This window comes from Numida meleagris, chromosome 4 (genome assembly GCF_002078875.1).
Source record: "Numida meleagris isolate 19003 breed g44 Domestic line chromosome 4, NumMel1.0, whole genome shotgun sequence".
Lineage (NCBI taxonomy): Eukaryota > Metazoa > Chordata > Aves > Galliformes > Numididae > Numida > Numida meleagris.
In genome coordinates this window covers 93,357,902-93,429,990 of record NC_034412.1, presented here as the reverse complement: position 1 = coordinate 93,429,990, position 72,089 = coordinate 93,357,902, and the positions used below count along the sequence as shown (strand labels likewise).

Here is a 72,089-nt window from a genome sequence, read left to right as displayed (position 1 = left end):
TCCAATTACAAATTATTTTCTTTCCACACCACTTAGATTAATTAATTTTTTCTTAATGTAAGGGTTCAAATCTTAGATGAAAGTCAGTAAGAATTAATCCTTACCTAGAAATGATTCTATGAGAATATATAACCACTGATGTGAGTTTTCTTAGATATCATGACTACTCATGTAAACTGAATGTAAAATAAATATGCAGTAGCTACAGAGAAATGACTAACATGGAGAATCTTCACATTTCATATCAAAACTATATCCATGTTACTGACAACTGATCCATCTTGAATGGAACAGAAGAAGAGAGTGCTGTATTTCTAGCAGGCAGGGAAAATACATATCTGGGAGAAAGATTAGGTTCTGGTAAGTTATTAATGGAATCACCTCTGTCATCTGAATTTTCTTTCTAGGAAATAAACATTGTCAACTCCAATTAGAGCCTCACGGTAAGAAGTATTCACTTCTCTTACTGCTGAGCATAGCAATGGCTGCCCAGCATTCTAGTCAATCCCTAGCCTTGATTTAGTCCCCTTCAGGAGAGTGGGGTTAGTACCCTGAGGCAAGGAACCCTCACTGAATAGTAATAATAGAATTACTGAAGCAGTGATTTATATCAACTAGCCAGGAGGAAAATGTGAACTGAGAGAAAAGATTGGCCACCTCAGTATACAATTTTGTTCTTTTTTTTTTTATTGTTCTCAGATTTTTTTCTCAAGGAACATACTTAGGCCTTTTTATTGTTACTGTCCATGAGAGAACTTGCAAAAAACAGCTCTTACTGCATTCCTCATTGCGTTACAATATTCCCTTGAGATGTCGGGAAAATCAACCAAGTTGCCCTGCTTTTGCAGAAAGAACTTGTGCCTGCATACCAAGAAAGGTATTCATCAAGCTGGATTTTATAGCTGGAGATAAATTGAAAACTTTTCCATTGGGAACAATGGATTAAATATTCATAAAGTCAAAGACTGATCCTAATCAGCTATTTTGGAGGTCAGATACCTCACCTGAGCATCAAATAAGGCAGCTCACTAGAGAAGAAGTTGTCTCCTATCCACCAGGACAAGACCTTAACCGTGATACTATAATCTCTGCAGGTCACTGCCCTTTAAACAAAGCTTCATTAGCAGAAGAAGTTATTCCCTTGACAACAGTATTTATTAGTGCAAAGTCAGTATATTTGTTATAGAAAATAGTGTGCTGGAGACAGAGTGAACTGGACTTTTTTTGGCAGGGCAGGATGGTTGTTTAGAAGGTCAGGGGAGACCTTATTACTCTGCAGCTACCTGAAAGGAGATTTTGGTGAGGGGAAGGTCAACTTCTCCCGGGTAACAGTAATAAGATGAGAGGTGATGGCCTCAAGTTGTGCCAGGGGAGGTTTGGGCTGGACATTAGGAAAAACTTCTTCTTGCAAAGAATGGTCAGGCATTGGAAGAGGCTACCCAGGGAGTTAGTGGAGCCACAGCCTCTGGAGGTGTTCAAAAAATGTGGAGACCTGGCACTTAGGAACATGGTTTAGTAGAGTAATATTGTTACTAGGTGGATGGTTGGACTAGATGATTCTAAGAGGTCTTTTCCACTGTTAAAAATTCTATGACCAAACTATCCATCACATAATGCCACTGTGCTACTTTTGTTTTTCCTGAATTCTTCACAGCTATAGAGTGTCAGTCTTTATCAGAGTCATTGCTCTGACAAGGTAAAAACTGTCAGAAAAATATAAAAAATGGAAGTAATAAAAATCCTAGCAAATAATTGTTCAGCAAGTAAGTTAGGAAATCAGACAAACCATTTACTAAAGGAGAAAATAAAAGATTACAGATGGTAAAGCTGACTGAAATCTTATTTTCACGTCATCGGTAACTCTGGTCTTCATTCTGTTTGTGAATCTGTGCAGCAATAGGAAACATTTGCACTAAAGCCAAGGTCTGGCAACAAGTAAGCACTTGGATGTTATGTGGAGTTAGCACTAGATGATCTTGGAGGTCTCTTCAAACCCAAGACACTCTATGATTCTATGATTTTTTTACAGTAAGTGAAGAGAGAGGAATTCTTAGTTCTGATTTGTATAGAAAGCAGAAACCTCTTTAGTATAAGTAAAGTATGCATACATACAAAAATTTCTAATGCCTGTAGAAGGGAAAGGGATGCAGAATTTGAATGAAGAGCTGGTGTATGTTAGACTAATTTAACATGTTCATACTTTCATCTTTCTCCATGCAGCTTAGATTTGTGTGTGGCAGATTTGCTTACCATTGCTCTACAATGCCCTAGACACACTGCTGCAGTCTCCCTTCATTGTGCAAAGCATGCTGATGTTGTAGTTTGATTACGAAATATTTAGGATACACGAAAGGTGATGTGCACAAATGCTGACCTTGTTGTGAACAGCAGTCTGTCTTCTTGTGTACTAGGAACAAAGGAAGATTCACCTCCTAATTGGTAAAAAGAGAAAACTACTCATCCTCCTTAAGATCATAGAATGGCTTAGGTTGGAGGGGACCTTAAAGATCATCTAGTTCCAACTTTCCTACCTTGGGCTGGCTGCCATTCAGCTGATTAGGCTGCCTAGAGCCCCATCCAGCATGGTCTTGAGGATGTCCAGAGATGGTGCACCCACAGCTTCTCTGGGCAGCTTGTGCCAATGCCTCACCACCCTTTGAGTAAAGAATGTCTTCCTAACATCTAATCTAAATCTCCCCTCTTTTAGTTTAAAGACATTCCCCCTTGTCCTATCAGTATCTGCCCATGTATAAAGCCAGTTTCATTCCTGCTTGTAAGCTCCCTTCAAGTACTGGAAGGCCACAATGAGGTCTCAACAGAGCCTTCTGTTCTCCAAGCTAAACAAGCCCAACTTCATCGCCTTTCTTCATGGAAGATACGTTAAGCAGAAATGACTGATATGAAAGAAATACCTGGATGATGGTTCTAGGTTCCAGAACAAAACAGTTGTTGGAGAGAAAATATTACCCCATCCTGTTATGATACACGCAATATAACAAGGCTGCCTGATAAGTTTCCCAGGCATGGGCTCCAGCAACAGTTTCCAAATCACTTCAGTAATTCCAGCTGCTGACGTGCTGATCCTAATGCTAAAGTGCTCTAACTAATTCACAAGATATACAAGACCCTGAGCCTAGTGTGGCTGCATCTGTGCCTTTCCAAAGGGAAGCAGCTGGGAACAACAGAAGTATAGCCGATACCAATTAATGTTTTTCTTCCTGAAAGCTCTTTTGGGCCGGGAGAAAGGCATGGAGATCTATGGAATCCGTTTCCTGCAGCAACAAGAATCTCTCAGTGTCCCAAATTAGGTTAGGTTTCAGCTGTGGCAGGCTATAGATTTCTAGTCAGAAAGATAGAATACAAGTTCTTTTTCTGACTTAAAAAGGTGACGTGAAAGTTGATATGATTGGGTTTACAAGATGCTACTTTGTTTTGTAGCTTTCCTTTTCAGCTTTTCTTTATTTGATGCAGAGCATAAAAGCAAACAGGTATATGCAAATGAAATCCCCTGGCTTCCAACAACCCTGGATCACAATGGACTTTCCATTTGAAGCAAACTGTTAGAGGGAAAACTTTTTGGCTTCAAAGATAATTTGCTGTGTTTTAGATTTACTGAATCACACCATGATTCAGATAAGCTCTGTTCCCAACAGTATTCAATTTGAATAAACAATTAGAAACCAAGAAAACCAGGAGTGTTCATCTTTCCTCTACAAAATAACTCCCAATTTATCTTGATAGTGGAAAAAAAAATGTCTAATCATCATGATCATTTTATTTAGGTACTCCCAATATATATGGAATTGGTTATCTTTTAAAATAGTTAATGTATGTTTTTAATGTTTCTCATGCTTTCCCTGCTGTTGGGGATTTTGTTTTCTTCTTCCCTATTATGCAACTAGTATGTAAGATGGGTACACTGGTTACTTCAAAGCATCATTAGCCAAGACAGTTTGCAAGAAGCCTTTCTTAAGAACTCTGTATTTTGATAGGACATAATTAAGCTGATTGGACATATTGTTGTGAAACTCAGGCCCTCTGAGGTGCAGCTTTGTGGCTTGTTAAATTTGCTCCTCACAAACATGCTTTTGGATGAACTGATTTATTCTTTAAAAAAAGAAGAAAAAATCTGTATCACCTCCTGAGAATGTTTTGGAGAATGTGAAAGGATCGGGTAAAAGAGTTTTTTTTATACATGAAGACAAAAAAATAAGTTTTGACTGAACTTTAAATAATGAGCAGCTGAATGAAGCAGAAGTCTAGAAGTAAACAAGTGTTTTGAGCTGCACAAAGCAGAGAACTATGTTTTTGTGTGAGCTAACTTAACAGCTTAGTTCTCGGTAGCACATAAAATAGGAAGATGTTTCTCACCTCCTCCTCTACTGAAAGGCTACTAGAGCTTGTGCAGATGTTTGATGCAAATTAAGTCACCGTTTTCCAAAGGTCCTCTCAGTCTCCGTCAGACAAGATGCAGCAAAGCATTTTGTGTCATTTAAACGTTACCACTTCTTTCTCATTAAAAATGGATATTCAGAGAAAGATGTAAAGGTAAATATTTCCTCTTTACTCTGTCCCATGAGCATATAGAACACCAGAGATAGGTGCTAAAGGCAGATTTTGAATATTCCCAAAGTTTACTTTTTCTCCCTGCCATCTCTGCTGTGATATCAACTGAAATTTTTGTTCCTACGTGACATGGTTGCTCACTATATCTGTGGAATTTGGCATGCTATTCAGTCCTAAAGCTGTGTTTCATTGGAGGAGCAGTGAAGTTCAACACTGATGTTTCTGTTGTTGCTGACTGTGATGACGTACTCCTTCCTTCAGCTTAGAAGTTACACCCAAGACCTTGCTCATGCAGATAACGAGCACAGGGCTGATAACTATCTTCCATCTGTGACACTAACACAGTAAGATGTTGTGCATATACATCATATAGATGTATATATCATATTGCCTATGAGTGGATTAGTTAGTATATCTTTTAATTTTGTATCAATAGTATTTCTGTTTAAATATTTTTTTTTCTGTGAAGGATAGCATACGTAAATAGCTAAAAAAACCTTTTAACTTGTCTGTCCTACTTAATACAAATGACCATGGAGATAAACTGTTAATCTGAAAGGCTAAATCCTTTATGCTACCTCATCTGTAACAATGCTTATGTTCATTGTATCTACAACCCTGTCTTAATTTCTGTTCCTTCAATGGGACTATCAATTTGAAGGTTTCATGGTTAGGATTCCTGAGATGTGCTCAGTGGGTTAAACCCCTTGGTGACATAGGACCATAATGATCTCCCACTGTAGTGTATATGTTAATGGAATATGACTACAGATGGGAGCAGGAAGCTCTAGAGAAATAAGATCTGCCTCTTCCACTGAGTTTCCCCAGATGATTAAATTACATTCCAACATATTTTCACTATCATTGGTAAAAATATGAAGTTGAGGACTACTGAACAATTTTAATTTCCCCTGTGTACCCTAACAGCTGAAGCATCTGTTCTAAAATTTTGTCAATACCTGGAATGGAGTATTTCATATTCACCATTAGTATTAGCAGTCCCTAGCAGTCCCACTACCTATGAGGAAGATGGAGTGATAAATGGATATAGTAGATTAAGGCCATTTTTCTTCTCTGGAATTAATCACGTGTGAACAATTTGCAATGATTTTTCAACATATGTTCATCAGCAACCCTTTCACATAAGCATGGTGTAGGCTATGAACTGATGATAAGCTCTTTGCAGAAAGGATTGAGTAAGGGTGGTTCAGTAGTTACTCATTAGACCAGTGCCCAGCTTTGGACCTGTCAGTCGTATGGTAACATTTATTCTTCTCTGACTAGATTATATTTTAACTACAAACATGCTTTGCTATCTCTAGATAACATACAGATATTTTAGGAGTAAAAGTCCTTAACAAACACATTTATGTTTGTGCTGATGTAAGTACGATTTTTATTTTTTTTTCCTTACAGAGGCTGTTTCCTAGTTTGCATGTTTTTTTATATATACATGAAAACATTAACCAATAGAGTTTTATTTGAAAGAGCATACATTGTGTTCACTTTGCCTTTTTCTCCTCTGTTCTGAAACTCAGACGTGGTTATCTTAGCCAGGAGACTCATCAAGAAGTTATTGATATACTGAGGACAACTTGGGATCAGGCATGAAAATAATATCAGATTTTTCTAATATTATTCCAAATGTTATGAGACTAAATTGTTAGGAGACGAGTTCAAATTGGGCTTTGTACAGTAGCCCATAAAAATCATTATAATTGCAGAAACATAATCTAAAACACACTTATCTGTTTTAGTTATAAAAATAAGTGTTAATGTAGAAAATTTGTTAGTGGAAGTTATGGCTGGAGTTCTGTCAACAATTTACTAAAGGTAAATTCCTCATCAAAGTACAAATAAATCCAGCATTACAGACTGTTTGCATTTGTCAGAACATGTATTCTTATGTTCAGCAAAAAATAGTTCTTATGCAACATCCTTGCAATAGTGGATATGCCATTTAGTTCAGCACTGTCAAGTTATGCACACTATTTTAAAACAGGGGAATATCAAGATGCAGAAGAGAACAATCACTGATTTACTGTGATCATTCTGGCTGAAAAGAACTAGAAGTGAAAAGTCAACACAACAACTTCACTTGGAATCTTTTGGCAACTGGGAAGAGCATGTTGATGTGTAGACATCAAAAAAGATAGTGTGGCAATCCTATCTGCAAAGAGCTTAACCAAGATGATCCCTAATAGAATTTTCTTTGGGGAGAAGTCAAGCAGTTTTGGTTTTGTTCTGTTTTTCTGTAATTCTACCAAATTTCATCTCTAAAAGTTCTTTCTGTAGGAAGATTCCACAGCATTCTAAGTATCAAGTAAGTGGGAAATATTATATATCTCTTTTACTATTATTTCCAAAAGACTGAAATGTAGTTCTAACAGATCCATTTGTGTTATAACAGTGTTTTTTGTCAAATTAAAATATTTTGATTAATTCACTGGAAAACGTTCAATCATCTTAGACACACTATAATACAGCCTATTAGTTTTTTATAATATTTCTGATTAAAATACTATCTTCATAAAACTTTCCATAGTTGTTAACCATTTAAGTAGAAAATTTCCTTATTCAAGACATTTGCTTGAACAAATTTATTTTAAAATATATACTTCTGATCAGTTCCAGAGATAACCTGTGGAAATTGTGGCATATATAGCTCTAGAAACAAAGAGGTTGCATTTACAGTCATCCACACAACAGTTTCAACTAGTCTGTGTTCTTCAGGATGTCAGTAATAAGTTCTGAAGTGTCACAAAATAAAGAGATTGAATGCAGTCCAGGTCATGAGTGATTAAAAAGTTGCTGCCATCAGATACCTGCTTGATTGCCTGTGTGAACTGAGTAGATGGGTTTAATCTAAAACATAGCATGGGTAGTGCTAAAATGCACTGCAATTACTAAAAAGCATTTATTGAGACAAGTGATGAAGATTCCCAGAGGGAGGGTGGGAGAAAAGAGAAAGTGGGGAAGTCCTTGAAACAGCTCAGAAGAAAATATGTGGAAAAGCAACAAGTACTCTGAATAACTGAAGTCATCATGGTGACAACTATCGGTCCTGGATATGTTGCTGTGGTTCCGGAGGCAGAGTTATGTTGTTGGGAAAGGCACTGTACTAGGAGAGTCCACTGTACTAGGAGAGTCCACTGTACTAGGAGAGGCCAGGCTGAACATGGCTCTTGGCAGCCTGGTCTAGTGGCTGGCTACCCTGCACTCAGCAGGGGAGTTGAGACTAGATGATCTTTGATGTCCTTTTCAACCCAGGCCATTCTAAGATTCTATGGAATTCATACCCAGTCTAGCAAATAGACATCACAATTACTTTCCTGGATTTCAATGCTAGTGCCTACTCTATTACTCCATTGTGAAACCAAACCCAATCAAATTTCAGTGACATAAAGATACAATGAATTAAGACACAGTGACATCTATCACAAAATCTCTGAAGCAAAATAAAGGTTCACTTCTAATGGAAAAAAAAAGGAACAAATATGCATGTCTGCATAAATAATTGAGAAATAGAATGTAAAAAATCATCGGACTGCAAATGTGACATGTCTTTATAATTATGGCAAGGTAGCCTTAAAGCGTAATATTGACAGTGTTCTGCAGATGCTTTCTAATGTGAAATGTTCTTTGCATATGTACAATTCAGTAAAAACATCCTTGAATCAATAATAATTTCAGAACTCTGAAATATATTCAGTGATCTCATTCCAAAGCTTTCCTTGGAATATAAACTTATTACATTATGCCATGGACAATTAAACACAGAATGATAGACTTGTCCCTTCATCTATTCATATTATCTGACTGGAAATGTTTTCTTAGCTAATTGCACAAGGAAGATAAGCATCTATTGTTAGTCTTATAAGCTTTATGAGTGTTCTGTTTTCTTGTCAGTAAATGTGCTCTGAGTTCCTTTGTTAAGGTGAATGACTTCTTTATGTCTCTAATCTGTAACCAACAGACTGTAAACATCAAAAAAGAGGCTTTTAATTTGTATTCACATCAGTGGAAGGTAATTACAAATAGCTTCCAGATCAGAATATAACACTTACTTCACTTAAGAGTAAATGAATACCCAAGATTCAGGATAATAGAGAATTAAACCTTTGAACTGCTATCTTTAAAACTTGCATAGTTGAGTTAAATGCTAGAAAATACATAAATGAGTAAACAGACAAATCCTGTCTAACTTAGTCTCTGTAGGCAGTAAAATTCAGGCTGACAGACACAAGTAAGAGACCATGAAGCACTTTTATCTCTGGCTGCCACTGGCTTCAACTTTCTATAAGGATGTAAGCAAGCTGGTTTGAATGTCAGCAAACCATCAATTATTTCCCAAAATCACCTGCAGTGGACATACACATTTTCTTGCAACTGTCACTATAACCATAGTAAAGAGTTTCTTCACCATAAGCCATATCCCTATATATGCACTAATTTAAGGCTGAGTGATAGGGGAAAGTGGAAGGAAGGCAGAGACTTTCATATGAGATTTACTTGGGATTTAAGAGCTAGATACAATGCAGTAAGACTGATGTCATCGCAGACACTCTGAAAAGCTTAAAGGAATGAAAATACCCAAATGAAAGAAATTTTTTGCAGAAAATAGAATCATAGAATCATAGAATTGCTCAGGTTGGAAAAGACCTTCAAGATCAAAATTCAACCACAACCTAACCGTATTACCCTAACTCTAATAACCCACCATGAAATCATGTCCCTGAGCACAGATGGTAAGATAACAGTCAAGTATGTCAATTAGGTTGTATTACAACGTTCTAGATGATTTTTTATATGTAATTCCAGTTCAATCTGACGTAGATTAGAGGTAGGTTGCCTCCCATGTGCAATTTAGGGTTTCTAGACAGGTTCAGATCTGAGAGCAGGCTGTCCTGGAAAAGCAACTCAGTTTGTGGCTCTTAAGTGAATTTGCCAGGTGGAATATCCCTGGAAAATCTGGGCATCGTAGTATATGTAGTGTCAAGGAAACAAATGCTAACAGGGCTTCCAGGCTTCCTCATTGTTTTGGAAGCCTTGGAGCCCCATGTTCAGAGTTCCTATTCGGACTCTTATGATCATTTGAGTTGGAAGGGATCATTAAAGACCATCTAGTCCAACTCCTCTAAAATGAACAGGGACACCTACAGCTCCATCAGGTGTTCAGAGCCCCATCCAGCCTGAATGACTTCTGGTGATTCCAGCTGTTCCCTCTTTCTGAATGTTGCAGACACCAAAGCAGGAATGTGATTGTCCCTGTCCGATTTATATGGGAAAGCTTTAATCATTCCTCACTCTCCAACAGTGCAGTCACATTCTGAGTTATCAGTTTGGAACTTCGTAGAGACACATTTTGTAACTGTTAGATCAGTCTGTTTTGTAGATGCAGCTGTGATCTGGATAATAAGTCTGTGCAGGCTCTCCTGTATCTCATGACTATTCCAGGAATGCAAATTATAAAGAAGGTATAGCTATCATCTGGCCAGTGCATTTGTACCTAGGATTGTCAGAACAGGATTTTCCACTCTGCCAGTGTGAGCCTAATCTTGTTTAAAACTAATATTTGATGCTACCACCCACAGATTCTCTACCTGCCTTTTGACAACTTTGTTTATCTGATGTCAGATCACTCTGTGATCTGTCAACAGTAATCTCTCAGAAGTATTTTTACTTCAATTACGGGCATAGTCCTAAATTTGCAATACTGTTTCTTTCACTCTCTAACCATATATATATATATATATGTATATACTTTACTAGAAAACAATTTTCAAAGGCATGAAATACTGGCCTTGTCAGATCTTGGGGAAGAAACAGAGAAAACAAAACTTGGAATTTCTGAAGTGGTACTTTAAACAAATATATCTACTCTGTTTTACATTGCATGCTGCGAGGGTGAGTGGAAGTTACCAGTAATTCTGTATCCTGTCTCTTTGAGCACTGAGAATTATTCTCTCTGTATATAAAGTAGTAATTTTCAGCACTCACAAACAAAAAAAAGATGATCCTGCACTCTTCTCTTGACAGCAGAAATTCAGAAAAAAAGAATACAGCACAGACATTTTACCTGAATGTGACAAACATAGCATTGACCTTTGTCGTTTAGAATGAAAATGTAGCATTGCACTGTCAGCAAATAGCAACCTATGATTTTTATGCATCAGTAGAAGAAATAGATAGGAAGAGTTTTTAAATAAAAAGAAAGATATGGCAAATTCCCAGGCTGTGTTGACTTTGAAAATTGAGCAATAAATGATTAAAACTTATTGTATCGCTGCTCAGAGATTAATCCTGAGTACATATTTGCTCTAAGAAAAAGTATTCTTTAAACAACGCTTCAGAACCACTGATAGATTAAAATCACCAGGGACATCCAATAACTTAGTAGAATCTTCCCTTATGATTGTAGCTGCCAATAACAGTTGTGCAACACTCGCAGAGATTAGAGAAGGGAGCTTTATTCAGCCCACTATTCAACACTTTATCTACTCCTTTTCCTGGCAGTTAAGATCCTATAAATCAGACATAAATTAATTTTAAAAGTGCTTTTACCAAATTTAAGAGTTCTGGAAAAAAGAGAGTACTTTGCAGTGTCAAGTCTGCATGTGACCACACAACAAGGGAACCAGCACTGTCCAAAGAACTATGAAATTGTATTTGTTATTAAAGCAAATGCATGCTCATTACCTTGCCAGAGAAGGAGATGGAAGAAGAGCAAAGATAGCTTCAGTACACATTTGTGTCTCTATAAGACCTTCAGCTTTGCTGTCCAGATCCTGAACAGTATAAAGATCGTTCTCTTCTCCACTTGTAAGATTTCCTGGGGTCATACTGACAAGTGAGGTGCGCCTGTGTTTAGGATAATAGATGAGTTTTTGGAGAAACAACTTACTGTTTAGTGTTTTGAATATGGGCCTTACTACTCTAAAAATAAATGTGAAGCTCTAGTGGTTCTACCATATTTTCTTATTGCAAATACAAGGCAACATAGCAGTAAGAAGTTTTCAAACAGCCGTTCAGGCCAGAGGTCAGATGAAATACAGGTGTCAATACTGGGAAAAGCTTTGCCACCTCCTGAGCTATTTTACACTAAATAAAAACTTTGTTGTGTCATTGGCTTTGTGCAGGCAAATCAATTGGTAAAAATCTCTTTATTAATGTACCATACTGCCCTCTGCCAATACTTTCCTACGGTATCATAATACATCTATTGCTGAAATGTAACCTAATGCAGATTCAGATGAACTGAATTCCTGGATTCTACTCATGTCTTGTGAAATGTTATTCTCTGCAAATGACTCTGAACCATCTTTAAGCAAAGAATAAATTGCTCAAAGAGAAAATGTCCTTGCAGGGTTCAAAGGCCATAAATGTTTTTTTGCTTCCCCAGCTTTAAATAGTTTTAAATGGCTTATTAACTCCTGAAAAGCTCAGCTGGAGGACAACTCATATACATATATATTTGCTGATGATTTATGAAAGAAACATGAGGGAGAATAACTTTGTTTCATTACCATATAACCTCCTTAAGAGAGAGCTCTCAGTGACTTTATAACAGTAACTGTGATTAATTATAGCTATTGAGAAGATCAATCTGTCAGATAAAATAATGTTTATTTTCCATCCCTTAATATTTCCTCATGAAGAAACCATTCTAAATATGAAAGCAATGACATATACGTGTGTTCTACTCTTTGAGTAGATGGCTGTCCACAACTCTTTGACTTTTATTCCTTTAATACTTTAAAACAAAACAAAAACCTTTCCACATTCAAAAGGTATCAGAGTCTTTCAGTTTTCCTTGAGATTTACATACTTATCCTAAATAGATTTAAAGTTGCCTGACAGATTGTGGGTGCTCTTTTCAAGTGTTACTCTTTCCTTTGAACACAAATGAGAACGAGTTAAAACTAAATAAAAGCCAACAACAACCTAAGAAGGGCAAGTAGATTAGTTTCACTGTGACTTGAAAAGACTGAACCCTGTGGGGAAACTTTGCAAAATGTGAGCACCCACAAGTCTGCAGATCTGTTATTGCTGGAAATCCTTGGCACTAAAGCAATTCCAGCTATGCCTATGAATGTCAGTACAGAAGTTCATCACGAAGAATTTCTGTCATTGCAATGTGACGAAGCCAAATAACTCTTCCACAAAGGGGAAATGAGAGAAGAGAAAATAATTCCGTGACAATTTATTCCAGCATCAAAAAATGTCAATGTATTCCATGGAGAGCCTGTTTAGGTCATTCAGTTAAGCTTCTAACGCCTTTGTTGTCCTCTGCATTTTACTCCTGGCTTCTTTGTGCAGCTTTTCATCCAGATTCACAACTTATTGTGAGTCCCCATCCCTGGGGGTATTTAAGATGTGTGTATGTGACAACGAGGGAAATCGTTTAAGGACAGGACTTGGTAGATCAGGCTGATGGCTGGGCTTAGTGATGCCAAAGGTCTTTTCCAATCTAGAGGATCGTATGATGTCTATGATTTATTCTACCCCCTACTTTGGGTAGGAAACCTGAACGTACAACTCAAGACTGATAGCCACAAGGGACAAAGATGGAGGAGATAGACGCCTGTCTTCCCTTGCAATGATGTAACTGGATGCTCTTATTATGTTGCAATAGAAGCATGGCACAGAGTAAGGAGAAATGGGAACAGCGAAGTCTATGTGGAGGTTAACCGGTATTCATTTTGGTCATCTGCATGTTTCTCCTTTGGTGTGAAGATCTTCCTTGAAGGAAGGAATTTTCTAGCCTTAAAAGCTTCATTATACAAATCTCAGACCTAATAGAAGCTTCCGGGTTAACCATACTGCAATTGCAGATCATTTGACATCAACCTAAGTACCAGGCAGACTGTGAGGGACAACAAGCAGGAAATGAATTTGGAAAGAATTTCCACAGCACCAGGGATAGGAAGGTTCATAACTTTGTCATCTGACCTTTGAAAGTTTGAAAGAGTCTGGCAGTCTTCATTTGGGGTTCAAGAGGGAAGTCTGAAATTCCTCAAATTAATAAAATCAGAAAAAAATCATTTATTTTTCCAAGTAGTAGTAGTAGTAGTAGTAGTAATTCTTCATACATTTTTGTCAAAAGGAGCTTTCTAAATGAAAGATGTTTTAAAAAGAACTTTTAGCCAAAGTGAAACTAGGTCATTTTTTCCAGTTGAAAAGCATAATACATCCTTGTTTCTACCAGGTTTTCAGACAGTGGGACTTGGGTCATTAAAGTGCTGAGAGTTGGACTAAGCTTTAATGAGAGCATAAATGTGTGTGAAGTTCTTTTGTGTTTGGAGGTCATAAGTCAGAGCTCGAATTTCAGTTTTAGTATTTGTGTTTTCCTGCTATTTCTTGTTACTTGGTCCTTATTTGTCCGAAGTATGCAACGTACTTCAACGCTTCTGTGTTAACTCTTTTAATTCAGAGTAAAAAGATTTAAAGGAAATTTTGGTGAAACAAAATCAAATGTGCAATTGTGGTTTAACCCTGGCAGGCAGCTATGAAGCGCACAGCTGCTTGCTCATTCTTCTCATTTGGAATGGTGTAGAGAATTGAGAAGATAAAAGAGTGAGAACTCTGGATTGAGATAAGGATAGTTTACCAGGTAAAGCAAAAGATGAATCTGCAAGCAAAGCCATACAAGGAATTCATTCACTACTTCCGATCAGCAGGACAGCATGAGAATCTGAAACATCCTCGACTGCATGCAGAACAGCTCTGCAACGACTAAAACATCAGTGTGATAATACCACTATTTTCATGAAAAATCCAAAACCTTGCATGGTATAAGCTTCTACAAAGAGAACTCTATCCCAGCTAAAGTCACAAGTTGTAAATTGTTGTACATATTTGGCAGTAGATGAGCATAAGCTAACTCCAGCACATGGGCTATTCAGTGCAGTAAGCTATATAGTACAGAACTGAATTCATATTAATGTTGCCAAGGAAGCACTGGAATTCAAGATAGAGAGTCTCCACACCTTCATCTTGCAGTAAGACCAAAGTCACTGCTGGGCATGTAGATTAACAACATCAGCATGAAGGTAGCTTTGTGCTTGGAGATCACTGGACATTCTGTCAATCATGGACCTGTACAAGAACGTACAGAATCTGAGTGATGGCAAAATGATAAAACATCTAAAAAATATGAAAGGATAACCAGTGTATCCAGACGTAGATATAGAATGCACTCATAAATAAGCAAGTGGCCAGATGAACAACTATCATCTTCACGAAAATTTACTTGAAATTTTTAACACTGATGCTTACATGTAAAGCCATTCTCCTTTTTGTGGCTTCTCTGCAGCTGAGTGATGGAATAATGATACATGTGGACTTCATTGAGTGCACCCTCAGGAAGTTTGCAGGTGGTACCACGTTGGGAGGGCATGTTGATCTGCCAGAGGGTAGAAAGGCACTACAGAGGGACCTAGATAGACTGCATCGATGGGCCAATGTAAACCGTATGAGTTTCAACAGGGCCAAGTGTTGGGTCCTGCACTTTGGTCACAACAACCCCAGGCAACCCTACAGGCCTGGGGAGGAGTGGCTGGAAAGCTGCCTGATGAAAAGGGGCCTTGGTGTGCTGATGGACAGTCGGCTGAATATGAGCCAGCAGTGTGCCCAGGTGGCCAAGAAGGCCAATGGCATCCTGGCTTGGATCAGGAATGGGATGGTGAGCAGGACTAGGGAAGTCATCCTGCCCCTGTACTCGGCTTTGGTGAGGCCTCACCTTGAGTACTGCGTTCAGTTTTGGGCGCCTCAGTACAGAAAGGACATGGAGGTGATGGAGCAGGTCCAAAGAAGGGCAACAAGGCTTGTGAAGGGCTTGGAGAATATGTCCTATGAGGAGCAACTAAAGGAACAGGGGCTGTTTAGTCTGGGGAAGAGAGAACTGAGGGGAGACCTCATTGCTCTCTTCAAACACCTGAAAGGTGATTGCAGTGAGAGAGGAGCTGGTCTCTTCTCACTGGTGACAGGTGACAGGACAAGGGGAAATGGCCTCAAGTTGTGCCAGGGGAGGTTTATGTTGGATATCAGGAAAAGCTTCTTTCCAGAAAGGGTTGTTAAGCACTGGAACAGGCTCCCCAGGGAGGTGGTTGAGTCACTATCCCTGAATATGTTTAAAAACTGTTTGGATGTGGTGCTCAGGGACATGATTTAGTGGTGGGTTGTTAGAGCAGTATGGCTAGGTTGTGGTTGGACTTGATGATCTTGAAGGTCTTTTCCAACCTGAGCAATTCTATGATTCTATGATTCAAAGGAGGTGCTATGGGAGGAGCAGCTCTTTTAGGACAAGAACCCATATGCAAAATCCTTTTATGTCTGAAGAGCAGTCAAAGAAGCCTGTCACTAATGCATTAATCCAAATAATCTGTGGGTGTAAGTTATGAGATGAAAACTTTTAAGACAAGAGTAGTAGGAGAAGTACGAAAGTTGACTTAAGGTATTTTAATAAAACCTTCTAAGGAATAATTTGTTAATTTGTAGAGATAAAGTGACTGATGTTTTTTCTATTAGACAAAAACAGTACTATAATTCTTTTTAATCGATTTTTGAAGCATCTGTTATCATACCACAACAGGTACTAAATCTTAAATGACATGATATTTTCCATTTAGAATCCAGTCTGCAAAATGAATACTAATCTCTCAGCAAAGAATATGCCACCTTTACCTTCTTTATTGTAGACATATTGGCATTGATCTTATCAGATATGCTGAATCATTGCACCATAATATGGGAGATTGCTTGAAGTATGAAATAATCAAAGTGTATTCCTTTGGATTACTACAACATTTTAAAGTAAACAACAGCTCTGAAATCAATATTTATCTCCTTATAGATTCATGGATATAGGAAATCACTGTCTCTTTCTTACTCATTTTTGTTGAGTGAGGATATCTTTACGTAACTATTTTTTTTTCCAATCTGTGAATTCCAAAGGATCGAAAAAAATCCTGAAGACAAAGTGTTAGCAGGTATTAACTGGGACATTATTTGATTTATGAAGACAGTCTACAACAGCTGTTAAGATTCTTAAAGTAGCTCCACATGGAACTAGTGAAGGTCCAGTTCAGCTTACAAGTCTTTTCCCAACGTCACTAGATCTCACTTTGTATGCTCACATAAAAAGCAATTTAACAGAGCACAGTGGAAAACCAACTTACCTGTCTATAGATATTCTGAAAGTAAAAGTTGATTTATGCTGCATTTTTCCTCCCCAGTATTCAGAGAATATCCATCTTCTACCATATAATTTACTGAGGAAATGAAGATTGTTCAGAACTAAAATCCTGAACCTCTCTTTGATTGCATTGGAAAATGTGAGCCTTCCAATCTCCCCCTCTGGCTGACTTCTGAGTCTTCAGCAAACATTTGTACAAAGACTCAGTGTACAGTGTCAATGTTTTTTCAGCCAATCTCAGCCACCTTTTAGAGTGGGAGACATTAAATTCCATCTAATACTTGCATCTAATTCCCAGTGCTTTGGGAATAACGCATTTACAGTAAATGAACGAGACCAGACCTGATTCCTCTTATGTTCAGCATTTATACCACTGCAACTTCACTAGGTGTAACTCCTCTCTCTGAGTAGAGCAATTCCACTTTAGTGGAGCTTTAGTACCACTCCTGCAGTATAGAAACACCAAATAACATCAAGTATAGTCAAAGAAAATCCTATCTTCCTTCCTTTCTCCTTTCTGCTTGTATGAGCTCATGAAGGTTAATAACCTCTGTGTCAGGTGATAGCTAACACACATTTCTTCCAAGTGTTTACTCTTTCTAAAGGCCAATTGGAACATAGGTCCAAATAAGGGTTTTCAGCTATTCTAGTTCTTTTGTCTGTGGGAAATTTTCAGGTGATGTAATATCAAACTAATAAAAAAAAGATCAGGACTCTATCTTCCGAATTCTGGAAAGATCCAATGTATTTAATCCAAAATATCTATGTAAGAAACTATATGTTCATGTTCCCCCCCAAGTGGCATGAAACTCACAATATCCTCTCTCCATTTTCCTTTCCTAAGGCAATAGTTTCTAAAATTGAAAACAAGCCTAAACAAGTAATATTTTTCCCTGCATCACAACATCCTTTTTGATTTTCAAGACTAATTGCTTTCTTTCCATTCAACAGCACCAGGGTCCACATCAAAACATTATTTTGAGGAGAATAAGACATTTTGTGATTTACACTTTAAAACTTCTAACTCTCCCTGACACGCGTACATCTAGTGACTCGCCTGGTGGATGAGGGAAAGGCTGTTGATGTGGTCTACCTAGACTTCAGCAAAGCCTTCAACACAAAGCTTCCCACAGTATTCTCCTGGAGAAACTGGCAGCCCGTGGCTTGGACAAGTACACTCTTTGCTGGGTAAGGAGCTGGCTGGAGGGCTGGGCCCAGAGAGTGGTGGTGAATGGAGTTAAATACAGCTGGCGACAGGTCATGAGTGGTGTTCCCCAGGGGTCGGTGCTGGGACCTGTTCTGTTCATTATATTTATTGATGACCTGGACGAGGGCATTGAGGGCACCCTCAGTAAGTTTGCAGAAGACACCAAGCTGGCAGGAAGTGTCTATCTGCCTGGGGGTAGCAAGGTACTACAGAGGGATCTGGACAGGCTGGATCTCTGGGCTGAATCCAATGGGATGAGGTTCAACAAGACCAAGTGCCAGGTCCTGCACTTTGGCCGCAACAACCCCAGGCAACACTACAGGGTTGGGGAAGAGTGGCTGGAAGACAGTGAGGAAGGAATGGGCCTGGGGGTACTGGTTGATGCTCAGCTGAACATGAGCGGCTGAGGGAGCTGGGACTGTTCAGTCTGGAGAAGAGGAGGCTCAGGTGGGACCTTATTGCTCTCTGTAACTACCTGAAGGGAGGTTGTAGTGAGCTGGGGGTCAGCCTCTTCTCTTGAGTAACTAGTGATAGGATGAGAGGGAATGGCCTCAAGTTGCACCAAGGGAGATTCAGGCTGGACGTTAGGAAATACTATTTTTCTGAAAGAGTGGTCAGGCGCTGGAATGGGCTGCCCAGGGAGGTGGTGGAGTCACCAACCCTGGAGGTCTTCAGAGAACGTTTAGATGTGGTGTTGAGGGACATGGTTTAGTGGGGTTATAATCGTGGTAGGTGGATGGTTGGACTGAATGATCTTGTAGGTCTTTTCCAGCCTTGGTGATTCTATGATTCTATGCAAGCTGTGTCCTGTACAATGCTTAATAATTATTTCTATCATTATTCAGCATGATTGCATTAACTTTTTACTCATTAACCTGCAGGAAAGAAATATGTTTAAATATCTTTACCTCTGCTAGGGAATAGATTCTGATCGGTGATTGAGGATCTTTTCATGTCAGTCAGAATATTGATGCAGAATCAGGAAAGCAGTTGTTCCCGTCCCATGTAGTTGCTATCACAGAAAATAACCACTTCTTAGTAATACTGTCAGAGAAGAACACATTTATGTAACTGTGTCATGCTTGTACCAAAGTTTACTTTTGAGAATTAGACTGTTTGTCAGAGTAAGAAAGAAGTAAGATTAATCAGTTTCTATATAAGTGGATGAATTTGGAGTGTTCCCTTGCACAAACAGTGATTTGAGAGGTGAGAAGGAATAGCAATGATCCTGGACAGTTAAAAACTGTAGACATGGAAGCTCTCTAGTCATGTTCTGGAAAAATACAAAAGAGAAAACAAAAAAAACAGTAAATTTTTTTTTTTTAATGCAATAACTTTCCTGGTAACCTTGTGTTTTAAGAAAACATGTAGAAGCCAGAAATCTTTGTTTGCAATTTTTACTTTGCTAATCAATTTTCTTGTTTCATTAGGTCATTGTTTGAGCATTGATTATCATACTTATTTTCTAATCTATACAAAGGAAATCGTGATATTTGAAACACAATGAGGATTCATATTTTAATGATAAGATTTGGGCAGATGGTGGGGCAAGCATGGAATGCAGCTGTGTAAAGTTTTGATGGTATCTTTGATCACCTGATCTACAATAAGGTAAAGTTTTGTATTTAGAGGCAGCCCAGGCAGCTTGTGAAAGGAAATGTTATGGGTGCCACATACTAGAAACTTGAATAAAAGCTAACAATTTGATAAAAATGACTTTTTCCAGTGTCTTAAACTCACAGCATGATTATCCTTGTGAGTATGCTTCAGTTCTCAGCTACTCCACTACACAGGAGAAGCAATATGCAGCAAATATGGGGCGTAGAACTGACTTGCCTTCTCACCAAAGTTAATATTCTAAATAACAGTGAAGATGCCAAATCCTGACATTCCCACCACTGGTTACATGTTCAATAATGTTCTCAATTAAGAAGGTTAAAGACTGTTGCATGAAAAAGTTATTGCTGAAAGATATGTTGTCCGTGGCCAAGGACTTAATCACTAGTCATATAGACAATTGCTTACCATAGGAACTGCAAGCTCTCAAGAAGTGTTAGCTTTGTAGGCAGGAGTATGTGTTGTTAATTCTAGCAAAAGCTATTGCACATGCAATTGGGTTAGTAGTTCACCTGTCCCAGACTACCTATCATCTTCAGTTTGTTGTTTGTAAGAGCAAGTTGTCAGCACAACAGGAGTCTGGCAAATGAGGCGCTGACATGCTATCACAAATTGGATAGTAAAAGTCTAACAGAGTAATCAGTCCCCAGCTTCAGTGCTGTTGCTCCCAGTATATCCTTTTTCAGGTAAGAAGTTGTATTGCAAGAAATGATTGCCCAGGCAAATCCAGTCTGTCTTGATCTTAAAGAAGCAGCTGGAAGATCAATTTCAAATACAATTTCCAATTCTTAAAGGTAATGGGCTTCCCTTCTATTACGTACCAACACAGTACTCTAACTTCTGTATTGTTGGATAAACCTTTACATATGTCACAGTGTCTACTAAATAATCTAAAAAGAGTACAAGTTTGTAGTACCTTATGAAAAAATTATTGGAGACTGAGGATATAAAAGAGCTTTTAAACATCAGATGTTGAAGGAAACAGTTGAGAATGGATTGGAAAGATCAATCTCTACTACTGTTTACAAATGTATTTACAAAATACTAAAACTTTTATTTGTATTGTTGTTGTAAAGATGGGGAAAATACTGTCTTGGAGATTTCCAGTACCAAAAATTGAATTTTGTTTTATCTTTGTCCTGACTGGAAGTTTCCACTGTCATGAAGAAGGAATAGGAAGGCAATAAAAAGTCATCTACTGTGTTGACCCAGTAATCATATACACACCAGTTCCATGAGCAGCTGACAAAGTAAAATACCAACAAAAATTGTCCTCCAAATTATTGACTGCTAATAAAATGGCCAGCAAAGCAAACTTTTGTGCCAGAGGGTTCTTTCCAGTACTGTAAGCATCTAGAGTAAATTCCCTACATGCTGTTTAGTAAAGTTCAAAACATCTGAATTATTGAACATGACAGAGAAAACCATCCTCATCTTAAAAAGAGCTGCATGCTCCTAGGGGCTGTTGAATCCAGAGAATAGAAGTAGCGCCAGATTCTTCTGGTGCCATCCTACTGATGCTACTAGACTTCCATCAGTGAGGCTGACAGCATAATTTAACTCCTCATTTTTATACAGAAGAAGCCTTTTTAGTGATAATGAGAAACTAGGGCATTACATGCTGAAGTTGAAAATGTCCGCCACCTAAGAACTCACTGTAGACAAAGGAAGCCTGCAATTTGTTTTAAAGTATTAAAAAAATGTGTTATGTTTAGCCATGATTGTCCAACAAGACACTTGCACTTTAGTAAGAAAGTAGGAAATCTCTTAAGGCAGCTGTATCCTTAGAAGTCTAAATGTCAAAACAACAAAGATGATGATTCTACATGCAGCTTTCAAATATATTAAAAATAATACTGAATATTTCCAGTGATTCTACAATATTTACTGTGTTAGGAAAATGTAATTTTATGGCATTAAGTGACTGACACGATACTTCATCTGAGATTAGATACCTATAATAATCATCACTAATTATGTAGAACACTCCAAAAGTAATAAATCCTATCTTTCAACATAGTCATCACCATTAACTATGCTTTTTCATGTATGCATGTACACTAGCGATGTAGAAGAGCTTGCATGTTCATACAAATCTGCATGGCTGTTCAGAATGTGGCTTGTCTTTCATGTCAGTGTTGCCACTGCTGAAACCCACCTGCTACATCACTGTGCTGTCATCCACTGCTTGATCTCCATGAATGTTCAGCAATGGTTGATGAATGCCAATAAATGCCATTTTTTCTGCATGGAGGAATTCATTTCCACACCTTTGATTCATTCGCAATTCTATGTTGGATGCCATTTTGTTAGACTGTCCCTCTGCCACCATCTGTCATGTGGCAACAAAATGAAACAGAATATTGGTGGGAAGATTCAGCCTCTACTGCCATTCTGCCAACATCCCTCTCTGACATCATGGGCCAGCATAAGAAAATAGGAGGCATTACTTTTGGAACAGCCGTCATAATTTTACAGTATATATCACGTAGACAGGACCATCCTGATTCCTTCTTTGAATTAAGATAAATATGTGATATAATCTATTGCAAAATGAAGATTTTCAGTATGCAGTTTCTCACGGTAGCACAATGTATAAATGTCAGTCTGATGCAGATTATGGTCAGTCATGTACAGCATTTAGGATAATCCTAGGGCAATGGCAAGATATATCAAAGATGTCCCCATTTCAAGAAGCTTGGCTAGGCAACAATTAGCAGTTATACTGTGCATTAGCCATCATGCTCATAGGCTTCAGTGTAACTTGATAGATCAGAACAAGGTCAGAACAAAGATTACAAAGCTGCAGAACTGAAATGCTAAGGAAAACACAAAGGTGAGGAGCAGAGCAGGAAGTTAATCATGGGAACATATTCATGTGCCAAGAGCAGGGAGTCAGAAACAACCGGAGTGAAATGCCTATGGATCAACTGAAGGTCACTGCTGGAATAGTAATGAAATATGCAACAATACTATAGAGGAATACTCAACAATTTCATGGGTAGTTAAGGCTTATTTCCAAAAATATGTAATCCAGTTATAACAGAACATTTTAAACAAATAAAATACAATCTGATGTTACCATTTTTCTGATTTTCCACAATACTTCTTGTTCTCAGATAACTTTTTTTTATTATTGCTTTGTAGCCTTAAATGAACAAAATGTGTTCAACCAGCTGATCAATTTTCATTAAAATAGCATATGAGAATTAAAAATGTCTAGGTCTAATTCAATCATCTGAATCTGAAAGTGATAAGATCAGAAGAATAGATGTATCCAGCTGAGGGAGAATAGATTAAAGATGGGAAAACTTCTGATCTGCAGGTACATAGTGTTTGGCCTTTCCAGTCCTTAAGATCAAACATTGAGTACATGTACATGATCCATGTTCTTACTGTAGGCAACTACATAATTTCATGACATCAAGGGCTAGGTTCCAAACACAGATCAGGGTTAATTGATTTTTTAATTAAAAAAAAATAAATTGCTGAGGTTCCTAATTCTGAAATTGTTCATAAACATAACATCTAGGTAATATTTACATACAAGTCCCTTGGGTGGAGAGCACAGAATCACTGGTCAGGCCAAGCAGTTATTAATGACAGAGATCTATGGAAGTCAAGAGTTTTGAGTCATAGACTACAAGAAAATGCAGAACAATTTAGATGATGTAATGTTAATTGAAAGAGTACTAAATTGTCTCACGGTGACATACTTATATTTACCGTTCATTAAGATGGACCCCTGGAAAAACTGTGGTCCTGATATAGTTATCAAATTAATGTGTATATGTTGACCCTTCTTCTCCAAAGTTAACAAATAACAAAGCCAAAAAGCAACTTGGAATAGGGTGTTCTGATTCACATGCTATAAATATGACTAAATAGTTTAGTTGAGTTTTTGGACTTGATTTTTTTTTTTAGTGGAACATTTTTCTGCTGGAAGCTTGAATTTTATTCAGACATAGCATCAAAATCTTAGTCACTTTTAGTCATTAAAAAATCTTCTACCAATCTCAAAAAAAAAGGAAGAAGAATTTCTACTTTTTATCTGTGAAAAATTTCAGCATGATTAATTAGACACTAACCACACTGTCAGCGAAGTATAGTATTTATGCTTGATGCATGCTTCTAATAGTTTTTCAGCCTCGTACATTTTTAAGGAGCAGCAGAATCCTACTCCAGGGTGGCCTCTTAAAAAAAAAAAATGATGAACTTTAATAGTGTTGATATGCAACTTACCTAATCAATGTACATATACTGTAGATTAATGAATTCATGTTTGCAAAGTCCAATCAGGTATCTGACTATTGATCAGTTTTGTATGAGGAATGAAGAAGAAGATTGTATTCAATAATGTTAAAACTGTACAGAATATCTCTAGACAGAAAAATTAATGCTTTATCCAAAGCTATCAAGAACATGGGGAACTTGATTACAATAATCAAGGTCATTGAGTAGGAACAAATTACTAAAATTACTAAATTTGAAACTTATTCCACTTTCTTCATTTTATGTTTAGACAAAATGAAAGTGTGTGAATGCTGTCCTAAAAGAACATTTAGGATTCAGGTCGACACATCTTCACCACAATACGGAGCTTCTAAGTTTTGTATAAGATAAATATCTAATTGTAGTAAATCCTTCCAGAAATGGGGGTCAAAGGAATGCAGAGGCCATTCATTCATCTGATATACATTTTTGCTAGAAATAATAGCTGAAGGGCTCTGGTTGTGCAACATATTCTCTCTTTTGTTGCTAATAGCAAACATTCATAGAATCATAGAATGATAGAATGGTTTGGGATGGAAAGTGAGCTTTAAGATCATCTAGTTCCAACCCCCTTGCTATAGGCAGGGACACCTCCCACTAGAGCAGGCTGCTCAAAGTGTTCTCAAGCGAGTTCTTCAGAAGATAACTATCCTTTACCATGAAGAGTTAATTATTGTGAAATGAAGACTTAATTACCCTGTTAATTACTGTGACACTGCAGCTGCATTTGCGATAGTTGTAGGAAAAGATTATCATTTTTCTCTGTCAAGGCAGGATTGCCTTTTGTTCTTCACTTAGTGTAGCACCCAGGAGCTGCTAAGCCTACTGCAGAAGTAGGTGTTTGAGTGATTTTACAATTAAAATGATACAATTTCAGCAGCTGTAAATCAGTGTAGGGTCATGATCACACTATAAGTATCCTGAGATATCGGCTATAGATATTCATCTATATCAACTATTCTTGATGAAATTAAAAATACACAGAAATAAAAATAATATAAATATTTTAAATAATAAAAGCATCAGCTAGAGAGATGAAATGATATAAGTTTTCTTAAGCATACACAATATTATAATAAATAATCAGATATTAGAGACCAAGTGTTTTGTCTGAAAATTTGATGCTATTAAACAGAAAACAGGTGGCTGATTTTCACATTTCAAGAAGCATGAGAATGTTTCCCTTCCTGCTGCATCCAATTGTGCCAGAAAAAACAGCTTATAACTGTTATCTTCTTATGAATGATCTGAACACATACTAGATTTAAGGGTTACTTTAAGAAAGACAAAATTTTCTTTAATGCTTCATTGGGGATTTAATTTTTAATAACAGTGTTAAAGAGAATGGAAGTCCTCTGATAATGATTTTATTTGATGTTTTGAGTGGTGAGTTCTTTGGAAAATAAGTTATAATAGGTAACGGGCATTCAGTAGTCTGATGTACCAATTTAAGACAACCAAAGTTCTTGAACAAAATTCATTTAACCTTATTTCTTCCTTGCATATGTGCTTGCTAGAAATCTAAATTCTCCATTATATGCTTATGGAAATTTTCAGCTACAGTTTAATTTCAGAATGAGTAAATACTATCTTGCAAAAATGAAAAATCCACGGAAGATACAATGTAAGAGTAATACTTAGAAACTATATATTTTTATTTTGGATCCTACTTCATGCTACTAACTTATTCATGTTGTATATGATTGGTAAAGTCTTCTGTTATGCTACACTACAAAAAAAACGGACATTGTTATGTTATATATTTATTTTTCATTGCTGAATCTGTGATTCAGTTGAACACAAACCTCTTCAGGAAATCAAAATGTCTCCTCTTTCTTGCAATAGAACAGTTTTGTATTTATATCAAGGTTTCTTTATAGTTCCATCTCTGAGGATGTCCTTCTTCTGTCACACCTCATGCCCCATCTGATTCTTATTTTCAGCTTTAGCAATCATGGTTTTTACTAGGGGTCAGTTCTGGAAAAAAAATGGTAGGCAATCTGCAGGAGAAACATACAGGAACAGCATTTCTCCTTTTTTTTCCCCTCAAAGAACCATAGGATCATAGATTAATTTATGTTGGAGGGAATCTCAAGAGTTCTTGAGTTCAGCCTCCTGATCAAAGTGGGGTTAACTCTGAGATCAGACCAAATTTCTAAGGGTTTTATTCAGTTGTGGTTTGAAAACCCAAGGATAAAAATTGCACAACTTCCCTGGGCAACCTCGCCTTCTATGAGATTGTCCTCAGTTAATTTTTTATTCCTATACCCAGACTTAGCCTCTTGTTTCAGTTTAGGTTCAGTTTATTATCTCATCCTCCCACCAGGCACCGCTGTGAAGTCTGACTGTCTTCTCATTGACTCAGCTGCTGACAGATCTAACCAAAGTCATCTCTTCCCAAACTGAACAAACAGTGTTTCCTTATCTTCCCTTCATGGCACCTGTGCTTCAAGCCCAGACATTTTGGTGGCATTCTGGTGAAGTTTAACAAGGCCTTAAAACATCTTTTTTAGTTCAACACTTCCAAAGCAGAAATCTCTTCAGGGGTTGCTCTCAGTGTAAAGTATTTTGGAATAGAAAGTTGTATAGTTCTACCCACAGATGATATTTCTGTGAATAATTCAAAGATAATAACATTCCATCATGGCCACAATCTATGTGGGTTATCCAACCCACAGATGTGTAAAGATCTCAGCTGGGATTTTGTGCCATTCCATAGTAGACAAGGACATGGAGAATTTGTTTCCATGACTTTCTTTATTACTACAAATAATTACAAGTGAAACAAAACTACTATAAAATTCCTACAATTGAAGCAAATATATATTGCTAGAATAAAGCAAGTATATACTACAAGTAACTACAGAAAAGTCTCTATTCATAGATAATCCACAACAAGGAGTATGGAGTCTGCCAAGTTTTCCCAGCAGGGAACCAGTCTGTCCAGAATGTCTCATGCAGAGAAGTTTATACCATGAAGATCATTTTGGATAAAAAGTCAGCTTTTATACCTCTTTGATGTAGAAAAGGGAGTGTAGGAGACCAGGTCGCAGATCAGCAGTTGCTGACACCTGTGTGCCTGGAATGGCAGCTTTTTATCATGCTTGCTTTCTTCTGAACCCATCAAGGTTTCTTTGTCCTGCAATCTACACCTCATTACTGAGGTTTTGTCTGAGCTTATCTGGAAAGTCTTGGGATTCCAAGCTAGTAGATGCCCTTCTTTGTCAGTAAATGTACCCTGTCACCTTTCTAATGGCTCCATCACCACCTCCTCTTGTATATGTTAGAGTGTATATCATTCATGAACTCTAGGCTGGGTGAATCCATTCTTATTCCACAAATCTCTCTAATTTTCTTTGAGACTGTAAGTTCAGTGCACGAACAGTAAATTTTCTAAAATTTCATTTATGGGGAAAAGTGTTCTCATGTTCTCAGCAATGATAGTAATTATGCTCACCTTAGCCTCAGTTACATGAAAAACACTCACACACATTCCATGACCCCACTGTCCTCCAAGCTGACCTTTCCAGAACAATTTATCTACATCCTGAAGGGAACCATGAGGAATTAGTAGGTTCCCTATGTCCTTTACTGAGCTCAGTAGAGCATTCTGACATCTGCTGCAAAGAAATGTTAGGGGTAGCTCTGACAGTTTATCTGCTCACTCTTGTTGTTTTTTTATTGGTAAAATATTAGCAGCACACATTGCTCTCTATGTGCACCTTGAAAGCACAAGAAGTACATGGAAAAACTCACCCACTGATCCAATGAATCGATTCTGTCATCCAGAGAGCCAATGTAATTGCATTGAATGCTGTGGTTAGATGTTTTCAATTATTGCCTCAGAATTTATTGGCTCATCTCCCTGCTAGGGACCTTGAGAGTTAGACAAGAATTCTATCAGTGAAGGAAACTGTTCCAGTATGTAATCTTAGTTATGTTTTAATAATTAATATAATTATAGTTAAGAGAATACCTTGGGCTATTTCCACTCCTGAGAAGCAGATGCAGCAAGTCAGGTGGGATATTCCACAAGCCTTAAATTGACAGTAGATGACTATGTTTAAGCTATTTGCTTTCACTATCGATAAACAAGGTCCATTAGGACTAGAAAGCTATTCTTCAAACCCTAAGATTAGATACCTCATGATGCTTCTTGCATTCTAATTACCATGGGATATTAAAAAAAAAAAAAAAAAAAAAACGAAAAAAGCAGCAGCAGGGCAATTTCAGAGAATTTGTATAGTATATGTAGTATAGAGCTTGGTTTTGCATAAAGAGTGTGTCTCTTATTTTGGTACACCCAAAGGAATCCAGCTATATATGCCTGCTAACCTTTGAGGTCACATTTTGGTACTGTTTGCTGCGGAAATAACTGGAGCTCAGCACAAGTCAGTACCTCAATGCAATCCAAGAGTGGAAAGAGGGTTTTGTAGCCCCAACTGCACAGTCCACTATCTACAATATGTGGGAGATTTAAGCCAGCTAATTTAAAGCTAGCCTGGGCGTCCTGCAAACCCCAGTCCTAGAGAGACAGGTTTTGTACTGAAACCACCTGTTCCGAATTTCTTTTGTTGCTGATGGTGAGATTAGAGGAGAAATCCATTCTGCACATCCAGAGCAGACTGTGACCTTCACTGAGAAGTTGTGAGGGAAGCAGGGTGTGAAATTGGAGTTACCTGCTGTAATTTTGCAAAATTAAAATGAGATGAGCACACAGCGTTCCCAGCCAGCTTCTTGCAGATCAAAGATAGGCTGCTCTGTTCCAGCAGCTAACAGGCATGTTGGTAATGAAACAGACTCACAAGCTGACATTGCTTTTCCTCTGAAACACCATCCCCTTGCAAAGCTGTTGCCCTTGATAAAAAGGGATCAGAGGGTCATATTCTTCTCCCTGCAGGAAGTTTATTACACAGGTAGATGCTCAAGCAAAACTTATTAAGGGGATCGCTTCCTCTTGCATCCATCTCTGGCCAGATGTCCATTTTGGTCTGCCATCTGAACTGGCACATGTTGAAGCCAAGTCTGGCTGTTTTCTTTTTTTTTGCTCTTTTGACTACTTAGTGAGCTCTCCTTCAGTGATTGCATTTTAATCTCCCTGACTCTTTTGGCTTCTATAAGCCCACTTCTCACCAACATCCTGACATTCAGAGTGTGCAGTGACATAAAAGCAAAGTCCTTTTCTCATCACCTTACTTCTATAGAATGTGCTTAAATCTGCATAAAGAACTACATTCCCACTTAACTCCTAAGTGGACCAAAAGACACAAAGGAAGCTACAGCACTGACCACCATACTTTCAATGAAATTGCCCATTTTAATGTTATTACTATCTGTCTTAATGCATAAGCAGGTGGCGGGAAGGCCCCGGGTGGTTTATATTGAATTTACTCAGTCATTCTTCACACTCTTCACTGACTTGCTGTAATCTGATTTAGGTGCTGTGTGCTGCTGTGGGGAAAGTGAGTAATATTCAGAAGTGCTCAACAGTATCGATCAATTATAAACAATGATTTTGTAATGTGTGATGGTACAAATCCATGTGGTTTTAAATCTTTGTGTAGCTAGTGGGGCAAATTTATCTGAGTTAGCAGTCCAAGAATCCCATTGTTCTGCTAGAAGTACACAATTAATTATGATCTAACAAGTTATAGTGATTTCTGACTTACCGCATGAAGATATATCCCTAACTGAAATATAGATTTTAATTCTGTTTTGCACAATGATACATTCAAGTTTCTCACCTATGTATCTGTAGCTAAAAGTTTCATTTCATCATGTCATATGAGTGTAATCTATAATATACATATATATATGAAAATGGGAACAAAATTACACTAGATAATATTTTCTTTCACTGAGAGCAAGCAATACATTCTATTTTCCAGCTTGCTTCTGGTTGAAATCCAATCCAAATCAGTGATTGCTAAGAATCATTAGTAGTCTATATAAAATTATAAATTACTATCTGTATAGTTATTATTTGATTGCAGTCCAGTGGGAACCTGTCTTGCAGAAACATATGTGGTCTTACAGCTGGTAGAGCCTTCTGTAGCCCAATTAATTAGGAATGAGCATTCACAAAACAGTAAAGGCATTTAACTTGGTTGAACTCCAGCTACAGATAGGCAATGCAGACAAAGTCATCAAAGCTGTTTTTCCATGTCTGTGATGCAATAAATTTTTTCCTTACAGGCTCTTTATTTGTTTCTGAGAAAGCCTCATCGTCACAGGGGTTTTGAATTCTGCTAAAGCCCTACCTACACTCCCAGTTGGCCATCACTCACCTGTACTTCACCAGAACGTGATCTAGAGGGAAGATTTGGAGGACATTAATATACAGGACCTTGGCCAAAACCAAGCTGTGCTGCAGTGTCAGCAGTTGAATGAGGAAAACATTTCTGAATACTGAGGAAATTCAAACCCAGTTTTGTCCTCACCTGTAGGGACAAACCACACATCACAGATGAAAACTGCAACCAATCCAGTTTGAGAGTAAATCTCATCACTTACGTTCTGACCACTGATGCTTTTCATGAAACAGCAACTCACCCTTCCTCATTCAGAATGTGCCCTAACCACCCGACAGAGTGGTGATTCTTTTTGCTCTTTTTCTGTGGCCTGATGAATCTTTAATTCTTTCATTAAAACTGGATCAGCTTCAGCAAAATGTCTTGTTACAGTTTCTCATTTTGGTGTCTAAATTTATTGCCATTAATTTATTGCTAGAAGATTTTTACTGCTTTTGGGTTTCTTTCTTGAAGAAGTTTTGCTGGCATGATTGTGTTGGTTGCTCATTTGCCAATTATTAGCTTAGCTAGTAACTTCTGGATCTGTTGACCGGCTTCACCAAGCTTGAAAGGACAGAAGTTTTGAAGATAATTGAGTACTGACAAGAATTATGAAGATGGGCAAACGAATAGAAAGAACTGGATAAGTTAACTGGTCAAACGAAGAGCAGGAAGAACACAAGTGTTAGCTTTCCTGCTTTGCAGTAGTGGGCTTGCCTCATCAGGCTAGAGCTATCCCTGTGCTTGCTTACTCTTCTGCAGTGATATGAAACTTGAGGGTGAGGAGAGTGACAATGTGAATTTCAAATTCCAGTAGTTCAGAAAGCGTCTCTGTTGCTTTTTGATGAAAGAAACTTCAATTTTCCTGCTGATTACATAGAATCATAGAATAGTGAAGATTGGAAGAAACCTTTAAGATCAGCCAGTCCAAAAGTCAACCCATCACCACCACACTCACTGAACCATGCCCCTAAGTGCCATATCTACCATTTTCTTCCAAACATCCAGGGACACTGATTCCATCATTTCCCTGGGCAGCCTATTCCAATGCATTACCACTCTTTCTGAGAAGATTTTTTTTCCTAATATCCAGCCTTCATAATATAGATACTTAAATGTCCTTCTTGTCATCTGTCTGGGTTCCGATATTACATGGTTTATGATGTCATGACAAAGTACCTTACTGTACCAGTAACAACACTGATAACAACTATGATTCACTAAATGTTATTATCATTGTGGCCCCTTAATGGGAAAGAAAACCTCATCTGGATTCTCAGTTTCTGGTTTATCAGTACTTTCCTAATCGCTGAAGTAAAAATAAAAAAAAATCAGAAAAAAAGATATGGAGGTTTTGGAAACATTATGCATTTATGGTGGGAAGTGCCCTTAACAATATTTTGAAGAAAATAAGAAAATATTCAAAGTTCACACTTGATCCCCAGGAGTTGAATGTGAGAGGAAGAAAGGCAGGAAAGAAAGAAGTAGGGTAAACATTGCTGCAACAGAGATATGAAATGCTATATTGGGATCAGCATTAAACTTCCTTCACTTGAACTGTATTGACATACCCCACTGAGATTTGTTTTCCCTCTTGTCAATGTTATCATTTCTTGTCATCTTTCCAGGACGCAAAAAAAAGTCCTCCCTGATCTTGGGAGGAAAGGTTGGTTATCTCCATTGAAATTTTGGTCATGTTTTCCCAGATTTCTTGAAATGTATAATGATTTCATTTTCCCTTTTCTTTCTTTGTTTCTCACCTAAGGAGCCGGGATTTGACATCTCATTTTCTTCCTTACTGATGTTCAACCCATTAGATTCCTCATTTCAGTTAGTTAGTCTCCTTTACTCTTCCTAGATATGCTATTTGGTGGATTTTGTTTTTCATTTATCAAGTGCCATAGCTATCTTGCCTTTTTGATGCCTGAATTATCCTAAATATACATGCACCCTGCTCCAAAAATAGTTTAATTTTCTCGTTAATCAAATTTGGAATAAGAGGATCAATCACTAGTCTCAAATGTGTGATTATTTATAATTTGTTGGCTCAGTCACTTGGGAAGGTGGATAAAACCTGGTCTGAATGTCTCCTGGTATTCCTATTGTGTGATGTTTGGCTGTTTTTTAATGCTCTGATTAAAATAGGTACGTAGTATAATTGATCTAGTTTAAAATGGAGTAACCTAAATCATGAAAGCAAAATACTCCATTGTTTCAAATGAAAATTCATTTTTAATGTATACAAAAGTCTATCTGGTATACACGTTAATTGAAAAAAAATAATAAATACAGCTGAGGAAGTACAAAATTCTCCTCGCAGATTAAGTTTCTGCAAGTGTGGCAAGGATATGACTAGGTTACCCACTCAGACGACAAAGATAAGTCAGTTGATGTATCTTTTCGGATTTCAACAAAGCTTTTGATACTGTTTCTCACATTATCCTTCTGGACAAAATGTCTGGCATACAGCTAAATAAATACATAATGCAGTGGGTGAACAATTGGCTGATGGATCAGGCTTCAAAGCATTATAGCAAATGGAGTTACATCAGTCTGGCGGCCAATTACTACTAGTGTTCCACAGGGCTTCATTTTAGGATCAGTTCCATTTAATGTTTTCTTTAATGACTTGGTTGTAGGACATAAAGGTATACTAAATAGGTTTGAGGTCAACACTGGATTGCAAGGAGCTGTTGACTCCCCTGAGGGTAGAGATGCCTTGCAGAGAGATCTTGACAAAATAGAGAGCTAGGCAATCACTGACTGCACAAAGTTTAACAACAGCAAGTGCCAGATTCTGTGCCTGAGATGATACAACTCTGGATATACATACAGACTGGGGGATGAGAGGCTGGAGAGTAGCTTGGCAGAAAGGGATCTGGAGGTTCTGGCTGATGGCAAGTTGAATGTGAGTCAACAGTGTGCCCTGGCAGCCAAAAGGGCCACCTGTACCCTGGAGTGCACCAGGCCCAGCACTGCCACTGTGCATGAGGAGAAGGCTGGAGGAGGCTTCATGGCAGCTGCAGCTCCTCACAGGGAGTGGAGGGGCAACGCTGAGGCCTGCTCTCTGTGACAGTGACAGGGCACAAGGGAATGGCATGGAGCTGTGGCAGGGGAGGGGCAGCTGAGGGTTAGGGAAAGGGTCTGCACCAGAGCGTGGTGGGCATGGAACAGGATGCCCAGGGCAGTAGGCATGGCCCCAAGCTGCCAGAGTTCAGGGTTTGGATTTGGGGTGGTCCTGTGTGGAGCCAGGAGTTGTACTCAGTGGTCCTTGTTGGGTTCCTTCCAACTGGGGATATTCTATGATTCTATGAACTCTCCATTGTATTCACAGATTTTTTTCACATATGCGAGCTGCACTTACTATAACCATCTCATTTAGTAACAAAAAAAAAAACCCAAACTTGGCCATTTTGGGGGGAAGTAACCACTTCATAATGAATATTTCATCCCAATAGGAATCCTCATTTTCAAATGAAAGTTACAGTTCTTGACATTTGTGAACTTTGTCTTTTACACTTCCATACTAATGATGTCCACAGTGAACCTAATCTCAGTGAATGATTTTGTCTGTATTATCTCAACACAGACAATTAAATGGAAAACAAAACTACAATCTTTGAAAAGATCAGGAAGTAATCTTGAAGAGAACTTGTTTTTGAGATAAGGCGTATTTAAGACTTTAAATACTGGAATTTCCAGCTGGGGAAGATCAAATTAATTCCTACAAGAATGTAATGTTTTGCTATTCTGTACAATTCTGGGTAGATTCTGTTCCTTCCTTATGCTGACATGACTATTCAGAACAATATGTGGATTCACCTTCTCTCTTACTGGAACAAAGTATTATTCAACACGTGGATATTTTCCTAAAATTCCGAAATCTGTTGGTGGATATAAAATAAAAGTTATGGGGAAAGAAATTGGTCAGTGCTGTCTTTGGAATGAAAATATTTAAAGTTCTTTGGACACAAGAGCTGCTTAATGGCAGTAAGCTGGGGGATGCACAAGCTGTATAATGACAAAAAAGAAAGAAAACTAATGAAGAAAAATCAAAGCTACACCATTTCACAGTTGTTTTGTTGTAGAAGAAAGCTTAGTTCACTGCATATATACAAATAATTAACTAAATGCATGATGTATTAAATTGGTTCTACTCTGTAAAAGATGCAGACAAGCAGAAGGGCCAGCCCATGAACTCTCACAATCTCCTCTGTCAGTACTGAGGGCAGCTGCTGAACCGCCAGCAGCATCTGTTGTAGAAGAAGCACCCACTTCTTCAGCTCCTGGCTTGTCTTGATTCCTTGTAGATTTCACCATCAGCTACTCAGCTGACACTCAGCAGCATATGTGCATGCAGAGAGCACTGTTCCCACAGCACCGATTGAGCGTATCATTATTAGCTTATCTCTTTGAGCAAGGAAGAAGTTCTAGCAGACATTTATGTTTTCAGAGCCAGTGGTTGCAGATGTAACAGAAGAGTGTGTGCCAGCAAGGGGGTAAGCCAGGTGGAGGAGCAATGCTGAGCCATGGAATGAGATGACTCCTGTAATTTCAAAAAGCAAACAGGTTATCAGAGGGTAAATACTGGAAGAAGCAAAAGACATATATTGAATTCCTAGGAAATAGAAATATTTTGCCTATACAACTAGTTAGAACATGCCATAAAAGTTGTCCTTGCATCAGGTCTTTGAATCATTAGAAGAGACCAAAAAGACCACCACAGAAAAGGGTGCTGGAAAAAGCAGAAAATTAGGCAGGCCATGGATTTGTAGGTGTGAAATTTATATTAGTATTATATGTCAAAGTTCCAATTGGGTGAATTGTTAAAAATGCATCATAAAGAGTAGAATTAATGGGAATGAGCTTAACTATGATATAGTGGTAGTGAGTTAAAAGATTCAGTACGGATTATTTCTCATGCCTCTATTAGTATTCAACAGGTATTTAAAAAATGTCCCAATCCAATGTTTACTTGAAGATCTTAAAAACATAAATGTTAGGAGTAAGAGAGAAAGAAAAATAACAGATTCAAGAACTGAGAAAAAAAGCCCATTATTCATAGTTGTCACCAAAGGAATCAGTGCAAGATTTGTGTTGTTTGAAATATTCATAAGTGATCCACAAAAGGGAACAAGTAGTGAAGTGACAAAATCTGCAGATGACAGAGAATGATTCAGGACATTTCAGTCTGAAATACATAGTAAAAAGTTGCAAAAGGTTCTCATGATGCTGAGTGACAAGGAGATACAATGGCATATGGAAGGCAATTCCGGTTAAATGTAAAGGAAACACATGGGAAAGAAATTTTAACTGCACATAAATAGAGGCAACCTCTGAATTAGATTTTGCCACTCTGGAAAGTGATCTAAGAGTCAATGTTCACAATCCTTTCAGAATTTGCACTCAGCCCTCAAGGGCTGTCATGAAGGTAAATAGAACATTACAGTTAAAACCAGCAGAGAATAAAATATGAAAAGCATTATGCCAAAGTAAAAGAATAATACTCTGTAGTGGGACCGTATTTTGTGCTTGTATAGAATTTCTTTTCTTCATCTGAAAAAAAAAAAAAAGAAAAGGAAAAGAAATACCACAAAGAAAAAAAGACAGATAAGAGCAAAGTCATGAAATACCTTCTCTATAAAGAGCCAGAAAGTTGTTTAGGACTTTTCAGATGAGAAAAGGCAGACAGAGTTTCATGTAGAGATGCAATATTATGAGCTGCATGGAAAAGGAGAATGAGGAACGATCAGAGGAAATTTCTTGTATTACTCATTCCTAGAAGAAAATAAAACCAAACCAAATCAAAGCAGCAAGAATAAGCTGGTTTTAAGCTAATAAAATGAAGTACTTTTTCATTCAGTGAATTATTACATTGCAGAATTCCATGCCACAGGGTTTTTAGAGGGTCAGCTGCATAGATGGGTTCAAAATCAGACACGTTTGTGGAATAAAGTTCCCCCAGCAGCTATAAAACACAATGCTGTAAATGCAACCTGCAACACAGATTGCAGCAGATGAGAGAAGGTGGACAGGTTTGGGAGATGTACCACACCAAACACTGCCCTGGTCTTTCAGCAGGCATTTTATCTATCACTTTAGGGTTGTAAGCATAACAACACAGCCATTTGCAAACCCTTTGGCTCTTTCACCACTTGTAAAATTGACTTAGGTGCTGGTAGCACAGAATTTCTGAAATACAGTCCTATGCCTTTAAAGTGGCTGCTCCTTGGAGAATTATTAATGGGTGCTTCATTTACTTATTTCAGGTGTGTGAAGATAGTCTCTAACTGGCAAAGGGACACAACAGATGCTTTTCAATTCTATTAAACTCCGTGTATCAAATTCTGCTCCTCAACGTGGTGCCAATAGCCTGGAACTGAAAGTAAACCATTTTGCTGTAAGTAGTATTCTTTCTATTTCAATTGGCTGATTAGATGGGCTAAACACTGAAAAGATCTCCTGGCAAAGGACGTTCTCTGATTTCACTGTCTGCTGCTATCTTATTTATCTATCTGATTATATACTGAAAGATTTTATTTCATGTATACCTAAAAAGCTTTAAAAATGATAGCAGTAACTACTCTTGCTTTCCCTAGATGCCTTTTCTGACTGCTCATATAGACCTTCTACTTATATTTTAATACAGTCAGAAGGTAAGTTCACAACAGTAACTCCCTATGTATTCTGTGATATAAAAATGCAGTATCTAGTGCCTTGTATCCCTCATAAGTACTTGTAAACAGTGATTTAATACCCTTTTAACTGCCTTTTCAGGAAATGAAACGTGTTCAGCTCTTGAATCCCTTCCTTGTAAGAGTTCTCCTATTCAGAGGAAACTGGGACGCCATTTAGATAAGCAGCCAAATGCTCACAATGTTTTCTCAGCAAACTTTCTATCAGTATTTGGAAAGTTCCCACTTACCAATTTAAACTAAAGAACGTCGGAATGAACTGAGCAGGGCAGAGGAGAGAATTAAAAAGGCTAATTCAGCTGTAACCACAGCTGTAGATCTGACCCAGGATTTATCTTTGGAGGACTCTTCAAATAGATTTTCCTTAAACAAGGCTAAGGAGAAAAGTTTTATTTCAACATGCTCAAGTGGTAGAATATCACGGATTAGTTATTATATTTACTAGGTATACAGGAACTTTGATTTAGTAGATGTGCTATGGAATCTCTTGTATGCGATACACTATTGGTACACTCTTTAATAATTTTTAATACTGCAATAAATTTTACCAACAGCAAATGTTCCCCTTCAGCTCTTCTTTCTGTTCTTTCCCCTCACCCCTACCCCACATCATCCTAGGAATAAATATTCAGTTATTTCTTTAGCATGCTAACGAGATTTCTGTCTTGTGTGTGTGTGTGTGGTATATTCATCCTAAATCTGCTTTCTTAGTATTTAAATTTACCACACATCAACACTTGGCTTCAGACTACATCATAAAGCCTTGAAGACATACACAGCTGGTTATATCGAACCATAAATTCCATGTTTTCTAACAGCAAAGGTCTTGGCTAACCTCTTTTTCAACTCCTTTCCAATGAGCCTATTAATTTAGATGATTCAGATCTCTAGTTTCCATTCTCCTTGGAAATAGTATAACTGTTTCCTAAATTGTAGCCAAATTGCTTTCAGTATTACCTATGGTTCTTTTTACCAACACTAGGAATTGGTGTTCCAAGAGAAAGCTCCCAAATATCACTGAAACAAGTATGTGTGATCCTGTTCTCAGTACAGGCAAGGAGAATTTGCAAAGTGGTTCCAACACTGTAAATTAGAGGTGCTCAGAAGATCAAGAGCAGTGAGTTTTGGCCTCTAGTTCAGTGTGACCTTCTTTCAGCTCTTCTAGGAACTGAGTCTTAGATGGTAATTATAGAATGGCTCAGTTCTTTTATTTTTATTTTTCTCTCTCTCCTGTTTTGCAAATGGAATTGATTGTTGCCAAATGCTGCAGAGCTGTTTGGATTAAGAGTCTTGGCATTAACAATCCTGGCAGCACCGTTAGATTTGCTTAGTTTCCATTCTAATCTCTCTACCCAATTCTAACTCCAAAATTTGCCAATCCAGAAGGCTTCAAAAAAGGCAAAACATCGATACTGAAATAGTTTGATTTCTTAAATCTGATACAAAACTTTTCTTTTTGGCTCATCTCCTAATTTATTTTTTTCCTTCCTAAAACATGAAATTGGCTGTTTGCCTATGCTCCCCCTGCCCCATGTTTCTTACGTTCATCACAGAACACATGCTGTACTTCACAAAGTTTTGTGAAACTAAGGGCTCCAGGTGAGAGTTTAGCTGCTCTGACATCTTGCTCTAAAAAGACCTAATAGTGGTAGCTACCAGTGTCTGACATTCCTCAGCAGAACAGCTGCAGGAGAAAACAGGGAAGTTAGAAGCCAAGGAACAAGCAAACATAATTCCTGTAGAATTCTCCGTGCAAGCTGGATAATGTTTGAATTTTTTTTTTTTTTTAGAGAGGTATCATAAGTTTTAATTATGTCAAAAGCACAGTTCTACTTTCTATTTTTTTTAATTAAATGATGTATTTTGGATAAGCTTGTAGGTAACTGGGGAGTATATGGATTTATGCAGGCTGCTCTGAAAGTAATGCCTCCTACGTTATTATGTTGGCCCACAATGTCAGAGATGGATGTTGGTGGGATGGCAGTAGAGGGTGAACCATCCCACAGATACCCTGTTACATTTTGTTGCCGTGTGACAGATGGCAGCAGGTAGGCACTCTGACAAAATTGTATCTGACACGGAAGTGCATATGAAGCAAAGGTGTGTCATTGAATTCCTCCATGCAGAAAAAATGGCACCCATTGACATTTGTCAATGCTTGCTGAACATTTCTGGAGACAAAGCAGTGGATGTGAGCTCAGTGAGGCAGTGAGTATTTCAGCAGAAGTGACAGTGACAATGGGACACCTCCATTAGTGTAAATTTTTACAAGCGTGCCTTGCAGGCTTTTATTCATTGCTGGTGAAAATGCATAGCTAATGGTGGTAACTGTGTTGAAAATTAGTGTTTTGTAATTGAGAATTTTCTCTATCAAATGGTGTAATTGTGCTCTTTGTGTCTGTTATAGTTTCCATGGAAATAAATAGGAGGCACTACTTTCAGAGCAACCTTGTATGTATGTGTATAATTATGTAAATGCATATCATTTTCATCCAGAAAGAAAAGAAAAGAAAAGAAAAGGTAGCAAGTCATTCTTTGTGTAATACTTTTGGATTTAAACATTAGGAGATTTAAGGATAATTCTGAGAGATTTTTAAATGTTATTAAAATATCTGGACAGATATTCATTCCTGCGGAAATCTGTCCAAGATCCCTGCTGCTCTTAGATACAGCAAGGTTAAACTTTTTTTAAGCCAATGTTATTTGACATTGTCAGACTCTTCTCACTTCTCAAAGTCATTGACAACACTTAGTAGAAGATGTGGGAGAGGGTTTGCTTTCTGGATTCAATTCAGTTGTCTTCTTTGGTCCTTCACGGCATCTAGTACACTGTGTGTGTTTGACTCAGTCTTCTGGACATTGCTTGTACCTATCAAATTTTCTTATATTACCACAGTACCCACCTAAATGCTATTCTTTCACCTGTCTGGAGGCTTATTGACAGTAGTTTGAAATATAAAGAACAAGATAACACAGAAAAACAATTTGCAGGTTATTGAGTTGCTACACAATTAACCTGAAAGGTCTTCTACACAATTGTGACACTCCTTTTCAGCAATTATATCTAAGTAATATTCAATATAGATTGATTTCTTTCATTACATGAACCATGCAGCGTTAGAGTATGATAATTCAGTTCAGAAGCAAGTTCAGTGTTATTTCAGAATTGGAAAGGACCTTAAAATTTCTACTCCCTGCCATGGCCTCGGACACCAAGGCTGAGTAGAGGGGAAGGATCACTTCTCTTGGTCTGTCAGTGATATGAAAGCAAATACTTTTGGGATAAAAGCTATGGTATACATGCTTACAACCTGCAACAAAAGTAAAAAGAATGGGGATAGGCAATTAAATAGATAGTTTAAGAAAGGGATCACCTTTGATGGGTGATGTTTGAAATCTGTAATCTCATTTTATTGAAATGAGTATTTTTAAAGATACACACAGAGTTCAGGTCCACATTAAAATATGCTAGGTCTGATTACCTTCCCCCATTTCATTACTTTAGAGCGTATTTTGCTTTAATGATATTGGGCTAAACTTCGTATAAGTGTTTGGTGAAATCAGTCCACAGTTCTGCAATGATTTCTATTCTTTGAATCATGTCACCAGCTGAGGAAGATAATAAATATGTAAAAGGAATTTGATTAAAAATGGCACGAGAAGCAGTAAAACCTGGAGTTATATGAATAATTTCACACTCGATACAAGATTGTCAAATTTTATCAGCTGGCCTTGTGTAAAATGAAAGTAACATCTTATGACAAGTCAAGTAGCATTCATAGGCTAAGAGGACAATTTCTCCGTTCTATTGTGTAAATACACTTGGGAAGCAAAAGGATGGATAAGAATATTGAATGAAACTTCATAGAAAATTTTAATCCAAAGTAGGGTTCATCTACTCTGTTATTACTGCTTACATGTTAGAAGTCTGAGACCAAGCCAGGAAGCGCGTTCCTCCAGAGGATTATCTATCTCAACATAACATAGTACATTTTAGGTTTATTATTATTTTCTTTTTTACAGGCACTGGATGAATTTCCATCAGAGGTTCCTTTATATATATATATTTTCCCAGTGGTTTTAAAGGAAACTCAGATTAACTAGCTCAGATATGCATATCTAACTTCTAGGTGGCTTAAGGTTAGATTAATTTCCCCATTTACTCTTTAAATCTGTTTATAGGTAACTCAGAGTAATTATAACTCTCTTTGAACTCTGACAAAAAGGATATTTATTGGCAAAAAGAGAAAAACATTGCTGCACAATTACTTGCTCTTCTTACTTCATTGATATCTGTTTTTGGTCTCCAAATATGAGTGCTTCTGTAAATCTTATGCTGCCATGAGTGCATTAAAAGTTGCTGAAGGACTAACTACTGTGTTATGGAAAGTATCCCAGTTTGTATCCATCTTTCCTAAGCTTTTTTTTGTGGACTACATCACCATTTTTCCCACATACTTCGCAGAATCCTGATTTGATTTATCCTGTCATCCTCTCCTGGTGGGGAGAGAAAAGTCTTTCATTGCTTGGGGTATATGGGGTTCTGAATTACTACCTTCCATTTATGCAAGTGGCTTATACTGTACATGAACAAAAGATAGAAGGTTAGACTTGATCTAGAATGACTAGAGAGACACTGACAGGCCTGAGTGAAATCTAAGTTGGACAGTAGTAAAGAGGCATTTCAAACTTTGCCAGCCCCAGTATTTTGTAATGTAATTTGCACACAATCCATGCCTGAAGGAGCAGCATAGTCATGGGTTTGGACCCTTATTTGACTTTATGGTCATGGGAATGTGCCTTACCACATGCGAGACTCCTGATTTTCTCCAGGAATTACCTCCATCACAATTTATGCCTGAATCATAGGATGATTTGGGTTGGAAAGGATCTTTAAGATCATTTAGTTCCAATCTCCCTGCTACAGGCAGGGCTATCACCCACTAGGCCCAGTTGCCAAGTGCCCCATCCAATGAAGAAGCAGTATGTTGTTTCTCAAACTTCATAGCTGTTTGGATGTTGATGTTAACAGCTCTTTTAACCAAAATGCTTTTGTTTTCTTCTGGAAACAACCAGCATCGCTCCACATTTGTGGGATAAAGAGGCTATCTAACACAGAGTCGTCTTTGGCGCAGGAAAGCCCAAAGCTCTCTCAACAAAAATATCCCATATGTCTACACTGAACAACACAGGATTCTTGACAATCCTAACTTCACTTACTTGTGGATTTTTCAGAATCCATTTTGTGATTCTCTGTTAAAATAAACAGTCTGACATACAGTCCAACTACATTTGCAGTTTGGCTCTTACTAAAGGTTAATGTTTTATTAACATTTAATTTTTATACTGAAATGCACAGAGGGATTAAAACATTGATGTGTACTATTTAAATGCAGATTTTTTTACTGCCTGTATTTCAAACGGAGATGGAAAGAAGTATCAGAGATTGAGAATGATTAGAAACAAGGCAAAACATTTTCTCTTGAGCATACATTAAGAAAGAATAAAGTAGAGGCTTTGCTTTACTTTCCATGAAGTAAAAAGTATCAACTCAAGTGTATTTTCCTTTTTTATTTTATATAAAAAAGGCTTTTTAACTAAAAAGGCGAAGGAGAAATGCAGGGACTAAAAAGCCATGTTCATAAAGAAGACTTGTTGAAGAATAAAAGGCAATTTGCCAAAAGAATTATGCTTATGAATGAAGCAATGCATGCCAAATTTCAGTTCTAAACAAAATGTCTGTTGCTGAGGTCTTAACTTCTGGAACAAGGGAATTGTGTGCTACATAATGCTTGTAAAACAAGTGAGTAATCCATGCACATGTCTGTGTTAGAAATGAACAGCACACTCCTGTTTTATAAATGAATTATATGGAGTCCTGAACATTTTTAATTGCTTTGTTTAGTTCTGGTACAAGGAGACCAGAAAAGGAACAAGAATGACATCGTAATAAGACTCAGTTAACTGAAAGAAAAATCCAAATTCTTTTGTGGCTAGAGAAGCCTGAGATCATGTCATTCCTAGAGCTGCATTCTGTGTAGGTATGAGTCTTTCACACATAGGTACCTTTTTCAGAGCGTGATGGAACCAGACTGAAATGGACTTGCCATGGCTGTCCTGTCATGCACATGGAGCTAAGGCAGAAAAAGCCATTTCGCAACCTCTTTTGCACTGCTGCCTTAGACATGGATAGACATGGCTTGCTGTGGAAGACTTTAGTTTTACAGTCTGGACAACAACCAACATAAGCAGCAAATAATGTTATGTATGAAGCAGAATATAATAAAGAAGCTAGAGTAAATGTATCCTAATTAGATAACAGAGTAGTTTGTGAAGTCACATTGTCTCTTGTTTTCCATAAGGTCATTGAAATTTTCACATCAGATAGCTTTAGAGCAAATTTCATCTGTTTAACCAAGGTAGCGATGGAGAATAGTATATTGTTTATACTGCTCATTGCTCAGTATTTCAGCTCCAGGCAGAAATAGAAGTGGGTACTCACTCTGCATGTTTAGATGCATGTTTGCACTGCCATTAAAAGTACCATATCTAGGAATTGTACACTTACACCATGAAAGAATTGCTACAGGCCCCAATATATGATGATGGCTTTACAGATCCCCTGCAGTGGTAATCTGGCAATCTTTGTGTCTCCTTTTAGTCCATTCTCATGATGGCATTCTGACATCTTCACATGTGCTCCAATGTGAGCTCTGCCAGGCATTCAATATTAAGTGTAACTCTTAGTTTGTTCATGATGATCACTAACAGTTATAAAGCCAATTTCTCCCACTAGCTACAGATGGCCATTAGCAGTTTTGTGGTAGTGGAAGCATGTGATCCTTGAGATGTGGCACATTTGCTGGTGAGCTGCTCTTTTAGTGGTACGTGGTCACATTTTTGATCCAGTGTGACAATCTGACCTTATCACTGCAGCAACAGGTTTCCAAATTCATGGGTACTTGCTCCTGTTGAGTAATTCCCAGACACTGGGAAGTTGTTCAGAACAGACTCTTAGTCCCTGATGACCTGCCAGTTTGGTAGAAACAAGTCACCCTTAGTTAGCACTGTGGGTGCATATTACAGCATCACAAACAGTGTTCATTTATTTACTTTAGCTCTAGGGCTGAAGCTTACTTTCCTCTCCTGGTCCACTGTGTATGAAAATCATAGAGGCACAGAATATCCAGAGTGGGAAGGGACCCGCAAGGATCATCAAGAGCAACCCCTGGCTCCACACAGGGAAAAAAAAAAAAAAGAAATCAGTCAGGTCCTTACATCCAACAGCTGAGTTAAGTGTCAATTTGACATGGTGTGATGTCAACACAGGGATTTAGTCTGAGGTTGTGAGAATGTAAAATGAGTCACTTAGCTCCCTAGAGCATCTCCTGAAGAACTGGAAATTATTCAGAATTTTCAACATTAGATTCAAGAGGATGTGCCAAACTCTAAGGTATATACCCATCATCACTTTTAATCTCAAGAACACACCTGAAGGTCCTCCAATGCAGCCTTCAAGATGCTCTGAAATCCACTGAGTAAACCGTGCAGGCACAAACCTTGCAGTGGGTGAGAAAAGATCACTTCAGTGACCTACAATGTTTTTCTTTTCCAAATGTGGTGGCTTCATTTTTTTTTTCCTGTGGTGAAAAACTTAAGAGCTATTTTTGTCTTTCTGCAGAAAGCAGCCAATTCAAGTCCTTCAGGGTATTCATTTTGCCAGCAGCAATGTAATAAAGAGTCTTGGCTTATCTTCTCTTCACCTCCACAATGTATACTGTTGCCAGTCCACAGATAAACTCAGCTTTGCTCAGACTGCACGTGAGATGTGGGAAAGGAATTAGAAAACTCTTTTTGAGGGCTATACGTGATTAATCACTGGCTGATATTTCCTCCACTTTGTTTTAGGTTTATTGCATGAAGCTCCTGACTAATCCCCCCGGAGGGCTGTAATTTGTAACAAAGTTGAAGTGAATGATATTATTTTCGAGCAAAACAATGTAGCATAAAAGAACACAAACAAGTAAATACACACAGGGCAGATCCTTTGGAAATAAATAGATAAAAATTCAATTTGATGTGGTTAATTGCACTCAGAAGGGCTTTTCCTGCCTTAAAGGAAATCTGCTTCAGTTCCCTATAGATATGCATAATGTTTATGGGAGACCTGTGGGTAACAATGCAGTTTCTTCATGGATGTGCACTGCATGCTTCTCAGTGGCCTAGTCGTCTATATATATATACGTTGCGCATATATATATATATATATATATGAAGTCCTGAAGTAGAATAAAATTCAAAATTTACTACTTCTAAGTCATAAATTCTCTCCAGCACCTACCTCTCATTTTCAAAAATCGAAGAAAAAAAGAAGGAAGACGATCTATAAATACCATATCATTACATTCCTGGCATGTATAGCTGCTGTACTACAGGGCAACTGCATAATGCATGGTAAATCAGATGAAAGTTTTGTACTGTATATTCTAGTGGAAAAATACATTTGTTACTAAAAATTTCTTGTCAAGGAAAAAAAATCTAGACCACCTGCCTACGGGAGATCCATACACCAGTTATGACTGCTCAGACTTCAGCTTTGCAAAAGTAGTTGTGTTCTAGTGGCCATGCCTTCCTACAGTTAACATCCAGCTGTACAGCAGGTAAGTATTCACAGTTTTTCGTGCATGACGTAGGCTTGTGAAGAAACACAGTTTGAGAAAATAGTTCATGCAGCTTTGTAGCTTGGATATTCTAAAGATTTTCCATGCATAACTGCCATACATTTGCAGACATTCATAATAAGCTTTGGAAACTAAAGGCATGATCTCTGTCTTTACAAAGAGATCCATTTCTTTGAGGGTAAAACATAGCAAAGCTACGTGCAGTATCACCTATGAAGTGTCTTTTGTTACTCATTTTAGCACAGCTTCTTACTCATCTGATGTTGAACAAAAAATTAAACATCTCAGATGTGAGGACCTAAAATCTATTATTGATGTTTTCCACAGAAATCTGAATAAACCAGAATCTCATTCATTCCCACCTTCCCCATATGTGTAATGTCTACTTTCATGTAAGAGATCACACCACTGTATTGGCACTTCTGAAAGGTGAAAATGTATTTCCTAGCATGATTACTTCCTTCTCAGCCATTACAGGTATTGGCCACATCGTTTTCAGAATTAATAGTTTTAAAGGAAAAATATTACCAGTCTGGAACAGGATGGGCATACACATTTTATTTAGCTTTTTAACCTGCTTGACAGCCTTTTGTACTTCATGGAAGGACATTTTATCCTATAACATGCATTTGGAAGAAGTGATCAGTGATTCAAGCTTGTTGTTGACACAGACAACAGCAATTCATAGACTTAAAACAATACAGAACTTTTTTTTTTTTTTTTTTTTTTTTCCCCAGATCTCACCATCTTGTCTGGAAGGATGTTTGGGATTTCTTAACTATCCCGCCTACTCTTCATCTTAATTTTCTTCATTGACAGTTGTTCTTGAGTCCACAGTATTGTTCTGCTTTAATAATTCCCCCCTCTTCAAATCTTATTAGCAACAACTCTATTCCTTCACAACATCTATTTTAAAATTGGATTTTTGTGTCCTGTGATTACGCAAATTAATGATTTCCCTGTTCCCGTTTACATTTAACATTTTGAATGCAGCTGATTAGAACTGTATGCAGTATTTCTAACAACATCTTACAAATGCCTAGTACAAAGAGTATTACTGCTTTTCTAATACTGATGAAGGTATCTCAATTAATAGGTCTTCAAATTTCACTACATCGAACACTTACAGTTATCTTATGATCACCTTATATATCTATCTAGGCTATCTTTCTTCCTTTTCAATTTATTATTTCCAACTGAATTTGCACCTTATAGTAGAGGCTTTAGAAAATTAATGAATTTCTGGTATCTACTGTTAAATACTGTCTACCTGAACCAATAATTTCCCATGAGGGACTATCTTCAAAGTCTTGTGGGAACCAGACCCAGATCATGTACATCCTGACATCATTCACAAGCTGTGCTCTCTTAAACAAAGCAGCAGATACAAGTACCTCTTTGTGCAAGTTTCTAGTTCTTGTTAACATGGTCAGTAAATAGAATATGTTTTATCTCCTTGAAATGGATGCTAAATTAGGTCCTGCAGGATATGCTAGAGGAAATGTTCCAAAAGACTGATCCTCATAACATGGATAGGATGTGTTTGTTTGTAATATATATACATCCTGCGGGGAAATATATTTTTTCAGATAAGGGAACAGAGACAAAGGATTTGCAAGCTTTTCTGTCTGCTGTAACTCCCTTTAAATACACTTATTTGCATTGTGAATTTGACTGTCATTGGTATATTTCCTATATACTAGACTACCACTTGCTTCCATAGAAGTCATTTGTTTAAAAAACAGAAGTCCAAAGTTATTTGCATTCCTACAGCACAGCAAAAGTGACATAGTGCTTTTGAAGTCCATTCAATGCCTTTGACTGAGGCCTGCAGCAAAGCAGAAACAGGAGCTGTCATTTCTGCCTCTGATGGGTATCAGAACACTTTTTGGGGAAACAAAATGTCATAGACAAACATATAAGAACAGATGAGAAAATGGAAGGATAAGGAAAAAAAAGTTTTAGAAAAAATTATGAATTGGAGATCTTCCAAATAATTAGAATTGGACCTATAAGGTAAGAACCTGAAAATAGCTGTAAGGTCTGTAATATCATAGAATCAATCATTGAATCATTTGAGTTGGAAGGAACCTTTAAAGACTACCTGGTCCAACTCCCTTGCAATGAACAGGGATACCTACAGCTCCATCAGGTGCTCAGAGCCCCATCCAGCCTGACCTTGAATGACTGCAGGGTCAGGTCTCCCACCTCATACATCATAGATCAGACCTATATGCTCTTCTTCTTCTAGCTTAATAAGAATAAGTAATACCAATCCAAGAGCAAATCCAAACTCATCTGTATGATTAGTCTTGCTTTTTTTGACTTTGAGTTATATTGAAACGAGAGCAAGGAGGTTATCTCCCACATATATATATTGATTTTTTGCATAAAATTCTGTAGCAATTATAAACCAGAATGTTCCTATCCTAAATGGACAGCCCTGTCTAAATCAAACCGAAACAAGTACAGCACAGGTCAAAAGAACTGGCAATAGCACCGAGACTATTCATATACATAGACTAGCTGTAAGTATAAATGAATCAACATTCAGATAAGACACAAACTGATCAGTAGCAGTCTCTTTTTGTATTTCTTTGCTTAGCTGTAACAAACAAAAACAATTAACATCTTGATGAACAAGAATGGCTTCATGATGGTTCAAGTGTAAACAATCATGCACAAGGATAAGTGATTACCAAAAACTGGTGGAGTATTATTTTTCTGTTTCTATGAAAATGTTAGTTAAGTTCTTTTTTTCCTCTGAAAAATTATGTTCTTAAAAGAGTGTATAAGAAATGCTAAGTCACTGCTTGAAGCAGTGATTGAGCACCTGGTGGGAAGGCAGGGCCAACCCCGGGGAGCTCAGGTGCATGCACTGCACCTGAGTGACTGGAATGGGTGTAGCTAGGATCCACTCCTTCCCAGAACTCACTTAAGGGTTGGCAGTGGAGGCAAGGGTATATCACTGGAGATGCATGCCTGTGTGCCTGAGGCCTTCTAAGAGTAAGAAAAATTTTTCTTTTGTTTCTGTATCTATGGCTGTTGCCTTTGAGCTTATCCTCACTTGGTGTAGTCTAGGACTTTGTTACTATGTGATTGTTGCTGCATTTCTCATTGTGTTACAGCATTATGAAAGAGAATGTAGAAGGCAGAGGAGAGAGGGTTTTCAAACAGAATGAAATATACAGTTTTGATGTGTTTGAAGCAATGTTCTGTTTTTTGAGTCCAAAATTAATTTTACGCTTAGGTCTCTCATAATTTTTTTTGTAGAAGTGTCATACTCTTATACAGGAAAGTCAAATCCAATTGCTTCTATTTGCCTTTATGTAGAACTTTAAAACTGCAGGAGTTCTTGAAATCAGATTTTTCTGAATCACGAACATTTCGCTATTTTTTTCCTGAACTCTCTGTGCTCAGGGAACAACAATATATGTCTAGAAGTCATCAGTCCTGTTTCCTTTAGATGCCTTGTCTAGAACAGGACAGATCTGTCTCTTAAGATATTTATTCAATGATTTTTAATGGACAATAAATGGATGTCAACTAGACTTCTAACTTTTAGGGATCTAATCTTAGATGAAAGGAATACCCTAACGGGCTTGAAAAATACCACTGATTTCAAATGAGTTTTAGCTCAGTGTGGTCAGACTTTAAAGAAGATGATTGTAAGGAAAAGTAGGGTGGTGAACTCAGGCCCATACACTGAGGAGGAAGAAGGGAGGGGGGGAAAAAAAAACACATGTCCTTGAATAATAAGAAGTGAACAGGTTTGTAATTTATTCTGACTTATATAATCTTTAGATGCTGCTGATAAAAGAGATGAGGGTGTTGTTGTTTACCGTTAGTGACTGGAATTATTCTTTATTTCTTATTGGGACCCAATATTCAAAATTGCTTACATGTGTTTCTCAAGTACAAGGGACACAAACAGCTTTAGCCTTAAGATGCCGCACAGAGCTTGTGGGCCTAAATTTTGATGTTCTGGTTTCTTGTGAAATTCTATTAAGAATCCTGACTCTTCAAATGTACAATAGATAAAATAGTCAAGCTTTTCTTAGAGGCTTTGACACATGGCTGGAGGCTTTGCAGATAACCCAAGGAGATTTTGCACTTGTGGGTGACACGGGTTGTAATGATTGTTTCTCAGAGAGTGAGTTTTTGTCATCCCAAGTTTCTTTCTGCATCTTCCATATCTCCTTTTTCCATATTCACTTGCTGTATTCTCTTCCTTTACTTTTTTGATACTTATTGTGGTACTGAATCTTCCCTGAGGAGCCTCTGAATGATTTTGCTGGTCTGAAAGATTTAACATTGACTTTATAGTATGTTATGCTTAATATTGTTGAATGCATTAAATACAAATTCAACCTACAATATATTAATTTTGCTAGACTTTGTGGTTTGGGTGTTTTTTTTTTTAGTTTGTTGGCATAAATTTGCTCCCAATATAACTCTCCATGCACTAATAAACTTTTGTCAGGAGTAGGTTTGATCTGCTTGTAAAATAAATAAATTTTTCCAGTAGGTTTGTATAAGGTAGCTTTTTCCTTCATGACATAGCAGCTAAACCTATAACATTTGAAAACAGGAAAGTTTACTGTATTTCAGTGGTTTTTTTTGTTTGTTTGGTTTTCTTTTTCTGTATAAAGAGGTCTGCTTAAGAGAGAACCAAGGGTTGCTCCTGCCTAAGGATGTCTCTATCTTTGTGCCTTGAGGCATCAGGTAACCCAGCACCCATCAGGGCTGCTGTCACTGTGGTCTTTGCTCTTCCCTGGGCAAAGTAGGAATGCACACAAGCTGGGATGCCCTTTACATTTCATGTTTTTCTTCAGCAGGCATTGAACTTTTCCCCCTTCCTGCACTTTGTATTATGAATATTGCATATTTTCATTATATTTTTCTATCTTGTGCCGATTGTTCATTAAAGAAATGCATTTAATGTACTACCAATTAAAATCAGTAGTTAAAAGTGTTTTTAAGAACCATAATTCTTACAAGTCTACATATATTGCACTTACGTTTACTAGGAAATGGTGCCTCATAAATCATCTGCAGCTTTAGATAGTTTTTTTGCTTCCTGTCAATACCTGGCCATAAATCCTAAGCTGCTGTCATTAGAATCTCAGTTCCACTCTTTAAGGGACTTCTTTCGTTGCATGAAGACAAGCTTAACATAGTGACAAATGGCTAGAAAGCAGTCTATTTCCCAGGACCATTTCCCCTTTTCATTTTTGTATGTTCATGTGGAGGAGAAAAACTGTTTGCTGTTTGCTTGACTTTGCACTGAATTTTGCAAGTTCACAAAGATTTGATGGAAGAAGAAATGGAATGTCTCAAAACAGTTGCTACATTTGCGAAGTTTGTTCTCACAGCATGGCAAGGGTTACAAAAACAGCCTGTTTTCCTTATCTAATCTACTGAGTAATCTGAAATGAGGCTATAAAGGCAACATGGGAGCACTCAGATGTAATAGTGGCTGTCCAGGAGCTCTTTTCCTTCTGTTACATGCAGCGTACTCTAGAGGTTGTTGCTGGGTGTTCTGGGCTAATTTTTTCTCTGTATATTACTCTTTTACTAGTCATATCAGCACTGAGAAGGGAGATACAAACTAAATAATGTGCTAGAGATTTATTCTAATTCTCCTGACTGGAGTATTTGTTTATCCCTACACACCCCCAAAAGATACACTAATTCAGGACTCGGGGCTGTAAAATGCTCATAATTCTGACTTTAAGCCAGAGGAAAGCAAACAAGAAAAAAACAACAAAGGCTCCTTTGGGACTATTCATGTGCCTAAAGTTAAGTGCATGCTTAGCATTCAGAGTGCTTCATGGCAGAAAATTGTAGGATCAGCTTCCTTGATAATAGCCAAACCTTTGGAGGAATCTCCTATGTTTTATTAAAATTCATATATATTTTGCTTTTCTTCTGTTCTGAGGAATTTAATAACTTGAATAAGAAAATGATTCCTTGTTTTTTTTTTCTTCTATCCATTGTGCTTTTATATAGCCATATTATTCATAGGCATATGGATACTCGGCTTTCCAACTTGACTTTTCTTTATCCATAAGTTAAACATTTTAAGAAATTTTTATGTTGGAGTTCTTAAGTCGTGATATCATTATTGTACCTATGTTAGATCTTCTATTTTAATTTACTCTCTGACAAAATATATTCAACACGCTATAATTTTAAGCTAGGTTTCCAAAGGAAAAATATTGGCAAACAAATTTCACTTCCAGAGAGATTCTTCTTGTAATGTCCAAACATATTCTCCTACTTCCCAGTATCTTTTTTTAAAATAAAAATGCAAGCTGATGCACGTTTTGGAAAAATTAATGTGAAAATTGAGCTAATTCCTGTGTTGAGGGAAAAGCAGAAAAGCAATCTGTTATACTGACTCATCGTGTACTGAGTTTATAATTCTAGCTGGTCCTGACAGCTTTGCTTCCCTTCACGACTTTTTCTCTAGAAGTTGTCCGAAGGACCATTGCAGTTCACAGGGTGGATCAAGGAAGAGCTGAGGGCAAGTACAGGAGTCATTAGAGTCTGGAGAGTGTGACAAGGAGATGGAGTTGAGCTGAGGTCTCTGATGTAGAAGTCAAAGGAGCACTAAGCTTCATCAGTCCTATGGTTCATGCGGCAGCAGTGTCTCAAAAATAAATTAGAAGTGTTCTCCCATCCTGACCCTTAGGACTCACCCCTAAACTCCTGGGCTTCACCATATCATTCTAATCTCCTTCTGCTTTGCTTCCATCAGATTGCTGGTGCTCTTAGCCCAGCAGATAATTTTTGCTCACACCTTAAAAGTCAGATTAATTCACGTTCTCTTCGTTCCTCGTCCCAGGCTGCCCACTGGGAAAGTAAGCAAAAATCTACTTCATCTGAACTGTAGGACCTGATTAAATCAGGTGAAAGCTTCTTATATCTTCTAGGGACAACTGAACTTTAGGGTAGAGAGAGTCTCTTTTATGCATTGAAAGACTTTATTTAATGTATCTGATTTTTTTTTTTTTCCCTTTTCCAAATCTCTGTAACTTGACCAAATTTGGCAAGAGGCACAATGTTGCATTCAAAGGTTTGCCATTTACAGATTTTCTCAAGGGATAGATATAAAATATTGCAAAAGTGGGATCTCTGTGATTTGGTGATTTTTGGTTGTCAATATTATTGTGCCATGTTTGCAAAATCTTTTCATACAGAGCCTGAGATAGGAAACTTCAGCTTCAGTGGCTAAAGTTGAACGCTGTAGATATTTGAAATCAGAATTTTATAATGGTAAGTGCCAGGTAACTTTATGAATATGTGGTATGAAATAGAAAATTAGAATATTGTGATGGAAGGAAAGACCATCCCATGATGCTTATGCAATGGAAGCAATTCAGGTGACTTGACATTGGTGTCTGTGAGCATCTGAGGTGTCCTGGGGTTTCTGGGATGTGCGTCTGACAGAAAAAATTCAGGACTTATGGGAAGCCTCTAGCCTTCTAAAATGGCAAACAGAAGCCAGCCTGATCATTTGTGTGTGTTAATTCCCTGTAAACAAATTTTGTTTAGGTTACCTGATGGATTTTAATATTTGCAATGCAGATTGCATGAATTAAGACTGATGGTTCCTCATTTTTATGCATTTGACGTAGTGAGTTTACCATTTTAATGTACGACGTCACTGATCTTCTGGGTGCTTAGAAATCATCAGTGTCTCTGAAGAGTGACAGTGAACAGGAATATGGTCATTTCAGGTAGGATGAATTCCACCACATACATATGTATGTGTTTGCACATATATGTAGGTTGCTCTGGAAGTAATGCCTCCTATTTATTTCCATGGAAACTACAACAGATACAAAGAGCAAATCAACACTATTTCATAGAGCACATTCTCAGCTACCAAATACTATTTTTCAACATAATTACCACCACTGGGTATGCATTTTCACCAGCTGTTAACAAGAGGCTGCATGCTGCTCTCAGGAAAATCAACAGCAGTGGAGGTGACACACTGTTCTACAGTGCTTCACCACTCACCACCTCACTGTTTTCACATCCTCTGGTCTCCATCAATGTTCAGCATGTGTTGATACATGCCAATGTGTGCTATTTTTTTCCACATGGAGGAATTCGATGGCATATCTTTGCTTCATAAACGCTTCCATGTCAGATTCCATTTTGTCAGACTGCTCCATCTGTTGCACAGCAACAGCATGTAATGGAATATTGACGAGAAGGTTCAGCCTCTACTGCCATATCATCAACATCTGCCTCTGATGTTGTGGGCCAATGAAATAAAATAGGAGATATTACTTTTGGAGCATCCCTTGTGTAACTCTTATAAAGAAGAAGCTGATAAGGAGGAAATGCTCCACTATATGCTCCTGGTATTCAAGATATATCTTTGAGATAGCTCTTGACAGGCATCTCGTTTCCCTCTGTGGTTCAACCAATGAAAGGGAATAGGAAACTGTCAAATAGATTTTCAACTTCAGTTAATATCTAGTGTATTGATGACTATTTTCTCTTCACACCATAAGTTTCAGAATGGTCTTTGAAGCTCCCTACTCTTCAAAAACAAATAATAATAAAAAAGCACTTCAAACATTTGTATGCATCTCTTTTGTAGAATTCCAAGTATTTGTAGTTCAGTATGCGAATGCTCTAAGGCATTTCAATATTCCGATCAATAAACAATTCCTGTAACAGTACAAGCAAAATGCATCACTGCTACTGGATCATTAAACTATTCCCAGAATACATTTATCTCTTTCTTTTCTTTGTTTTTCAAAAATGTTTGCCCTCTAATCTTTACTGAAAGACCCTTTATTTTATAGTTTTCCGTTGTTATATATGAGCTTTAAGCTATTAAAGAGACTTTATAGTTAGCACAGTAATACATTCCAGAATTTGCTGCCAACTTGATAACATTTTTAATTTAGTGAAGCAACACTGTAATACAACAGTGTCCCTAAAGTAAAATCAGTGCCATTATTTTTCTGGAGTTAAATTCCTCTAATGAAATCAATTTCAATTTGTGTTGCTTTTGTTATAATATATAACTTGCTTTAAAGTGTAAATATCCTAGCTGTCTGCTATAATGATATTCCAAGTTTCTGCTCACAAATGCAAACACTGCTTATGGGACTCATAACTGATTGGAGCCTATCAGCAGAAGGCTCTGGTGCAAAAATATTTGGGCGAGGGTGATAATTATTTGAGAGTATCTAGAACACTAATATATTTGATAATTAAATGTAAAAACAAACCACGTTATGAGTCTAATTCATAGTCATACCTAAAGAAACATTGGTGTCAGAGGAATAACAGAGAGAGTTGGTGAACCTCTTGTGTTTTGTTTACATGCAGATGCCATTCACCTTACACGAACTGCTTCATCTGTTTTTGGTTGGGAGGCAAGGTTTAATCCAACAAGGAGCACTTACTGCTATATATTCTGAGAGACAGCACAGCATAAAAGGAGTAGCATTTTAAATTATGTTACGAATTACATCATTTTTAACATGTTGGATTATGATGAGCTGGAAGAGAACAATCCATATGGTTATTCATAGGGAAAATTACGTTTTCTTTGGTTTTCTGTTGCTTGTTTTGATGTAGGTTTATTTCAGTAAGTTTTCCTTGCCAGCCATCATACTGACTTTGCAGTGAGATAACGCAAGGCTGGCCTTTGCACAAGGGCATATTCAAGCCAGTCAGGAGAACAGCTCTCTTTTCCTACAGTTACAGTAAAACTGTAACCCACAGAAGGGGAAAGCATTCTTGGCTGAATTGTTTCTAGAGATTCAACTCAATCCCAAATAAATGTGCATATTTAGAAGCTTTTTTTTTTTTTGGCAGAGTGAGCAACAAAAAGTGGTCAGAACAATCTCACGCTACATAGGTTGCTTTGAATGTAATGTTGCCTATTTATTTCCATGGAAATGACAACCGATACAAAGAGCTCCATAACAGTGTTTCGTAGAGCACGTTCTCAGCTACAGAATGCTGTTTTTCAACAGTCACTACCATTAGCTTCGCATTTTTGCCAGCCCTGAACAAGAGCCTGCATGCCGCGCTTCTCAAAACCTGCACCAATAGAGGTGATCCATGGTCATTGTTAACACTGCTGAAATGTACCACTCACAGCCTCGCTAGGCTCACGTCCACTGTTTATTCTTTGTCAATGTTTAACAAATGTCAATGAATGTCATTGGGTGCCATTTTTATCCCCATAGAGAAATTCAGTGGTGCACATTTTCTTCACAGATACTTCCGTGTCAGACACCATTCTGTCAGACTGCCCTATGCTGCCATCTGTCACACAGCAATAAAATGTAATGGAAGATTGGTGGGAAGGTTCAGCCTCTACTGCTGTCCCACCAGCACCTGCCTCTGACATCGTGGGCTGAGAGAATAAAATTGGAGGCATAACTTTCACAGCAACCATCATATTTATGAATTCCTGAAATATTATCTTTATGATTTCTAGATGCTAGTGAAGGTTTCCTTCCAGAGAAATTCAATTTTGAATTACTTTCCTTCCCTTCAAACGATCATCTATAAGTATTTTGTGAAATTCCCCATACCCAGACATCTTAATGCATTCTGTGATGGATTTCTCAAGGAACAGAGAACAGCTTACTTTCCTTTTCTGGCCTTAGTTTCTGATATCGTTTTTAGTCAGTAGAACTGCAGGAAAATCAATGCTTTAAAAAAAAAAATTACTCCCCTTATTTTAAGACTTTCTACACATTACTTCTCTCTTGGACTGAACAATTTAGGGTGTAATTCCTGAGAACTTGTCTTAATCCTTTCCTCCTCTGTATCCAGTATTCACAGTAGCTTGGGAGATGGAAAATGCTCTGCCCACCTCTTCACTTCCCAAGTTGCTGCAGAGGGATAGGGAATAGATTCACCAGTTTCTCCTCAGATAGTGTGAGGAAATGGGGATGTTCAAGCTTCTGGGTCTTAATAGATGCTCCTTTCTTCTGATGAAAATGGTTTTGGTTCTATAACGTATGAGATAACCTCTCAGTTGTTGTTCTCACCGTTGTGGTGCAACAGCTCAAGCAGCTGGTCAGGGAGGGCTGTGCTTGATTGCTGAAACCGTTGAAATTTTTGGAGAAAATTAAGTAGTACATAATTAGGTGGAATTCATCCCATCAAGACCCAGAGGTGAAGGACTGGACTGGGCAGGCTTAAAGGAAAATTCTGTACCTTAGAATCCAACCAGAGGGGATCTCACCAGAGATCCGTAAGAGAAGCCGATGGTGTCATTGAAGATACTCCATGTTACTCTGACCAGTCTCATAAAGTGAATGGAGATTTTTTTAATTTCTGATTTAAAGTACTTTTAATTTTGCTTGTTATGTTTTGGAGCTGGCTATGATCTAACATGAGGCAGCTCCTGGGCTCTGCTCACAGAGGCCATTCCTGTAGCCCCCCTGCTGTCAATACACTGACTGCCACATAAACCTGATACGATGCTGAAATTAAGAGTATGCTGAACATTAAGGACATGTCTAATCTTTCAGTTCCATTAAAGTATTACTTTGGTTTTCATGGTATCCTATTTTATTTTCAAATCTCATGTCTGGGTTTATACTTAAAATTTGGAGTATGTGTTGTTATTAAACTTGACAGAATATAAAATTATTTTACCAAGGTCTGTTTAGCTTTGTAGAAGTAGAAATACACGCCTAAGGAAACAGATCTGGTTTTCTATACACACACAACACTTGAAAAGGTAAAAATATTACTTTCAAAAACATAACAAGATTGTCTAGACAATCAGAAATACTTAAGTGAGAGCACAATTAATGAGCCTCTGAAGAAAATATATTTCAAGTTATGATGGGTGGGCAAACCAATGCAGTCCAAGTCTACGTAATGCTATTGACGTGAGATATTAAATCTCTTAAATTAATAGTTGCATAATTTTTGAAATATTTCACCCCACACTGTTGACTTAGTTACTTAGTCCTGTTAAAAATCTTCATTCCTTCTATTACAAATCTATAGCAATTTTGTTATGAAAAGCACCATTTTTTTTTTCACTTAATATAGTACAGAAATTGCTATTAATATTGTGGTATCAAAAAAATAATTTTTTCTTGCTCTTTTTTTTCTTACTGTTGGCCTCTGTGTTCAGTTATTTTCAGACCACATTCCATTATAAGCTGACAAATTCTGTTGTCACTTAAGTATGCAAACCATTGTAAATCACAGGCTTCCATGGATTAGATCTGTTTAATCCCATTTCTTCCACGTTTTCATCACAACTACCAGTGTATAACAAACACTGCATTCGTCAAGAATGGGAAAGCATATTCACCTGAGTGATCTGATGAGTATGAAAGCTAATATAGTTTGTCCAGAAGGGAGTTTCTCGGTAGGTTTTCTCAGTTTATACTCCCAATGTTTTCCCTGCTATATTCAATAACATCTATGCTTTCCAACAAATTCAGATCAAAATCTGACATGAATGTTCTATAGACCTATAGATACATCCCTAATCCTAAAAACCCCCTGCAAGAGCGACAGACTTGGAGGTACTCCCTGCCCCGGATCTCTCTCCATTTTTGAAGCCCTCGTAGGTAGTCTAAGTGGACACTGATATCAGTGTATCACACTTGAGCATGTGTACTTTTTTCAAGTCAAAAGGTGTGATAAGATGTGTGGTGGAAAAAAAACCACTTGGATTTTGTTATCACTGATGGAAATTATTGGAGATGTCACTATGTCAAGGATGATAGCTCACTTCTGGATCAAACTCGTTCTCTTGTTAGCTTAAAATGTGCTGATACTATAAATTATGCGTGAACTCATATTTCATTGCCGTATTGTGCTCTCCCGTGCATGTGAGATCAAGCTGGATGTATATATTTATACTTACACTGCAGCTCTTTTCATCAGACACCATATTTTATCCCAAATTTCTGAGAAGTGTCCAGCTCCAAAAATCAGCTTTAGAAGTAAAAGTCTTACTTTACATGTAGATTCCATATAAATTCTAATGAGTAAAGTAAGTATACAGAAGTGAATGAGCAGATAAGAATACAGACAGTTTTGTAAGAAGGTTTAAACTATTTCAGGCCTCACAGAGGTACTACTGAGAGCAGTAAAATTGCATAACAGCATTCATTCTAGAGAATCTAGACCTGACATATTTAGAAATAAAGATTAGTTGTCAAACACAATCACAGAATTTCTTTTCTTTCCTTTTTTTTTTTTTTTTTTTCCCTGCCAGGCATAAAAAGGAAAAAAAGTTATTTTAATAAGTGCTTCGTATATGTTGTGACATATACAGTACAACTTTCAAAATAAGTGAATTATTTTAAAGGTCAGATACATCTTGGAATATACAACGAACAAATTCTGCAAGCACATCAATAATAACAAAAAAATTTCTGTAGTGAAGATGTGAGAGAGAAAAGCTACAAATAAATCATTACCGAAAATTCATATTTCAAATGCACACTACAAGGATTTCCCTCGCCAAGATGTTTTTCTATAATTTCAGAAATGGCTATACGTATGTTGTTTATGTTGTGCCTTTCTCCTACAAGTGCATATTAAATTATACATGTCTTATCAATATCTATCAGCACAAATGAAATTGTTTAATTTTACAGTTTAATTTGCTTGGTTTTCTTAAATAACTTTTCATATATTTCCTTAATTTAAAGAATAGCAGACACAGGTTTGTAGTTGTAGTTTTCTGATATTTACTGATTTTTTTCCAATTTTATTAAAAAGTTATAATTAATTCTCCTAGCTGCAAATCATATAACACATTCCAATTATCAGGATAATTTTTTGTGGCATAAATCTATGCAATTGAGAGTAAAATTGATACAAAAGCCACGCAATATACACACTGGTAATATTCAGGATACACTGAGGTGGGAGACTGGCAATTTCTGCAAAACAGAGATAAGAACTATATGGGGAGGAGAAATGTTAATGTATTCCAATATATTATTGGATCAGTTTTAGTCTCCATGAAAAAACAACAACAAAAGCTTTCACGTTAAGGCCTTATCCTCTCCAGTTAGAAAGAAACTTAAAACCATTGACCACAGTGTAGTCCTCAGTTCTGCTTGAGTTTTTCCCATTTGCACGAGCTGAAGACCTGACCTTCTGCTCCACAAAATGCAAAGAACAACCAGGTATTAGTGGATTGGAATCAAAACTGGCCGTTAATTGGATAATGGAAAGAGATGGCAAAGCCAAACATAATGCATTTTGAAAGGATGGAGATAATAATGCAGGATCAATTAATTTATAAATATGAAAAAATGCGATTTAATTTTAAACAATTTGAGATGGGCTCAGTTATTATATAAAAATTATATAACTGGTTGCTCATAAGACATCAATTAACTGTGATCTCTTAATGGAAAAGAAGCTCAAAGGATGTATTAATCACTACATATTTTTCTACGTATATTTCTTTATTGTATTTATCATTTGGTTTTTAATGTTTTTTAAAAAGATCTGTGTATTAACATCAAAAGCATAAAGAAAGCTGAAAGCAGAGAAAAGTTTGCAAAATGCTTTTTCCTGATTATATCTTGGGGACACCTACAATCTCTAGTTTATTGTTCAGTATAATTATATGTATAACAGTAGATCAGTATTTCCCACACTATATCTGACCATCTATTACTAAGTGGTTTCTTGTATCTTTTTGATACCTGCTCTTAAGTGATAGAATTAAGGGCTAATCATCATAAACAAAAGTTATGGAAAGGAGGAACAACAGCTAGAGGGACCCAGTTTCCCAACCAGAGCAAAAGGAGGAACTTGGTGGCTACCGGGGCTACAAGAGGAGGTCCAGAGGTGGGGAAAACAGAGAGACTGGAGAAATACAAGTATGTGAAAAGAGAGGGAAAACCAGATAAAAGGAGCCAACTGGATGTAAAGCAGTAACTACACCCAGGTTTGTGCTATGTGCCTGTTAGGGCCCCCATCATTTTGGTTAGAGTTTGGTAACCAAAACTACTTTTTTACGTGATAGCATTGTGCTATTTCATCAAAATGTGAATATTTCACAGCAGTCAGTCAATGAGCTATCTCTGATGGGGAAAAGGAGTTAAAACACCCTGTTTAAATATTGTCAAAATATTTGACAGTACTGTTGTGAGTCCTATAAATGTGGCTGCTATATCTTGTTCAAAAGTTAGCTTAACGTCACATTTCAGCATAATAACAACGTGTTTCAGAGTATGCTATCTAACACTATATTACAAAAAGCACTGAAGTGCAATCTAATGTCTCAAATACAGTGAAATGTTTTCTACAGGAGAAAAGTTTGTAATGGTTCTGAATTACCCTTTTCAAATATATCTTAGGGGACAAATGGTTTTTTCATACATACCATGAGATTCAGAGAATGCCCATCCTCAGTCGAATCAAAGATCATTCAAGCCTAATATTCTCTTAAGGACAGTGGCCAGGAAGTCTGAGATACCCAGGAGTATCTTATTTTACTATTTATTTAGTCACTTTCAATTAATTATTCCTCCATTGCATAATATTCCAAGTTCTAGGACAAATAGGAGAAGCTGATCTTCTGGAGAACAGTTAATGATTGTTCTCATAATGCTTTAAGGATTACAGTGTCTCTTGTGCTGATAAGCCCTTTTTAGCAACCCAACTTGAGGGACAGATCTCTAACGTCACTTTCCAATTTCTTTCCATTCACTGAACTTATTCTATTATCAAGGATAAGTCCTTGAATCCTTGGGACATTTCAAGGGCTTGCATGTGATAATGTGTCGATACCATTTATTTCTTATACTTTGAAATAAACTGTGAGATATGCATATACCACTATTTCCAGATATTGTTATGAGATGCAAAGTATTTAGGAGCCTCTTTACATCATAATTCTATGGCACATCAGGGGACCCAGCCTTGCATTCTCAACCCCGGGTTACTGACTGACAAAACATGACAACACTTATTTACATCAGCCAGTGCCAGCTCCCTAGCAATGGATGAAGATGGAGTGTGGCAGTTATCAGAGTGACTTTTAACCCAAATGACTTTTTATCTCCGTTGAAGCTAATTGTTTCTTTCTTCAATTAGCCAAAAGGCAAAGAATTTGAAGCCAGAGAAAGGTAAAGAGGAAAAGACTTTTTTCATTTGTGGAATATAATAGAATCTGGAGTGTGTTCCCCAGAATTTTATTCGGAAATGCTTTGAAGTATTTAAAATCTATTTGCCTCATTCTGCCACAGAGTCAGGAAATTCATCAGGCTATAAAGGTATTTGTGGTCTACTGGGAATTGTACAAAATGGATGGTCACCATTACTTATGAATAACTTATTTGTCACATTAGAGTCATAACATTTCAAAGCCTAATAGGGATAAATATACAGTTTTATATGTTTAATTTACATATGTAAAACTAAACAGAATGTTTCTATGCATACTGTAGTAGCATAAATAGCAGGAGATTCATGATAACAGCATTAGCCACTGTAGATTCATGAATTACTATGTAATACATCCCTTCAATATTCCAACACTGCCCGTATTTCTTCTCCGTCTTTGCTGCTACTCTGCACGCTATATCTTGGAAGCTAGAGACTAAATATAGTATTCACTATGTCTTCAGCTGGCATGGATGGACTGAAGATAACTTTCAAGATTTTTTATCCCTCATGGCATAATATTCATGTTTGTCTCAAAGGAAATTTGTCCTTGGTCATTCCAACTTTTGTTAAACTTGAGTCACTGTGTAGGAAGGAAAGGATCAGAAGGAGAATAAGAAGATTCTTAATTCTCTTCTGTCCGTAAGTGCTTTTTCTGTATCTTAAATTCTTTATCTACCATTTGGAGTGTGCAGTATTACATATATATAGTATATATGTGTGTGTGTATATATTTTTTTTTAATTTTTGGTCCAGAATAATTTACAAACAAGTGAAGGAACCAAATTTGAAATCATTTGTCCTAGATGAGTTCTCTACTACTATGCTGGGAAGATGGAAGCTTGATTCTGTTCCATTCTCAGTATATTAAAATCTATAATAACAGATATTAGACTCAGGAACCAGGTAGTGAATACATTATAGTTATGATTTTGTTCAACATTTCTCACTAGTTATATCCAAGACACTCTCCACTTTCTGGTCTTATCAGGATTTTTTTTTTGTCTTGACAATTTTGATTGTTCTTCTACTGAGGTACATCACTTTCTTTCTCTGTGTTATATTCATTACTTGTACTGTTAGATTTTGGATTGTATTCTGGTTGCTTCCCATTTATAGTTGAAAGTCTCTCTTTTGCCCTTATGTATATTCTATATATAATGGGTATGATGGTATGTATGGATTTATCTTCCATTTTTAAGCACACACACTGCAGACAGCCTTATGGCACAGGGTGAACTTTTTTTTTTTTTTTTTTTAAGGCTCACAGTGTTGCCTAGGAAAAATAGGAGGGAGCACAGGAAAACCAGGAATTCAGTAGAAACTTGGGTATGCTTATTCAGCACACCATGAGGGATAGCTGTATTTGTTCCTCCAGAATAACATCTTGAATTTAACATATTCAGGGAATAGAACTGATTGAGAATGTTTCATTAAAACATGCCTGCGTTTGGTTAAAAAAAAAAAAAAAAAAAAGGTAGATCTATCTCAGATTTTAGTGAACTGCTATTGAGAACCAGGAAGATTTTATATCTGTCTTTCTGAAAATCTCTGTAGAAAGCAGGATACACATAGACTGTTGCTTTGATGAAGGTTTTACTTGTGAACTGTTAAGTCTTCCAGCTGTGCAGGTCAGCTATTTCCTCTTATGGCCAGAAATCAGGAGATTGGGAAGTCAGCACATCAGTGAATTCAGATACTATGTGCTTATATGGAGAATAAATATTCAAACATATAGTAGTTAAAACTGTCAGAAATGTATGAAGCAAAACAAAATTATTTGTGCGCTTCAAGGTTTAAACCAAATCCCTTGGGATTAGAAGGAGACTTCATGTGGACAGATTATTGCACATCTGCTGACTGGGTATGGGAGGATTTATGCATTCTTCTGAAACATCTGGTACTCACAAACATCAGGGAGGATGACTGTCTATAGGTCTGACCTAGTACAACAATTTCATTTCTACATAAGATCTGGACAATTACATTAACTCTTTTATTTCTTTTTCTATCCAAAGCAATAATTCTGAATTGAAGCTTTAAAACATGAAAGAACGTTGATTACAACATTTTTTTTAATGCTAACGGATAACAATAACACCTACTGGTAGTAATTTGAAGATACGTATCTATGTTCTCTGTCAGGATAAAAAATTCACATAAGCAATTAAGTTTGAATTACGTCTATTTTAATATTTGAAGCAAAATCTACTTAAAAGACATGTTTAGACTTTAACTGAAGTATTTCAAAGCAGAAATAAGTTACCAACCAACCCACTTCCAAAGTGTCAATTAGCAGTTTAGTTCTGAACAGTTTATGAAATGTCAGCAAAATGCTTTAACATAACTAGATGCTTGATAAATCAATAAAATCCTAACCTGTTTCTTTTCAATGTCTAATTTTGAATTAGTGACATTATATGTCACTAAAAAATTGTCTAGTTTTTTTTAGTTTTTTTAAGAAATTGTCTAGTTTTTAATTACATTGTAAAAGAAAACTTGCCATTTAAGTCTATAATTAATACCTTCCCAGAGACAGGAAGTTATAACAATTAAAACATTGCTGAAAAGAGCATTTATTTTTATCTTATTTTGTAATCCTTATATACCCTTTAAAATAGTATGGATATTATTCCTGAAACTCTAAGCTTATTTTCTTTTTAGTTAATGGAATGCTCTACATGTAGAGAATCAGGCCATGAGTATACTGCTTCTATACACTAAACAAAATTTCCTGGCTCCAAAAAATCTTAATGATCACATGCCTTTAACACACAGCACCACTGGAGTTTTGCGTAGCCTGATTTTTAGGTTTGTAGGTCCAGCTAGGATTCTTTCTGTGATTCATGGGCAGAATCCATGTTCCAGCTATTGGCAAAAGAGGGAAGTATCCAAGATGAATATTTTCATTGTGTTCCCTCTTCTGCCATGAGGGAACTTCAGGCCATTATCTAGCTGTGCATCTGGTGTCACAGGCAGAGCTTTTTTCAGATCCTTCTGAAGAACAAAGACTTCTAGAGAAAAGCACTTTGAATCTGAAAAAGCCAGACAAAAGCATCTTTGCAATTAGACTTGCTAATCTCAGTGAAGGGGACTCTAGGTTAGTCCAAAGAGAAGTTTAGGTAAAGGGAGTAGAAGGAAGGAGCATCTGGAGGAATTAGCATGCCAGTGGGACAATACATCTTCCTTGAGAGTACAGCCTTAGAACCAAGCAAGAGAAGGAATTAGAGGCATGTTCAGAGTAACAGATATGGTGGCTCACTGGGATTCTTGCCAGAGCACTCTTCTAGGCGGAAAAAGGCTTTTTTTAGGAAAAACAGGCAAAAAAGGTTAACTAAGGAGGGATGACTGCACAATACTGCCAAAGAGGTCGAGATCCTATGGTCAGGTTAGACAGGTACCCTAGTGGCAGAATGAAATTTAGACAACTATGCCTTAAATTTCCCATTTGATTCTTTGTTTTGAGATGAACAAGGATGAGGAAATTCTTTGAGTAAGTAATCTGTAAAAAGAAATATAAAATCATCCTCTGGAGAAGACCGTGAAGAAATAACATCTCACTACAGTTTGTTTTCTTGATTTAGATTTCTTTGGACTCATTAGTATGAAGTTATTTTCAAGGGAATGACAGAGAAGAATAGAAATAATGGAACATAATTTTTTCCATTATAAAAAAAAAAAAAAAGGTCTGCATGCATTAGACCTAGGTGATTCACAACTAGTGGAAGAGAAAATTGAAAAGCTAAGTAAGTTAGCTCAAGAGGTCAAGCAGAATACCAGAGCTGACTGCTCCTCCTGCTGGTTGACTTCATAGTTCCTTAACTTTTGTGTGGCCAAAACAATTGCTTATGATACTTGCGTTTTTGCTTATTATGAGTATTATGTTTTGGTTTATGATAGATGTCTATTCAAGAGTCTAAAATTTCTGAAAAATATATTGGAGACATAGTGTTACGATGAAAAATAGTGACGTGGAATAATTCATTGAACTAAAAAAAATATGGAGAAAGGTCCATAGCCTCGAGAGAGAGAACTTGTCCTCAACCCAGAACATAGTTACAGTGCAACAATGCAAAGACAAGGAAGTATCACTCTCTGACCACAGTTAAGTGCAAATGTCACCACAAAAAGGAAGCAAGGATACTTTCTTCAAAACACAAAATTGAGCTCTGCTGAGATATCTCGGACTTATTCGACTCTCTTTTGACAGTTATGTATCTTATCAAAGAAAATGTGGCTTTAGGACAGAAAGTAATACCAGAGCCACAAAACTGAAAGGTTCTGTCCTGTCTCAGCTTCAGTGGAACACAAATATGGTTTTGATATTGAAGCATGTACTGGTATTATGATGCTCTGATTCCCAGGGGTTGGTGCTGGGGCCTGTCCTTTTCAATATCTTAATTGATGACCTGGATGAGAGCATTGAGAGCACCCTCAGTAAGTCTGCAGATGACAGCAAGCTGGCAGGAAGTGTTGATCTGCCTAGGAGTAGCAAGGCCCTACAGAGTGATCTGGACAGGCTGGATCTCTGGGCTGAAGCCAATGGGATGAGGTTCAACCAGACCAAGTGCCAGGTCCTGCACTTTGGCCACAACAACCCCAGGCAACGCTACAGGCTTGGGGCAGAGTGGCTCGAAGGTTGTGTGGAGGAAACGGACCTTGGGGGTGTTGGTCGACGCTCGGCTGAGCATGAGTCAGCAGTGTGCCCAGGTGGCCAAGAAGGCCAGTGACTCATATGAGAAATAGTGTTGCCAGTAGGAGCAGGGAAGTCATTCTCCCTCCTTTACTCATCTCTGGTGAGGCCACACCTTGAGTACTCTGTCCAGTTTTGGGCCCCTCACTGCAACAAAGACATTGAGGCCCTGGAACATGTCCAGAGAAGGGCAACAGAGCTGGTGAGGGGTCTGGAGCACAGGCCCTATGAGGACAGGCTAAGAGAGCTGGGATTGTTCAGTCTGGAGGAGGCTCAGGGGAGACCTTCTCTCTATAAGTACCTGAAGGGAGGTTGTGGTGAGCTGAAGGTCAGCCTCTTCTCTCTTGTAACTAGTGACAGGACAAGGGGGAATGGCCTCAAGTTGAGCCAGGGGAGATTCAGGCTGGATGTCAGGAAATGCTACTGCTCCAAAAGAGTGGTCAGGTGCTGGAAAGGGCTGCCCAGGGAGGGAGGTAGTGGAGTCACCAACCCTGGAGGTGTTCAAGGAACATTTAGATGTTGTGTTGAGGGACATGGTTTAGTGAGAACTATTGGTGGTAGGCAGACAGTTGGACTGAATGATCTTGCAGGTCTTTTCCAACTTTGGTGATTCTATGATTCTATTCTAGGTTGAAACTCTTACACTGGAAACTTAAGAACTACTCGTGTAAACGACTTACATATAACTCCTATTACTGAAGCATCTACGTTTGAAAGATTGGAAAGTATGAAATATAAATGGAAAATATTTTTTAATAATTATATTTTTCTCTTTATGTTCGAGTTACTCTTTAGTGTTTAATCTCAGTGCCTTATTTTCATCACTTCTTTTCCCTCTGATTCTAGTTCATGTAGGTAATTTCACAAAGAGAAATATTCACTCAACTGAATGACCTGAGTATTGGGTAATTAAATTAAGCAATATCGCATAATAGCCTGTATATACAAATCTGTACAATTATAGATTATTATGCAATGGCTTTTGTAAATTAAGGAACATAGCATAGTCATTTGCTTTAATCATACCAGAATGCACTTCCTGTTGTGTATGACAGTTTTGAACTCTGGACATTATAGATTAATTTCTGACTGCTTCCTAATGAGAGAGTAACTTTTTCACTGTTCCCTTGGGTAAAACAAGGAAACATGATTACTTTTGATTATATTTTAATAATCTGGGGTTTATTGGAAAGTATAAAATTACATACATACATACCTGGCCTATAATTTTCTGCTTCTCCTTTAAAAAAAAAAGAAAAAGTACTGTTAACAATTCAGTAATGCATTAATTAAAAAAAATAGTCAGTTGATAGAAGCGATTGTTTTCCTTATGTATTCCTTTTCATTGCTGTGGTTGTATGAGCCTATACTGTAGAATAGAAGCAAGTAGACAGTGATCAGTGTAGGTCTGTCAAAGAATTATCTAAGTTCTTCACTGTCTTATGTACAGTCTGTGCTTTCAATTCCCCCTTGATAGCATATTACAAATATTTACACAGTTTCCTGAACTGTAGGTAATATTTGACATCCACCTCCTTAGGAGTGGGCAACAGACTCATGTCAGCAATGAAAACAGATGACATTTTGTGAGTACTAAGGGAACACATACTAGATTCTTCCCTGTTTCTGTTTCAGGCTACATTGCAAGACTGGAGCATATTTACTTCTCTATATTGCAAAATGCTCCCACTTTTTATTGATAGGGTATTGATGCTAGCCCTTCAATTTCTTCACCTTTGATAGCTACTATGTACTTATATCAAGCACCATGGTCAAATATTCCGGGAAATATCATCACATTCCCAAAAGTAAAAGAATTTTAAATTACTTTACCTAGTGTAATAGCATTGTTTACAGTAATTCAGAATGGGAGAAGAGGCAGACCTGAATTAATTATAGATCAGTAGTTGATTCAGTACTCAGCTATCATTACAACACATTTTGCTGGCAGCTCAGTGAGATCTTCATTGCCTTGGCTCAATCTTTAGTTATGATTCGAAGGCTGATGTGAGTTGTGATCCATGACAGCAGGTAGATCAGCTCTTCTGAGAAGCAAATGTACTTCTTGCAACACTCCCTTAACACTCCCTGTAATTCTGAGATCAGTAATTAGAGGTGAATGGAAATCTATTTCCATTGCATAGATTTTTCTGAAAAATAAGTCTTTCTGACAGACTGAGCCTTGACTCCCACAGTTTCCTTGTGGCCATGCATTATGACGCTGGATCAGGAATAAAACATTGCTATTTTTTTATTATGAGCAAATACATGAATAAACAATTACTTTTAGCGTGATAATAAAAAATAATTTTTCCCATCGTTTTTGAAATTTTAAGACTGTGACAATGTAAGTTATTTCCTTTTATATTTTGATAATTACTGCTAGGTTATTAAAGTGTTCTCTCAGTAAAATTAGTTGAACTAAGTGAAATATTCTACTTGTGATTTAAAATCTTGAATGTGTGCCTGGAATGTACTGTCTAATGTCTCCCGTATGTGGTGACTCAGTTTCTTCACAACTGAAAAAAATATATCAACACACACAGCGTAAAATAAGTATTTTTTCCTAACTCTAGTCTGAACCTTTTCTGGCGCAGTTTGTTGCTGTTTACTCTTGTTCTATCACAGTTGACCAGGGAAAAGAGGCTGGCACCTCACTCTCCACTTCCCCGTCTCAGAAGCAGCGAGGTCACCTCTTAGCTTTCTTTTCTCCCAACTACACAACACCAGTGTTCTCAGCTTCTCCTCACAGGACATGCTCTCCAGCTCTGTTACCAGCTTTGGTGATGCCTCTGGATGTTTTCAAGGACCTTAGCATCTTTTTTTGCATTGTACAGCCTAGAACTTCATGCAGTATTCAAGGTGAGGTGAAACTAACGCTAAATAGAACTGGGGAATCACCTCCTTTGAGCAGCTGGCCATGTTGTGTTTAATGCACCTCAAAATATGGTTTGCTCTCCTGGCTGCCAGTGTGTACTGCTGCTTCATGTTGAGCCTGCTTCCAACTAGCATCTCTAGATCCTTTTCTGAAGAGCTGCTTTCGAGCCACTCTTTCCTCACACAGTATTGTGACTGGATAGGTAGGTACTCTGTACAGTGAAGGCACTAGCATGACTCAAAAATTCTATAGTACATTGTTTTCTAATAATAATGTCACATAATTTTACTACGAAAAGAAATGGATCTCCCTCTTATCTATACTTTAATTGACTTTTTAAATAAATGTTTTAGACATTCATCTGCTTCTATTCTCTTTCAGAAGTTCTGATGTCTCTCAAACCAGCAATTTTGAGAGGCTTTATCTTTGAGAGTTCTCTTGTATCTTTCTGAACTGCAGTTCACCAGTATCTCCAGCAATACACTGAGATGCATTCAGAGAGATCCTCTGCTTGCTAAATTTATTACTACATTATTTGTTGCTGCCATTTAGCAAAAATTCCCTAAAATCCTGTAGTGCAATGAGTATTTTTAGGCTTTGTTGTTAAAATGTGGAAATGCTTGAATTTTTATTTGGTTTTCAGCCAGTATATATCTGCATGTAGTAACCAGATAATATTTTATTCAGATAGCATGTCCTTTGATCCAAATCATATGTTGATAAGCAAAAATTCAACTATGGGGCAGCTGAATTATGGAAAACAAATGATAAGTAAGATAACTATAAAACACAGCAGTCAAGACATAGTGTAAATTGAACTATTAAGTTTATCACTCTGTAGATTTGATTCTCCTCTATTAATTTTTTTTTCCTTTTAATTTCTTACCCGGTATGAGATCTATATACTTTTTATCTTTCTGGTATTCAGGACAATAGGATTCAACTCACAGACTGTAACACTAAGATTTAGTTCTGTACAGTGTAGATGCTTATAAATGAACTAAGTCTAAATACTCCTGTTATTGCCATTGCAAATTTAAGGTGAGAATCAGTCACCTGAACATAGATGACTACTGCTGTTTGAGAGGCTTCAGAATACAGAGAATATTTGCATTAGGTTGGTGGGTATAGACGTTCATGAGAGTTGTGCATTTCTGGAGCACCAACTGGACATCATGTGGGTACTCTAGAGCATTTCAAGGGAAAGCAAATATACTCCTCAGAGTGTATTGAGTAGATCTGCAGTAAGCAGAATGGGAATTATAACTTATATCTCATATGAGTTTATTTACCTTCGGATGGCTCAGCCTGCAACCTGAATACTAATCTTGACAATAATAAAAGGAAAATTTTGCAAAAGATTGGTACGTGATTCAGTAAAGGAGTAGGACATCATTCAGGAGATGAAAATATTTGATTTTTTTTCACTCTATCCTTCTCCAGTAAGATCAGCTGTGATCAGATCATGAGCACAATCAATAATGGTGTCAGGCAGAAATAAGAGGGTGAAAGAACAAGACAGATACTAGTAAAGTAGGTGTGACTTTTTTCGGTTGGTTGGATATGATGAATTTCAGTCTATATTCTTTGGGAAAATAGTTGAATTGATCTTAAAGCAGATAGTAATTATTTTGCAGATTCACTGAACCCCAGTGAAGTTCCAGGCCTGGAGCAATGCAAATAAGAAAGTCAACTCTAGGAAAAAAAAAGTAATCATCATAATGTGATAAAGAAATCAGCATTTCTTGTAAGAATCATGAAATAAATCTTTCACGTTTCAAGAAAAATATGCATGAATTGCAATAAGAATGATTAAAGATGATCAGAAGACCACAAAATATGGAGAAAGATGGAAACAGTTGAATAGCATGCTCTTAAAGAACGTGCAGAAGAGAGGCTAATATATTGATCATATTTTCCAGAGTGAAGTTTACTAAATAAATCAAGAGCATTCAAAGCACACTACAACAATCAGAAACTACAATTTGTGTTTAAATATTTGGGGCTAGATCCATAGGTGATATGCTGGCTGCTGTACCCCTTGAGCTGCTTTCACTGGAAATCTACCAGTTCATGTTCTCTAAAGATTAAGCTTTTAATATTAATTGATAGTATACTTGTTGAAATAGATTTGTAGTTTCACCTTCTCTTTAGTACACAAACCTATTTAAATAAGTTTTAACTTACACACGCTCTTAAAATGCTTCTAAACCTTCCTTTGAATATTTTATTGAGTTTGATCTTATTTTATTTTATACATCTTACCATATCGAATGCATTTTTTTCCATGATTCCCTGTGGAAAGCAAGTGTCTGTGCAATAGGATGTGTCTTTCAAGCCTTTCTTCCTGGAAATTCTCAAAGAAATTAAAAACGTATTACAGATATTTCAAATCTTCTGACAGATTCCTCAGGCAACAGTCCACATATTTGTATTCTAATACCCTGACAGTGAGATAAAAAAAAAAAAAAAAGTGAATGAAAAATAGTATTATCAGGAAATTCTGAAAGAGCTGTCAGTGTGTAACTTCCATTCCAGTGTCATGTTATGCAGAACATCTCTATATGCCTTGCAGAGTTCAACTCAATAAATGCAAAATTTCTTGATAATTAGATTAAATTTTCTTTTGTAATTCTGTCTTAAGACAGGAATGATTCACATGTAACATCAGGATCTGACCATCACCAGAACTATGAATAAGATACAAATTACATAGATCAGTTTTGACTATTGACTTGTATTCTGCAGCTCTTTGTCAGTCAAAGTCTTGGAGTTTTTCTGAATTTGATTTTGTAGCAGAAAAGAACAATTCTCTCTGTACCACACATTACAT

The 72,089-nt window shown here is 37.2% G+C and overlaps 2 long non-coding RNA genes across 2 annotated transcripts; both read left to right on the top strand.

Annotated features, from left to right (window-relative positions):
* LOC110398969 lies at positions 36,427-37,452 on the top strand. Its single transcript, XR_002438779.1, has 3 exons — positions 36,427-36,548; positions 36,748-36,804; positions 36,926-37,452. It is a non-coding gene; the product is annotated as an uncharacterized LOC110398969 (long non-coding RNA).
* LOC110397769 lies at positions 48,470-55,824 on the top strand. The gene is made up of 3 exons (XR_002437960.1): positions 48,470-48,530; positions 53,168-53,269; positions 55,788-55,824. It is a non-coding gene; the product is annotated as an uncharacterized LOC110397769 (long non-coding RNA).